At 40.6% G+C, this 72,089-nt stretch overlaps 5 protein-coding genes across 8 annotated transcripts in view; 4 read left to right on the top strand and 1 right to left on the bottom strand.

The window, feature by feature from the left end:
• The window catches only part of jph3a (junctophilin 3a), a 20,315-nt gene extending 9,038 nt beyond the window's left edge, over window positions 1–11,277 (top strand). For all 3 annotated transcript variants that reach the window (XM_041996761.1, XM_041996839.1, XM_041996678.1), the window contains 4 exons: window positions 1,864–2,644; window positions 3,822–3,946; window positions 5,408–6,654; window positions 9,564–11,277. In XM_041996761.1, coding sequence (XP_041852695.1) covers window positions 1,864–2,644; window positions 3,822–3,946; window positions 5,408–6,654; window positions 9,564–9,644 — 2,234 coding nt within the window. In that variant the 3' untranslated portion in view covers window positions 9,645–11,277. The remainder of the gene's footprint in view (window positions 1–1,863; window positions 2,645–3,821; window positions 3,947–5,407; window positions 6,655–9,563) is intronic.
• Window positions 11,278–19,492: 8,215 nt separating this feature from the next.
• LOC121647457 (zinc finger protein 319) lies at window positions 19,493–23,647 on the top strand. The gene is made up of 2 exons (XM_041996975.1): window positions 19,493–19,825; window positions 20,835–23,647. Exon 2 carries the CDS (start codon window positions 21,014–21,016, stop codon window positions 22,769–22,771), a length of 1,758 nt encoding a protein of 585 aa, XP_041852909.1. The 5' UTR covers window positions 19,493–19,825; window positions 20,835–21,013; the 3' UTR covers window positions 22,772–23,647.
• A 2,124-nt stretch (window positions 23,648–25,771) lies between these two features.
• Window positions 25,772–38,277, top strand: csnk2a2a (casein kinase 2, alpha prime polypeptide a). 2 transcript variants are annotated; one of them, XM_041997075.1, is made up of 13 exons: window positions 25,772–26,018; window positions 27,507–27,883; window positions 27,976–28,087; window positions 28,316–28,417; window positions 28,547–28,597; window positions 28,777–28,836; window positions 32,267–32,350; window positions 32,950–33,060; window positions 33,143–33,244; window positions 35,245–35,345; window positions 36,208–36,356; window positions 36,830–36,917; window positions 37,861–38,277. In XM_041997075.1, the coding sequence occupies exons 2-12, from the start codon at window positions 27,777–27,779 to the stop codon at window positions 36,901–36,903; spliced, it is 1,053 nt and encodes a 350-aa protein (XP_041853009.1). In that variant the 5' UTR covers window positions 25,772–26,018; window positions 27,507–27,776; the 3' UTR covers window positions 36,904–36,917; window positions 37,861–38,277. The 2 variants fall into 2 exon arrangements, with proteins under 2 accessions (XP_041853009.1, XP_041853091.1); XM_041997157.1 differs by having other exon boundaries at window positions 26,005–26,130.
• Window positions 38,278–41,259: 2,982 nt separating this feature from the next.
• Window positions 41,260–53,978, bottom strand: LOC121644695 (uncharacterized protein KIAA0895-like). The gene is made up of 7 exons (XM_041992841.1): window positions 53,783–53,978; window positions 49,689–50,466; window positions 49,463–49,606; window positions 48,729–48,861; window positions 46,123–46,428; window positions 43,991–44,088; window positions 41,260–43,906 (listed from the first exon to the last, which is right to left on the bottom strand). The coding sequence occupies exons 2-7, from the start codon at window positions 50,418–50,420 to the stop codon at window positions 43,745–43,747; spliced, it is 1,575 nt and encodes a 524-aa protein (XP_041848775.1). The 5' UTR covers window positions 50,421–50,466; window positions 53,783–53,978; the 3' UTR covers window positions 41,260–43,744.
• Window positions 53,979–71,834: 17,856 nt separating this feature from the next.
• LOC121646061 (beta-1,3-galactosyltransferase 1) overlaps window positions 71,835–72,089 on the top strand; it is a 4,334-nt gene continuing 4,079 nt past the window's right edge. Inside the window, exon 1 of the mRNA XM_041994948.1 lies at window positions 71,835–72,089. This exon is cut by the window's right edge and continues 784 nt beyond it. The gene's annotated coding sequence lies outside the window, so the exon portion shown is untranslated.

Here is a 72,089-nt window from a genome sequence, read left to right as displayed (position 1 = left end):
TCACCTCCCATTTGGACCACCTCAGGGATTTAAAGAAAAGAAAAGCTTGGCCTCTTCCTGGAGGTCTGGAGGTGATGCAGCATGAAGGAAGAGGATACAACACGTGGGAGCTCAAATCCACATAAACTACCAAATCACAGCTCAACCGTAAAAATTCTCAGCCTTTTTGTTACAAGATACTGTACATATGTGCCAAATTTCTGGTGTTATTCTGGGTTTATTTCAAGTGTTTCTTTCATTTACATTTCTAGCTGTGCCAACATGACTCAGTTGGCAGTGAACAGTATCCTGGTGTTGTGTAGAGATCACACAAAAACAGATTAACACTTTCCAGAGATCTTCCAACACAGTACTGAATATTTTCTAAATATCCATCTGTGTATCTTTTCCTAGTTCACAGGATAAGTATAAATGATAAAGTTTCAGATGTTTAGTGTATGCACGTTGAAGCCTGCATTCAGCTGTGAAATTTTCATTATCAAACCACATCAGCTACAACTGACTTACTCTTCAAATTTGTGAGATTATTTTTGGCTGCAATGAAAAATGACTTAAGCACAGCTTTCCATCATTTACAGTTTGCTATATGTCTGTGCAGTATTCAGAAACAAAAATAAATCTGTGGTAACACTGGGTTTGTTGGTAGCAAAGTCATGTGACTGACTAAAGACACAACTTTGCTAGCTTGACCACATGACCAAAAAGAAGGAAGAAAAAAAAAAAACTAAAGAAATGCAGATAGGCTGTATAGTTATTCCATTTTCATATTTATTTTTTCATGCTAGGTCAGTAACATAATAACCAGCCAATAATGTAAGAAACATATTAAATTACTGAGAAAAGTTTGTGTGGCTAAAACTATGATTTAATTATTGTTTAGGTTTGGCTATGTATGGATTAACTGAATATCCAGCGTGAAGTGACTTATAATCATTATGTTCTGTGGGGGTGGTATTGGCTGGGGATACGGAACCATAAAATTTGCAGGTGTTTTGTTTTTCTGTTTTGTTACTACTTTAGTTACTATACATAAAATATTTAATTAGTAGGAATGTAACAGAATGGGTGTGTTTTGTGTAGGATGTGTTGATGTACACCTGCTTTCTTCGTGATAATAAAAAAAGAAAGAAAAGTTTAACATGTTATTGCCCCTAACATTTTATGACATTATTGGCTATATTACATTATTGGTTGCTATAGCCATGCTTAAATAATTAATAAAGGGTAAAAATGCTAAATTGGTATGGTGGCGGCGGCTGTAGCTCAGGAGGAAGAGCAGTTGCCTGTTAATCTGAAAGTTGGTGGTTTGATTCCAGGCTTTCTGACATCCCTGACTTGGGCAAGACACTGAACCCCTTGTTGCCATATATATACATATATATATATACACACACACACACACACAAAATGATATCAATGTTAAAGAGCTTTCATTTATATGGCAAAATCCCAAGAAATGACTAACCTGGTGCAACTAGTTCTTTGTTTGGGTTACTATTTGGTTGCACTGTATTCCACTGAGGAAATTAACAAACCTCCACCAATCTATAAGCTCACGAGTCTACAAAAAAAAAAAAAAAAAACAAAAAAAAAAAAAAACAAAAGGAGATGAAGACATCCAGCCTAACAGAAGAGGGGTAGAAGAAATAAAAAACAAGAATTTTTGGACATTCAAAACAGTCCAGCTCTCATTGAAGATGTAATGTGTAGAATGGGGCATCAAAAATAGTATAAACTGACTCAGATTGCTGAGGCATAAAAGGGTCATTATCAAAGTTTATAAAACTAATTTGCCCAGGTGAATGTAAAATTCAAAATAAACATTCAAACAGTGAGTTGGACTCTGATTTGTTTGTCTTGCAGGAACCTACCAAGGCCAGTGGCTGGGAGGGATGCGTCATGGCTATGGTGTGCGGCAGAGTGTACCCTACGGCATGGCGGCTGTCATACTTTTCCCTCTTCGAACATCCATAAACTCTCTCCGTTCGGAGCACAGCCAGGGCCCTCCGACTGCGCTGGAGGACGGCGTCGCCACCACACCCACAGATGGGGTAGTGGCCGGGCTGGCCGGCAGCCCAGTGGGCCGCGGCGGGTTTGCACTGACAGCTCCGAGTGAGGCAGAGCGGCAGAGGAAGAGAAAGGGTCGCTTCCGGCAGTCCATCCTTAGCGGCCTGAAGCTTCGGCGATCTGAATCCAAAAGCTCTCTGGCCAGTCAGCTCAGCAAGCAGAGCTCCTTCTGCAGTGAGGCTGGCATGAGCACCGTCAGCTCTGCTGCGTCTGACATCCACTCCAACGCCAGTGAAAGCGAGCCAGGCGCCCCCGTGGATGCCACTGTTACTGAAATGTACGCGGGAGAGTGGCGGAGCGACCAGAGGGCTGGTTGGGGCGTGAGTCGGCGCTCAGACGGCCTGCATTATGCAGGTGAATGGTCGTTGAACAAGAGGCACGGATACGGATGCACCACCTTCCCCGATGGTACGAAGGAGGAAGGAAAGTACAAGCAGAATGTGCTGGTGAGCGGAAAGCGCAAGAACTTGATCCCATTGAGGGCCAGTAAAATCCGCGAGAAGGTGGACCGGGCTGTGGAATCTGCAGAGAAGGCAGCAGACATCGCCAAGCAGAAAGCAGAGATCGCGATGTCACGGTAAGATGTTGCGATATTTCTACCCTTTAACGCCGTGTTTTATATATGATACATACAGTTTCTGAGACATTTGCATTACTTTATGGTAAAAACTTTAGTCAAAACCTTGCTGTATACAATCTGAGAACTGCCTTCTGCCCCCTGGTGGATACAATTTGCATTACAATGATTTGGATGTTACATGATGATAAACTATAAATATGCTAATTATTCTCATGTCAGATATACTTATCTGACAGTTAGACGCCACATGTTAACTGGCATTGGACATGAGTCTTTTGGTATTTTAAAAACAAATTAATTTCAAATATGATACGATCTCAGTATATTTGAAAGATTTAATAAAAGCGAAGGGGGTCAGTGGGGGCTCGCTGTAAATGTTTGCCCCAGTTCAATAAACATGTTTTTTTTTTCTCTCTCTCTTTTCTTTCTAGACATAATGTATGTAGTGGATTTTGTTTAGTGGATATTGATTGATTGATTATAAAACATTTAATGTTGATTAAAGGTTTTTTAAACATGAAATGGACATATGTGTTTAACATTTGGTTATAAGAATTAGAAATGGATTGGGATTTAATTTTAGAGGCGGATCTTACAGTTTGAGAATAAAAACACCGTCCTGAAGTAAGAATTTAGAAAGTATCCGGCAGAATACATTTAGAATCTCTTCATTCACAAATGACCTCCAAGCAAGCAGGAATGCAGTATACATGTAGCTTCAGGACAAACCTGATGTGTCAACGTGTGTTGAGGTGGTTCATTGTTATATTAAGGCCATATGGGTACTTAGTGGGTATGGGTTTGAACTGGGCAAATTTTGCAGGTTCCATGTGATTTCATTTACATGGCCTGCATATGTGAAACCCACATGAGCAAACTCAGATGAGGCCATCATGAAAACTGTGGACAAACCCACTTTGGTCCTTTATCTGCAGCCCAAACATAACCCTTATGGCCCCCACATAGACATGCTGGTCTATTCACAAGAGAAGTTATAGCACTCTTGAACAAACAAATTCAACATAAGTCCACATCAGAAGCAATATGTGATATATAATATCAAACTTGTTATTTACACCCTTATACATCAGCAAGCTTTTATAATGTTATCAGTCTAAGTACCTTTACACTAAAGGTGTAGAGAAGAACAAATTTCTTGTCCTGTCCTGTTCAGGATGAGCCATGCTCGTGGGAAGGCGGAGGCTGCTGAAGGGGTGGCACAGAAAGCCATGGAGGAGTGTCGACTGGCCCGGATTACTGCCAAAGAGCTCTCGCCCTCCTTTCATATCTATGGCAACGGTGAGAGGACAGCAGCAGACAGCTGGTTTACATTATGAATTCAATTTCCTTTCATTATGTAATTAGTGGAGACAGAGCATGTGAAGATACATCCCACCGTGTTGCATGCTGGGAGAGGAACATCTCGGAGGGAATGCCCTCCATTATACTTTTTAAATAAACTTAGTAATATGTTTGTTTTATGGAGTCATATCTAGTAGATCTAGAACTGAATGTTGACCATGAAACAATTTTAATGTTGAAACTGATTATAAAATGTATTTTTTTAAACGTGCAGTAGACAAATATCTTTATATCTTCCTGCTTGCCTCCAAGAAGAGATGGGCAATATGAGTTTAAAAGAATAATATATAACAGCTGTTATAACATTAGTTAATAATATAAGCTGCTTTTAGTTTTAAGCTTTTTATAAAATTTATATTTTTATTATAAATACAATGAAATATTAAAAGATATCAATAAAAATAAGAAAAACTATACATTAGAAAAAATATATTTTAATATTAATAATACACACACACACACATATATATATATTAATAATAATATTTGTAAAAAGCTATTTAAACAGCTTATAAACTATATATATATATATATATATATATATATATATATATATATATATATATATATATAGTATGTTAAATGTTGTACAGCCATTTTGTTGTATGCTTGCTTGTTCTAAAGTAGTTTATGAAAACAGATTGACAGTGCTATTTATATTAAAAAAAAAAAAAAGTTAATATTCCACATAACTGCCCCCTGTTTTATAGAGATAAGGAGTCCTCTTGCCTTCGGTGGTCATCTAGTCATCCAAATGGCCTTCAACACCTCAGTTGAAGGCACCCTTAAACCACAACCTTATGCAGCTTTGTTCGTTTGTGAACACTTTAGATGAGTTTAAAATTTGCAATCGCCATGATTTTGGGGGTAAAATTAAAAACCTTTAAATAGAAAATGAATACCTACAAACTTGGTCTATTTTACAGTTTGCTGTCCAGCCTTTAAACCTTTTATCTCAGCTTCACTGCACCTATTGTGCTTTCTTTTTTTTTTTTTCCATTTTCCCAGAGAGACCTGCTTTGTTACATTTAGTCATGAGTCGTGATTAAATAAGGGAACTGCTCTCATTATCTTATTATAAGATCTGCACAAAGGACCTACACAAAGGCAAGAAGCAGTATCTTAACTTAATGAAATACGTATTACACATGTAGATTTGCTGTATAGTTTCTTTTTATTTTTTGGTCTCATAGTAAAAATTAACTACAAAGGGTTAGCTTGTGAGCATTCAAATAAAGAAGATTCACTTTGTCAAGACTAGAAGCACAAGATAAATTTTGGTTTCATCTCTTCCCTTCTATTGTTACCCTGCATGCACACAAACACTCACACTGTAGGTCTTTTTTTTGTGGATGTGTGCCAAATCACTTCATTGGTGCTACTCTCCTCACTCTGTAGGGCTCGAATGTCAGAGGCCGAAACACCAGGACGCCAAGGACAAAGACCACGAGGTCATCTCCACAGGAACAGACAGTCCAGAGCTGTGCACGCCGGACACCACACCGCCTGTAATAACACCTGATCTCAGCCCCGTGCTGAGCGTCCCAACCTCACCCCCTCATAGCCCGCCCAAACACTCCCATCGCCCCAGAAATGCTTGCTTCATGCGACAGAGCGCTGTGGATGACCAGGGCGGGGCTGAGATCCAGGTGCTAGTGGAGGGGCGGGGGATTGATATGCCTCGGGGTGGGGCAAACAATTGGACTGATGATATGTATCCAGATCGAGGAGGCAGCAGTCGCTCCACCACACCTTCCCTTCTGGAAGAGCAGGAGGGCCAAATCAACGGCCACGAACAAGCCCCTTTGACCAACCACAAACCACGGGAGAAATCCTTGTCCAATCACAAGTCACGGGAGCATGTCTCGTCCTACAGAGCGTGGGAGCACTCCTTGTCCAACCAAAAGCCGTCCAAGCATGCCTCTTCCAATCACAAGTCAAGGGAGTACTCATCGTCCAATCACAAAACATGGGATCATTCCTCCACCAATCACAAGGCCTGCGAGCATGCCTCTTCCAACTACAAGCCGCAGGTGCACATTTTATCCAATCACAAGGCCTTGGAACACAACATGTCCAATCATAAGACTTCTGAGCATGCTTCTTCCAATCACAAGTCCCAAGACTATATCTCTTCTAATCACAATGCAAAGGACCACATCTCTTCCAGCTTTCCCCCTCGAGAGCATGTCTATTCCAACCACCATCCAAAGCAGCATAACCCCTCCAACCACAAGCTTAACGAGCATGCTGTAATCGACCAAAGGCTAGATGGCCTCACCGGGGGGTGGACTGCAGAAAGCACCCTTAGGTGGAGCCCTGCCCACTCACGCCTCTCAGAGCAGGACGAGGAAAGGATGAATGACTATACAGTCGATATGAGGCTTCATTGTCCGGACTCGCAGTTGACTAGGGGGCTGGGCCAGGAGTCCCCGGCCCACAAAAGCAACAGGCTGCGATCCCGAGGCCTTCGGCCAGTCCAAGAAGGATCCATGGACTCTGTACAAATGCTGGACAACCTGAATGTGGGGGCAGAGCTGGAGGAGTGGCCACTGCACAGGGACCTCACCCTCTCCCCACCCCTAAAGTCTCAGCCCATCACTCTGGAGCAGGAAGGAGAGCATCTCACCCTCAAATCAAACTCAGTGAGTCCACACACCCATGCCTGAACACAAACCTCATGAATTACTCATTGATCAGTCAGACAACTAATGTATTAAAAGTTTATGACAATTTATAACAGAATCCCATGAGTAGAAATGGAGGAGTGCAGGCTTCACATTTACAGGAGTTTTCTCTGGAGACTTTCAGGTGAATCATCAGTACAAAGAGACAGGATCCATTTTTTCAACAATGGAACAGCCTCTATAAAGAAAATAGTCAAAGTTGCAAACCTGCAGACGTGAAACGGTCACACTTGAACATCTGTCCACCTGTACCATTTGCAATAGTTTTACAATCTAGAAACATAAAAGAATAATTTAACGCTTATACTGTTTATATTTTGTGCCTTCATACTATGGTCCAGGTTAATTTTGACCCTGGCTAAGATTTCCTTCATGATAAGTGTCTATACCAAATTTTAAACTACAGATCTATTTAGAATGTCTAAACAGATAAAACCATGAGTAAATCTTTATAAATATTTCAGAGAGCAGAAAGAGTGTATTTTTTAGATTCTACAACACTATTTTATAGAGAGACATAAAAGCTATTAAAACTTATATTTTACTTAATTTAATAATGGCATGAATAGAGCTGTGGCCTCCGTACATGAGGTGACGGTTCAACCAGCCGAGCTAATCACCACCCCATGATTATCAATATTAATTTAACACTTATCACTTAAACACTTAACATTGAATTATAAAAAGCTTATTATAAATAACTTTTCTGCCATTTTCTCCTTCTCCTCTGTCCCCTTGTGTTGACTTCTTGTGTGAGCACTTTTTTTTCCTTCTTTCATGTTGTCTCCCTACTCCGACACATCCTCCGAGTCACTACCAACCTCCTCCTCTTGGAGGATCAGACAAAGGGCATGTTGCACATTATGTCTTGCTGCCATGATGTCCATCCCTGAAATGACAGCTCCTGTACCTTTATATTGTTATCAGTCCCCGACCACCACCCTCTCAAACCAAACCTATTAATCTGTAGTTTATATTATTACATTGCAGGTGTTTGCAGGAGCAGATCTTTTGTCTGTGTCACAGCACTGTTTGACCTCTGCATAACTTCTGTTCCCTGTGAACACCATAATCCCTCCTCTGCTGTTTCACTACTTTACTGTTTCCTGGTCCCCCATACCCCTTGAAAGACCAGCAGGTGCCTGTTTCTGTGTAAACTAAAGCAAATGTAGATGCCAGCTCTTATGACAGTATCTACACGCAATTAAACTCTGTCACTGCTCTTAAAAAATAAATAAGAATTTTTTAAAAAGTTCACCGTTTCAAGGTTCCCTAAAACCACTGTTTTCCTTGATTTGACCCACCCTGGTAGATCTAAAATCCTTCTAGATTTCAGGTCAAATTTGACCCAAAACAGCCTCAGTGTGCAAAAAAAATTGTAGCACCTATATATAAGTATAGAATTTGAAAATATTTTCATTTGTTGTGTATTTTGTGTCACTTTAAATGGACTTGTACTTACATAGCACTTCTCCTGTCAACTTTAGAAAAACTCATCAAAGGTCAGATAAAAAGAATGATGTTTGGGGTCATTTCAGTGCTTTCAAATGTCAAAATTGGTCAAATTTGACCCAAACAGTATGTAAGGGTTTAGCAATTTATAAAAAATTTTTATTCTGCTGATTTTTACACAGTATATTTCTTTGCATTTAAAATATATATATGTATAATTATTTCCTGAAGTTATTTAAATTGCTTTATTTTTTAATAATAATATTTATTTATTTCCATCCCTTTATTAATTGGTACTTTTCTCTGATGCTCTCAGCCATTTGGGTTTGAGCTACAATTCACTTCCAAAACAATCAGGCTTGAACATGACTTGTATGAGAGGACTGCTTCATCCAGCACTTTCTTTACATTAACTGTACCCCAAAATCTGTTTCTGAACACATTTCTGACCAGAAATAAGCACCATAGTCTTCACTATATTCATAATCTTCACTCACATGACACACCAATGACACACCAATGATGCCACAGAACATGGTATGTTCTGTGGCATCATTGGTGTAAAACCAAAATCTGTAACCCAAACAGGAATTTCACTAAAAGGATAAACTTTTAAATCAGGCCTTGCAGGTGAAGATGTAATATGACTGGATTCTCATTTCCATTTTTTTGCAAAAATATTTAAGTGGACCATTAAGGTGGAATAACCAATAAATCAACTACTCGTTTACATTCAGGTGTAAAATCACAAGAAAAACAGACAAATCGTGTTTAAGCAAAACTAACTCAGAGCAGAAGATAGAGAGAAAAGCAAATGTAAAATGAAAATAAAAGGCAAAACAGAAGGAGAAAAAGGATAAGAATTTATTAATAATAAATTTAGAGATTGAAAGAAAACAAAGTAATTTCCATACAATAAGTTAATAAATAAATGTATTAAAAATTATAGTCATTAATTAATTAGTTAAAATAAAAATAAATAAAAAGGTTTCAATGATTTTTATAGTCTGTATTACCAAATCATTTAATTTATTTGTTTATATTTAATCATTTATTTATTTTTTTAACAATTGTGTATTAAAATAAAATAAAATAAGACAGAGTTGTTAAGCTCTTGTACGGTTGATTTCTGTATATTATAAGCCGGGAAATGAGCAGAGATCTTGCAGCTACATCTCTGAAAGCGCCCACACAGAGCACCATAACCGCTAAAAATGCCACAAACACCACCTACAAGACTTTTGCTGCTCAGAGGGTTGACAAATTAATACAAAGAGGAAGAAATTAACCCACTGTAAGCAGTTGCTGATGACTTTTTAATAACCAGCTGTCTAAATTTGGTTTAATCATCTTTGCTGTGATCGTTTGCGCAGTAATTGGACTAATTGCTTCTTCTCTCTTCTCTTGTCTCTTAGGGCTCCAGCTCTATTCTGGTGGTTATGGTCATTTTACTCAATATTGGAGTAGCCATTCTTTTCATTCACTTCTTTATTTAAACTTCTACAGGTATGATCAACTAAGACTTATTGATAACTACAGTATATTATATTATTACTTACTGAGACGTTCTGCCTATTCGACTGGAGCCCACAGCCTGAGTGACGGACACAGCAGAGCCTTTCTGTTGTTCATATTGGTCTTTTCACTTCTGATGAAGCCCATTTGAGTTTCTACAAAAGCGCCTGTTCTTTTAAAATTCCTGTTTTGAGTTTGCAACCATGAGCAGAAAGATGGTAGAGTGAGAGACAGAAGATGGTAAAGAAAGCAGCTTTAATCAGGACACACATGCATAGGTGTCCGTCACTGAAAGTCCGCAGACTGGAGATGGCACAGGCAGCATTGCCCATTTTTCCACCAGTCTAGACAAAGAATATAGCAAAGCCTTGTTTCCTGGTTTAGCATGAGAAACATGCTAACCAAGAGCATGGCACACACTCCATCCTAAACCCCTTTTTGCCTTTTAACCCTTTCTCCTTTCAGTCTCTATCCACACTATACGCTACATACAAAACTATGCTGCAAGAGTAGATCCATTTTAAAGGGCTCCGTCATTATTCTTTTCTTTTTCTTTTTTTCCTCTACAAACTACACAAACACACACAACCATTGCATGAGGCTGTGTGAGGTTTTAAAAAGTGCATTTTCTATCCCTTTAACATCACCGTCCTGTCCTCGTTTGTATGCGCTCCATCCGGATCGTCACCTCCAGAATCGGACCAGATTCACGTTTGATTCTCAAAAGTCGACATTAGTGCACACCTGAATTTGTAATGGGTGGAATTTTTAATGTTGAACCACACAAACACACACACACACACATTCGCACGCAGAAAATAAAACACGTAAAGTAACTTGCTGACAAACTGAGGAGGATTTAGCCTTGCCCCTTTGTACAGCCTTGAGACTGTTATGGTATAACCACAGATTCTAACTATATACGTGTATGTGTCATTATTATTCAAGTTTGTTACTTTTTGCAGTTTGCAAGACAGAGAGAATGCTGAGTGCCTCGTATTTATTCATTTTCCCTCGAAAACTTTATTTCAGCCCAGACTCGAGATTAAACTCCACATGGGCAGGCTAAGAGAACACTAATAACCTTCAAAATTAATAAACCCCGACCTTCAGTCTCTCCCCTTCCCTCCCTTTCCCCACTTCTACTCCTCCCTTTACCCTGAAATGGCATGCACTGCTTTGTCTTTCTCCCAGTACTCCCGTTTAGACCAGTCACGAAGGGGAAAATGGGGTTTCTACAGTGTCCTTCCCAAACACTTTTTTGGGCGGGATAAGATTTATTTTCAGCATGTTTGTTTAGCCTGCTCAATCTGGTGTCAGTTGTGAGTTTCTCCCTCTCGTGTCTCTTATCCAACAACACAAGGCTACATGAGACACGGAGAGCAGTGTAACATAAACGCTAGCTTTTAACTCTCAGTGGATACTGAAATGTCCCCGAGTTTATGAATGATATAAAAAAAACAAACTCTGCTACTGTATGTTTTATACTTCGCACCCAGTGGCATCATCATGTTGTGACATCATTGCATGCCCTAGCATGCTCTTTCTTACTCTTTGGTTTATGAGATTGTTTCAAAGTTAATGTGGAGAAAATAATGAAATGTTTGAAATTAATGAGTTTGGTGTGGTTATTGCTGTTGTTGTTTATTATTCCACTCCATGATAGTGGTGAAGAAAAGAACTACAAACCACATGTTCAGGTTTACTGGTGTTCAGTAGTAGTGGGCGGTTGGATCCAAATATCGATGCCAACGTTGGTCAGTTCCTCTCCACTATGCAGTTTTTTGCTGCTGCATTTCATCAAGGAAGTGACCTGGCTGTCTAAATAGCTCCATCACAGCATGGAAGCAGTCACACGTTGCTCGAGCAAGCAACCAGTCAGGCACTGGCCAGCAGCAAACACAACATCAACTGGTAAAAAGTCTGCACCAGAAAGTCTGACTGAATGGTTAGCTGTGTGATACGTGAAATGAGTCATTCTGCAGCTGTCCTATAAATTTAACATTTGAAAGCTATCACACAATTCATAAATAAAGCACTTTTTGGTAGATTTGGTTCACCGCTGTGACAGGGTAGAAGTCCAAAATCTGCTACTCTCACTGAGATAATGCCAAATTTGGATTTTTAACCCATAAGAACCTGACGTGACATAGATGTTACATACAGTTTCTGAGACATTTTGCTTCAATTTATGGTATAAACTTTGCTCAAAATCCTGTTGAACACAATGTGATACTTGTCTTCTGTCCCCTAAGAAATACCCAGAAGCAGAAAACCACATTATAATATCTTTAATATATCACATGGTAATAAATGGTAGATATATCATTTTTTGTTACATTTTGTTAAAGGGTCAAATAAAGACCTCATATTAAAAAAAATTAGACTTTTCTTACCATTTTTATTAATGGGTCGGGCGTTAATCGGTTAACATGGTATGAGTAATAGTTTGGTTGTTTATGCGTTAATGCATTAAAAAAATTTTAAATGAATCTCTTTAGATTAATGCATTTTTTAAAGCCCTGTTAAAAAGCATTGGCATGCTAGTCCTTTAATTACTTGGTACAGGATTGATACCAAATCTTGCAGTGTTCCACACTAGTCCAGTTGTTCCAAAAGTCATCCACTCCTTAAAAACCTTTATTATAATCCAGAGATCAAATTTAAAGCTATGGAAGTAGAGAGTGGCCATGAATGTAATTGTTTATCTTCAATGTCGTTATCTTGTATGGAGCCTGTCTGGTGACATCGATAGAAAATATAATGCAGATTACCTATACGTGGAAATGAGATAATTATAATTAAGTTGTGACCATGTATTATTTGTTGGAAAATCTAAAACTGCACCACAAGCTCAGTAGCAAGCTCCTTTATGATTAAAGCACACATCAAACACGGATTATTTTAACTTGCTTTTTTTCAATTTTAATCTTAGGTTGAATTACAATGATGTCATAATTAGAAAGAGACACTTCATTCAAGCGTATGATTTAAAACGTAGGGGCACAACTTAACTATGTCATTCCTACCACTTAAGATTTATACTTGATCGGTGTGCACCTCCTTGGCGTGCACCTCTTCCAGATCTGACCTGCAGCCCTGATACACAGCACAGTTACGGGAAGTACTCTTTAGTTAGTTTGTGATTACGTGTTTCCGAATTTCTGGATCTTTTTCCTGAATATGTGCGGTAATCAACATTTTTTTGTTTGCGCTGTAAATTTTTTAATGGAAGAATTATTTCTTCGTTTGCTTCCACAAGCTTGTGAACACACTGCACCATGTTGCCATCAGAAATGAAGTGAATAATCGAAAGAACTCTGCCCTGTAGAGTTTACCAGCCAATACCAGCTCAGATTCAGAAGAGAAACTGCAATATGACGCTGTAACTCTGTGCGTGAGGACGAGAGCACATTTCACCACCGTACGCAGACACCGTGCTATAAATATAAATAAATCCAGCTTTAGTCGCATCTCTTAGAGTGAATAAGACACATAAAATGATAAATAGTTTAAAGATGCACGTGGTGATATAATGATTTGGTGTTTCCCAGATTAACTGGTATTTCTGGGCTCCTAACCTGTCCATTAATTGATTTTAAATCAACCATTATTTTATTTTCCTGAGATAAAAAAAAATCAAAGCATTTGTAAGGTTTACAAGTTGATCCAACTCTGGAATGGCTCTCTATCCTGCACTAGCTGGTTGAAAGGGGATGTGAGTCATCTCGGGGCACTTTGCGTGGAGATGCACCAGATAATTCCATTTTTGAGCAGCACTTGGCAGCATTTGGGGGGAGAAACCTCCGGCAGAACCATGCTCAGGGAGGGCGGCCATCTGCCTCAACCGGTTTTGAAATGACAGCAACAGAGAAAATAACTACAGAGACTACGAAGAAACCACTAACAACTTTACAAGAAGGACAATTAACTAACGCTCCACAGAACACAGTAAGAACCCATGAGCTCCCACAGTCACGCCTCTACTGAAAATACCCCCCAGGTGAAGCCAGAACCTGGATTTTAGTAAGACTTAAAAGGGCAAGAAGATGAATTATTCTTGTGCTCTTAATGAAACACTAAATAATTTAACAAAGTACCGGATGCAGTCCATGGTTTGGTCCATGCAGACAGAGATGGTGATGGGCAATAAATTCAAATCCAGAGGGGTTGAAAAGAAGGGGGAGAGAGTTTTAATAATAATCTGGTTCTTTCAGAATTTACAAACGGGGTCACTATGAGACAAAAATCTCTGGACATTTAGTTTAAAATGATTTGAAGTCAGCAAAAGGAATAAAAGCATCTCTCAGTAGAGAAAATCTTTCTACACAGAGTTGCACTCTGTTTTTTTATTCTTAAAGTTGTATTATTATTTTGTATTTCTATCTATCTATCTATCTATCTATCTATCTATCTATCTATCTATCTATCTATCTATCTATCTATCTATCCATCCATCCATCCATCCATCCATCCACCCACCCATCCATCCATCCATCCATGGCCCTGAGATGGACTCGTGACCTGTCCAGGGTGAACCCTGCCTCTCACCTGTTAAAATGCTGGGGTAGGCTCCAGCTTATGTGACCTATACTGGATAAAGTGGTACAGATAATGATATATTATTATTATTATTATTATTATTATTATGTGTTTTCACTTGTACTTTTGACTGTCTTCTTTAGATAACCTTGAATGTGTTTGGTTAGTTTAAAACTTTCAGTCATTTAAAGGGTTAAACTGGTTGAGTGGGAGTATAGAGGCACTTTTAAAGGCAAAATAAGTAGCATTGACACCTACCGTTTCAAATGAGAACTGCAGTCGAAAGAGAAAAACAGGAAGAGCGTTCTTGTTGTTGTTAGGCAACAGTGGGGAGTTGCATATGATTTATTAAGGAACCAGGAAGTTGGAAAGAGCTTCACATTGCACTCAACTTATTCCGGCATGGAACTCTTATTTTGAAGGAGAAAAACTTGACAAAGACATTGTTGATGTAGGAGACAGATTGTTTATAGGGAAGCTTCCCTCGCAGCAAATGTGGACATTTTAAATTACTTTTAAGGAAAAAATCCTAATTATTCAGCCTTTAAAGATACAGTCCAATTCAAACTAATTCAGTCCAATTCACATCAAATTAATTATAATCCACATGAGTTTAATTCATCATTTTTGTGCCCATATAAAGCCAGATTATAAAAACTTTCCTTGCTAATGAAACCATCCTGAGCATACACACTGGCAGTAAACATTGCAGAAAAACTCTTATTTAAAAGAAACTTCCATCAAAGCTAGGAATAAGAACAATAATATAGTGTTTCTCAAAAGTGGGGTGATACTGCCCCCGAAGGGGCGTTCAGAGACCGCCTGAGGGCGGTGGGAATTATATTCTTAAAAGGGGGGTGTTGGTAATCTATTGTTTGACTTTCATGATTGACACTTAGGCTTTATCATCCACTCACAGTCAGAAGTGAGGGCTAGTTCCCAAATTCACCATAGTCACAGCAATGATGATCCAGAAAGAAGTGAAACCAAAGGTAGTATATTATAGAAAAACGACAGGCTTGAGCCTAAAAAAACTTTCTTTATATAAACAACCTGAACCTTTGTGAGTCATTTCCAGTTAACAGAGTCAAAGCAGTAGACTTTAGCAGCGTCTTTTTTCACCTGGAATCTAAGTTATTCTCACAAAACAGAAAAGGTAAGACACACTTCATGTTTTTTTTTTTTTAATAAAGATTTTGTGGTTTTAATTGTGCTTCATTTAGGTGGCAATACTCAGTAGAGGCTTTCAGCCAAGTTTCTTCCAGTCATTTTGATATGTTACAAGACCGGGGTTTCGTACGTGCACAAAGATTGTCTGAACTGCAGCATCTGGATTCAGCCAGGTCCTCTGGATGCAATCCAAGTGCAGCATATGAGGGACCATATTTAGCTCACCTGGCAGTGCAGGTTTCATGGCAACCATTCCCCAGTTCGGTTGGTACTGACCTTGGTCTATAAAGACCACGGGGGTCTATATAAAATCATCTTAAAAATGTACCGCAATTACTTGGATTTGACGGCATCAGGAGTACTACGGCTGAAATAACCTGCTCTGCAACCTGCAGTGGAAAAACTATCAGATAAGCATCAAACACAGAGCTCACACTAACTTAGTGTGATTCATGTGTAGCAGCATCACTGATTTCTAATGGATGCTTGTGATGCTGTTTGTAAATAAGACCTAATTTGATTTTCATTTTGCTAAGCATAGTTTGTTTCACTGCAGGATTTTTATAACATAACTCAATAATCAACATCAGACATTCTGGAAAGGCAAACTACATTTACACTGCAGATAAATATATAGAAATAAATAGATGTAGAGTCTGGACAGCACAGATCAGACCCAGTCCACTTTCTGTGTTGTCCAGATGATGTTTTCAGTAGCCTCAGTCTGTGTGATCATCTCACATTTCATCCCACCTTTACATCACTGAAGTGAGAGAGACATCGCAATCTGTACAAGAAGAGGTGGACGCAGTAAAATGTAAACAGTGGGTAAAACAATATTATATCATAACTTTGTCTGTGATTCCACAAAAACTTTAAATCTGGTACACATGCTGACATGTGGAGCATCCATATTGACTTCCTTTAAACAGCGCGATGCGTGAGACATCACATCTTCCTCTGTACATGCGGCTACTTCAGGGCTGTAGACTGTTCACACTGTAGTCTGACAGAGGTCAGATTTGAATTATAAGGCGAACAACCATGCAAAATAAATGAAGAGATCTTAGCTAAAGATGGAATCTTTAAAGAGAAACTTAGTGCATCATGGGACATCCCCCAGCACCCTTGGCCTATAGCAGCATAACTAAAGGGACCGCTAAGGGTTACCCTAACTATAAAATTTATCAAAAAGAAAAGATTTGAAGCCTGATTTAAGGGTAGATGTCTGCATCCAGAACCCACCCCAGTTCTTATTGGTCACGTTTATTTCCATGGGAACCAAGGTAAACACCTGGCTTCTTGCTTTTATTACTATATGTATTATTATTCTTTATTATTATTGAGTTGGGTTAAATATTGTCATGAAATGTGAATTTGTGTTTTTTAAATAATGACAGAAGGTGACACTTCAAACAGTGGACTTCAGCAGCAAGAACAGCTGCAGCTGTGTTGATTAGTCTTTCTGTGTGGTTTACTCTGCATGTTTAAAGTATTTTATTTCCTTCTGAGACAAAGGACTTTCTGAGTTTGTAATTAGCTCTTTGTCAAAGTTCAAATGTTGTTTAATATTCTAAAAACATCACACAACATTGTGTTAAACACGGGGGTCCCTCAGGGATGCGTTTTATCTCCCATCCTCTTCCCCATCTACACAAATAACATACCCTGCAGCACGGACAATATGACACTCCTGAAATATGCAGACAACATGACTTTGGTGGCTCACCTAACCAATTCCATCAGTCTAGCAGCATATCACCAGCAGGTGGACTCATCACCTCATCAGAGTTCACTGAAACTGAACATTTTCAAAAGGAAGGAGCTCTGCTGCTGCAGGAGAACATCTGGAGATGCTGCACACACACTGCTCCAACCACTGGAGATTAATGGGCACGTAGTGGAGCAGGTGGAGCATTTTAGATACCTGGGCATTAAGACTGACAGAGCACTGTCCTTTTCTGACCACAGCAGCAGCATCTTTAAAAAGGCTTAACAGCACCTCTTTCTGCTGAGAAAGCTGATGTCCACGCGATGCTGCAGAGCCGTGTCAGCCAAGACAGCCCTACAGCATCCAGAGCCTTAAGGAACTCTGGGCGGACCTCATTCACCCCCGGGGCCCTGCCACCGAGAAGCTTTTTAACCACCTCAGCCCCAGAGACGGGAAAACCAACACCAGGGTCCCCAGACTCTGCTTCCTCATCGGAAGACGTGTTGGTTGGATTGAGAATGTCGTTGAAGTATTCCATCCACCGCCTCACAACATCCCAAGTCGAGGTCAGCAGCCCCCCATCCCCACTGTACACAGTGTTAATGGAGCACTGCTTTCCCCTCCTGAGCCGCCGGATGGTGGACCAGAATCTCCTCGAAAGTCCGACAATACGACTACAAAGTCGATCATCAAACTGCGGCCTAGAGTGTCCTGGTGCCAAGTGCACATGTTGAAACTCTTATGCCTGAACAAGGTATTCGTTATAGACAATCCATGATGAGTGGAGAAGTCCAACAACAAAACACCACTCCAATTTAGATCAGGAGGGCCATTCCTCCCAATCACGCCCCTCCAGGTCTTGCTGTCATTGCCCACATGGGCATTAAAGTCCCCCAGCAGAATGAGGGAGTCCCCAGAAGGAGGGCTCTCTAACACCCCCTCCAAGAACTCCAAAAAGGGTGGGTACTGCTGTTTGGTGTATAAGCGCAAGCAACAGTCAGGACCATTCCCCCCACATGAAGGCGGAGGGAGGCTACTCTTTCTTCCACCGGGCTAAACCACAACGTACAGGCACCAAGTCGGGGGGCAATGAGCATGCCCACACCACCTCAGGCTCCTTCCCCGCCAGGTAGGTGACATTCCATGTCCCTAGAACTAGCTTCTGCACCTGAGGATCAGACCGCCAGGGTCCCCACCTTTGGCCGCCGCCCAGCTCACATTGCACCAGACCCCTATGGCCCCTCCTGCAGGTGGTGAGCCCACGGGAGGTGGGGCCCATGTCACCCTTTCGGGCTGAGCCCGACCGAGCCCCATTTGGCAAAGGCCCGGCCACCAAGCGCTCGCCTCCGTGCCCCGCCTCCAGGCCTGGCTCCAGAGAGGGGCCCGGGTGTCTCACGTCTGGGCAAGTGAAACCCGGGTTCATGGTTTGTTGTCATCACAGAGGTGTTTTGAGCGACACTTCGTCTGGTCCCTCCCCTAGACACCTGTTTGCCATGGGTGACTCTACCAGGGGCATAAAGCCCCCGACAACATAGCCACTAGGATCGTCAGGACACACAAACTCCTCCACCACGGTAAGGTGGTGGCTCAGGGAGGAATAAAGACATCATTTATTCCAAATGCAATCAACATATTAAATAAGTTAAAATTTTTAGCTATGTTGGTGTGTATTTTATCTTTTTCATTGATTTTTTAACTTGTGTGTTTATATTTTCTGAGCTGTTATTTCAAAGACAAATTTCCACTGCTCTGCAATGGACAATAAAGTTTTTCTAAGTCTAAAAGATTTTTGTCTTTGACACTGAAAAGAGTTCGAAGCTGTTATGTAAGGGTTTCCTGACACACACACACACACATATATATATCTATATATAGATATATATATAGATCTATATATCTATATAGATCTATATATATAAATTCTGCTGTAATATTCAGCAATGTCACATTTTTTATTTACAAATGACACTTTATGGAAGCTCTCACTGATTCCTGCTAACTCACTGCATGGTTTTGGTGTTGATATTCACAATTAAGGGAGTGGGAGGGACCACAGATTTGTGGTCTGTGTGATTGTATATGGGCTGATTTGGGCCAAAATTCCAGAGCCGTTTTGTTTGTTTTTTATTTTTTATCCCAGTCCACCGCTGCCTTTAGCCATGACTGGGGCCTTGGTTTTCAGACTTGTAGAATTAATCTGTACTTGCAGATTTGATTTGATCCTGTACTTCTTGTTACGCACAGATGTGAAGATAAAAGTTACAAAACATATGTAGGAGTAATAAAACTGGAGATACAAGACGTAAAATTAATGTTCCTATCTTAGCTCTGTAGTGAAAATGACAGTTTAGGGATGAGACTTTTTACACGGGGTGTCTGAGGGAAACACTACCCTCTGCTGACCCACCGGAGTACTGCACTTTCTGCTGTGTTAACAAGCCCCTGGCCGCCTTTGTGTTTGTTTGAAAGCGATTCAAGGAAACTCTGTGAGCAGTTTATCACTACCGGGGCTCGTTTTGGGTTCCTCGGCGCTCCTCCAACATGAAGCGACTTTAGCAGGTGCTGAACAGCGGCAGCAGCTCGCTGCGTGGCGGTTTCCGGTGTCCGTCCGTCTGCTGGAGGATGGCGTCCGGCTCCGACCGCATCCCCTTTACCGCCGGTCCTCCGAGTCCCGAAAACACCCACCGTTGTCGACCCCAGGTCAGAGACGACAGCGAAAAGCATCGATAAGTAGCTCGGGTAAGTTATTGTGGAATGTTCTGGCTGTAAACGAGGGTGTTTGCAGATGTGCAGGGCTCTGATGCAGGAGGCGGATTTTCCCCCCGCTGCTCCGGGTAGGCCTGGTTTGATCTGGGTCCGTTTGCAGCGCAGGCTCGCATCAAATGTTAGACCAGGTATTGTGGCCTTTTATAAAGCGGCATTTTGAGCCGAGCTATGTAGCTTACAAGCTTGCATCGACCACCTCTTATTTGTTTCAACTCGCTTGCTTTGTGCATTTCATTACACTGTGTTTCCGGGCATTATTGTATTTTTTATGAGAGGAGCTGGTGTAATTTGGGAAAGAGGTCCAGTTGTTTAGCATCGTTAGCTACAACTAGCTGTGGTTAGCCATTAGCTATCGCAGCTGACAAGCTAACGTCTGATAGCGAACTGCATCCTGTAACAGAAGCAATTTTATGGCTTTCCTTATAGAGATTTCATTAATCTAAACGAAGCAGACAAGACGCATTGTCAATTAGCCGTTTGCAAAAATTATATTGAACATTCAGTTGAGATTTTGAGCATTTCATGCCCGATTTACGTTTCAGGAAATAGACCGAGCCCATTAATTCAGTTTTTTTTATGAAGCTCGAAGCTAGTTCAGCTGACAGTTATTTTTTGTGGGCTAGCTTGCAGTATAAATACCTCGGGTTTGTATAAACTACCACAGTAGCTGCCTCACTGAAAACAATACTTCAACACTAGTTTGACATTTGTTTCGTGGATAATCAAGAAATAAAGCTTAAGGCCACAAAAGCTGTTTTTTCCAGATTTATCTTTACCACAAATTAGACTTAAAATGTAAACATTTTCACTTCCGTCTCACGCTGATTATTTTAGCTTTGCTTGTTTGTAAAGTAAACTAAATCATGAATGTTGCTGTCACTACAGTAGTGATTACTCACAACCTCCAATATATGTTCTAAGTATAATCTTGCATATTTGTTGTTTTACATAATTTTTCCCTTTTTATTCTGCTTCTCTCCAGGTTTTCTCCCTTATCTCACAGAACGTGTGCAAGCACAGATATAGCACTGAGCTTTCCTCAAAGGGCTGGCTACTATTTCTAAAACTACGTCCCGCCCTCCTCCTCCTCCTCCTCCTGTCAGATTGGGACAAAAATCCTCTTCTTCTAAGCACTAAGCTTTTTACATCCAAAGTGGAAGGATGACAGAGGCATGGCAGCAGCAACACGCAGTGGCTCCACCCTCTGTTGTGCACACACTCCCCCAAGGAACTGACAACCCTCTGGGCTGCACGGTGTACGGGGTTGTCCTGCAGCCAGATGCCTCCCTTCAGCAACCCCAGCACCCTCAGCAGCACACTGTACAAACTCAGCAGCCTTCCTTACAAGTAGGGGGCGACAGAGGGCACAAATGTGGAGCCTGTGGTCATGACATTTCTCATCTGGCCAACCCTCATGAGCATCAGTGCATGGTGACCCAAGACCGATCGTTTCAGTGCACACAGTGCATGAAGATTTTCAGCCAGGCGACAGACCTGCTGGAGCATCAGTGTGTGCAGGTGGAGCAGAAACCTTTTGTGTGTGGTGTTTGTAAAATGGGCTTTTCGCTGCTCACCTCTTTGGCTCAGCATCATAACTCTCACGGCAATGGAAATAATCCAATGAAATGCTCCATCTGTGAGAAGACCTACCGACCAGGCTCTGGAAACGTCACCCCAACCTCGTCGGCAGCCAACCCACAGCAGCCCTCCGCCGGGGAGACGTCCGGTGGTGGTGCAGTAATCAGTGCCTCGTCTCCCCCTACGTTTGAGGCTTCTGCACCAGATAGGCCATACAAGTGCTCAGTGTGCCATAAATCCTTCAGGCATTTGTCTGAGCTGACCCGCCATGAAAGAATACACACCGGTGAAAAGCCATACAAATGTGAGACATGTGATAAAAGCTTCAGCCAGTCCTCACATCTGGCGCACCACCAGCGCACCCATAGCTCAGAGCGGCCGTACAAATGTGCTGTGTGCGAGAAGAGCTTTAAACACCGCTCTCACCTTGTACGGCACATGTACGCTCATTCAGGCGAGCACCTTTTCAAGTGCAATTTGTGCGAGATGCACTTTAAAGAGTCGTCTGAGCTCCTGCACCACCAGTGCCAGCCGGAGGGCGAGAGACCTTTCCGCTGCGGTTCATGTGGGAAGAGCTTCAAGCGGCCGTCTGACCTGCGGCAACATGAGCGCACCCACTCAGAGGAGCGACCATTCCAGTGTGAGGAGTGCCAGATGAGCTTCAAACAGCAGTACGCCCTCGTACGCCACCGCCGCACTCATAAAAACCCAGCTGATCGCCCTTTCAAGTGTAACCTCTGTGATAAGGGGTTCCTTCAGCCGTCCCACCTGCTTTACCACCAGCAGGTTCACGGCATGGAGAGTCTGTTTAAGTGTGCGTCCTGCCAGAAGTCTTTCAGTCAGTCGGGAGAGCTGCTGCGGCATAAATGTGGTGGTGAAGTGGAGAAACCCTACAAGTGCGACGTGTGTGGCAAAGGTTACAAAAAGAATTCGACACTGCAGCGCCACCAAAACACTCACTGTACGGAGAAGCCGCTGAAATGCTCCCTGTGCGACAAGCGCTTTGTGTCGTCCTCTGAGTTCGTCCAGCACCGCTGCGACCCGACGAGGGAGAAGCCACTGAAATGCCCAGACTGCGAAAAGCGCTTCAGGTACTCATCGGAGCTTCAGCGCCACCGCCGGGTTCACACGGGGGAGAAGCCTTTCAAATGCGCCAACTGTGACAAGAGCTTTAAGCAGCGCGAGCACCTGGCCAAGCATCAGAGCGTGCACTCGCGCGAGACACAGTTTAAATGCGTCTGGTGTGGAGAGCGTTTTGTTGACCTCACCGCTCTGCAGGAGCACACAGTCCAGCACACCGCAGAAGGTGAGAGCTTCCCCGAAGCTCCTTGTATTCCATGAACTGAGCTGCTCCTCGGCTCCAGCCTGCAATCATGACATTTGCCCGAGAGGAAACGTGTGCCAGCCTCTGCTTATCCAGTTGTAATGAATAAGAAGCTCCAATTTATTATGATTTTAGTATCAGTAATATTATGATTTTAGTGTCAGTAATGTTGAGACTCAGTTCATCGTCACCCTTCGTTGAATCAAAAACAGAACAACAGAGGGGATTAGGATTCCTCTTATTATGTTGAAAGAAGGAAAAGAAATTTTAACCAGACTGATAAAGATGTGAAACATAAAAAATGTGGGAAGATCTTGAGTTTGTTTATAGAGTGTGGGACCTTAGTCTGTGGTTGCATGTGGTTCTCTGTTGTGTATCGATTCTGTTGTTGAGAAAGATGGCCCGAACATCCAGACAGTCGTCCGATTTGTGAGTGCTCTTGTGTCGGCTCCTCTGCAGTCCATGTGCCTTTTTTTTTATTTTTATTTTTTTTTTGTTTCTTTCCTACTAGTCAATCATTTTGTGTTTTTGTTGAATTTCATGTCCAGTAAAGCTGAAAGTTGCCCCTCCCACCCAGCGGCTGGCGCGAGCAGCAGTATCTTCTCACATACTAGACCTTAGGTAGTATCATCTGTTTGTGCATGAGTATTTATCCCACCTTAATATCACTGTTGTATTATAGGTTTGGTTTATTTAGGAAAATATTCTACGAGGAAGAAAAAAGAAGAGTAAGAAGAAAAAAACAAGTGGATTTGTGAAAATGTATAGACAGTGTCCTATAAAATCTGTGTTGTTGCATCTTTGTATTAAAACAAATGACATCTAGTTAACTAATCCATACCTATCATGTCATACAAACACTTGAGTTGTGCAATAAAACGTGCACAATGTAATATTTATGACTACTGATTCTTGGAATAGTCTGCTCTGTTATATTATAGATTGTGTGTATACGCTATGTAAACATTGAAGACTGTATAGTGCTTATGTTACCTGCTTTTCTATTCACTTATGAATGAGCTTGCTGTATTTTTGCAAGCAGCTTAGTTTCATTTCCAGAAGGATTATCATGAGGTTTAACCCAACAGACTTGAAGGCATTATTTTGCTCACTTGCCTCAAACTAGCTGCATTAGTTTCTGTGATAGATTTAACAAAAGTTGTTGTTTTTTTTGTGAATTGGCCTTGTATTATTTTTTCAACAGCCTCTTCTTGGTCCAAACCAGACTTAAATAATCCGAGTAGCCTCAAAGTTGCCACTTATGTGTCGCTTTATACAAACGATACAGTTAAAAGAGAAAAAAGAAAAAAAAAAGAGAGATGTGTGTACTTTAGTTTACTGTGTGGATTTCTATATTCTATACAATCTTTGCAGTATATTTAAAAAAGGGGTTTTGGAGTTAAAAAATCATTGATGAAACGAGTTACAGGGGCTGGGTATTCAGTGGGTGGGATTGGGGACTGTGCCAAGGTTTAATTCCTGGTGAGTCTGCTTCAAAAGCTCTTGTTTGGAGTCTAAGGGGAGTGAGTGTAATGAAGCAAACGGTTATCACAGATTCCTGTTCATACTGTATATTAAAATAAACCACCCTTATAATAAGAAAGGTGTATTGTTTCTGTCATAGCTTCTGAATTCTTTTTTATCTGTTTTGATCAGAGATGGCTTAATTTATGTATTTACAGGCACTTATGAGACTTTATGACCAGCTGAGAACTTCTGTGGTTCACCTTCATGAACCAAAAATAAAAGCTCCCAGTAAGTAACAACCACCAGCTTGTAATCTTAATGGGAATCATTGAAGCACGCCTGACTCGACTGGAAAGAGTCAAATAAAATAAAGATTGATTATATGGTTTCTAAAGGGGACTAGATCACAAATGAGAACCAAACTGACATTGGTGAAATTTAATGTTTAATTTCAGTGTATAATGTAGAGCACTTGTAGTTTTATTGTGATTTTTTTTACATGAATTCCCCAGAATAATTATTTTTCACTTTCCTTTGCAGCCCGTTCTCTAAGAAGTCACAGAAAAAGCCGAAAGAAGTTTGAGAACTCATGCTTACACATCATCAAATCCTGCAGGCATTTTACTTAAAAAATGCATTTAAAAAACTCAATATTTATTTATATAGTGTATCTGGCCTTTGATTCAATCCTGAGGGTCAGGTGACAGTGGATGTCAGTGCATTTTGATGCTAAGGCTGCCATGGTTGTCAGTTAAGCTAATAATTTATTCAATGCTTCTCCAGTTTGTGCCATTTACTTTTTCCAACCTTATGTTGCGCTTGTTCCAAAATTTTGAGATGTGTTGCTGCTTTTTAATTCAAAATGAGCTAATACTACCATTCTATCTTTATAGAGTGTCCAAACATTTTTGGAACTTGGGGTGGACTTATTTAAGAAATGTAATGTCAAAGCACACAAACTTGCATGATGCAGAACTTAAAGCCATGCTGTTGTGATACAACATGCGAATGACAGTTCTGTATCATGCAAATAAATTTGCTTTGGCATTACATTGATGAAATAAGCATAATTTATCTGAAAGAGACATCTGCATGACAGCAAATGTTCCTTTATAGAAAACAATATAGCATGTATAACAGCATTATGGTTTTAAGTGAGCCTAGGCATTGATTTTTTTTTTTTTTTTTTTGCCTTTATTTAGAGATATTTGGTTCTTCATCAATCACTGTTCCAAGTAACAAAATAGAATTGGAACAATTGAAATTTTTACCAAGTAAGATGGAAACCATTTAACTTTACAAGAACAGTTTAGTTGTCTCATTTCGACACACGCTGATTTGAAACTATTTTAATGTAAATTCAAGGCTTAAATTATTTGAAAATTCAATTGACGTTTTAAAGCATTTAAGAATAGACAAAAGCTATTTGGAAGCCTTATTGTAAAGTCATTTCAATAATATGGGACTTTATCAATTTATTTACCTTTTAGACACCTTTTTAGATGTTTATACTTCTGCGGCGATCAAGCTTCAGGTCGGTGTACTTCCGGGTGATGTTTACTGCAGAAGGGAAGACCATCCAGGTTCTGTTAACGAACCGCTGCTGGATGTACCACCACCACCCATCTGTCAGAATCATTAAATCACTCACACCGCCAACATTGCACAATTTATCGATTACTTTTGACCTGGTGGGACGACAATACTGGACGGACATCAAAATACCGCCGACGCTCGCGAGCTAACTGTCGTTGATGACGGGCGGACTTCCTCTGAGCTCGAGCTTTCTACGACGAGGTTAGCCAGCTAACTTTAGCCCTGCTACTAATTTTACTTTATATAAATAACGCCACCGTTAAATAATTGGGATTAATTGTGCTGCATCTACACAACCATGTGAATTCACCAGGTAAAACAATCTATAACGCAGCTACAGTGGGCCATATTTTAAGATTTTAGGCTAAGGAAGCTAGCCAGGGTGCCGTTATTAGTTAGCCTAGTTAGCGTTAGTTGAATTTTTCCTTGAATGATGCTAGCTAATACCGAGATAGTTTAGATGTGGGAAGCTGAACGTTAACACGACTAGTCTTTTATTTAAACTGTAGGTTGTAGTTTCGAGTGTTTTGGACTTCGAAATGATTCTTAAGGTTTATTAGAAAGCTAATTTTGAGCTTAAGAGAACCTGGTTCAGAACCAGAACAGGCAATGATGGAGAGTAAAACAGGCCTGCTGTTGAAAGCCGTAAATGAGCCACAAACTTCAGCTGATGAATATGTTTTAGAGAAAAACAACATACCAAATTTATATATATATATTAAAAAGATAGACATTTCAAAATTAATATAAAGAAATACATAATATATTTAAGTGATTTGGAGATATGAAACGATCACGAAGACCCCACTGGGTAAAATCTTTGTATAAAGAAAAAAACATGGATAAAATAAATACGCTTACGTTTTTTCAAAAGCCATTTAAAATTACATTAAAAAATCGTTTAAAACTGGCAATAAAAATGACCAAGACAGAAGAGATGTTAAAAGAAAAAATTCAGGGAAACCATTTTTTTAAGAACTCACAATATCCTGGTTTCTGTTTGAGTACTTTTTGACCACAAGTAGATGATGATAACACACACACACACACACCTATTTTTCCTTTCACTTGACAACATTAAATTATTATACTAGTGTTGTTTATATTGTATTATGTTATGTTGTTTGTTTTTCTTCTCTTCCCCCTTTCTTCCTTTCAGGGACAAGAGATGCAAATTAGTTTAATGCTATATTCAAACATCAATGGTTCTGTGTGTCCTTTATGTCGATATGCATTGTCCTTGATAAATAATAAATTTTACAAAGTAAATATTATGGTGTTTGACCAACAAGTTTTGTAATATATGTTGTGGGAAGCTATTTCTGTTATGGGCTGCTAGTTTGATCAAATATTATTTCTCTATTCAAATATTTAAATAGACAAATTTATTCAAAAGTTATTTGAACATAACTTTTTAAAAATGAAATTTGTCACAGTGGAGGACAAAAGCAGCAAATTCTTCTCTTTTTAAAAGGTGAAATCCTCACACTTCTGACTTGCTTGAAAACTGACCTAAATATTTGCATTTATTTTTACTATTTGTTTATTCTTCTCGTTGTTACGTCATATGTGATCTTGGGATTTATTTTAGTCCTTCCGATTATTTATCAGCTAATTGAAAAGTGACCTCTAGGTGAATTGTTATTTAAGTATTAACTCCCAGTTTTTTGTTCTTCCTTTTCCCTGTAGCTGGCGGTTCTTCATCCCATCCTGCCTAACATCCTCCTCAGGGGATTCACTCAATCAGTCATTGTAGCTCTGTCAGTCTGCACAGCAGCTGCATTGGACCAGTCTGCCAGCTTTTATCAGAGGACACAAGCAGTCAAAGCCAATGGTAAGCACGGTGCAGGGATCTTAGAGCCACAAACTCTGCACAGCGGGTGTGCTGCCTTCCAGTATCGAGCCAACAAGTATTCAGAGGAAGGAGAAGGTTCCCAACCCGGAGCCTCAAAGCTAGCAATGCCCGGATCCACACCGGCCAGCAGCAAGGCTCGGGTCTACACCGACGTCAACACACAGAAAAATAGAGAGTACTGGGATTATGATGCACATGTGCCAAACTGGAGGTAAAGTTCAGAGTTGCATGTTAAACCCATGCAGTGATGATCAGCATTTTAAAATCTTTTGATTACTTTAAAAAAGTTTCCACTCTCTCCAGCAATCAAGACAACTATCAGCTGGTACGTAAGCTGGGTAGAGGCAAGTACAGCGAAGTGTTTGAGGCCATAAATGTGACCAACAATGAGAAAGTGGTGGTAAAAATCCTCAAGGTGAGAATTGGCTGTTTTTTTTTCTCTTCCATCCTACCTGATTAATCCTCCCTGGTGGTGTTTATCTTTAGGCCTGTGAACATTAATAAGCATTTTATATGTTAAAATACTAGAAATTTACATTTTCTTTTGTCTGTGTATCTGGATTGATCTTCCTTACTGTATTTTAATTTTATTTGTCCTTTTAGTTATTCTGACTCAATCTCTACCTTCTGTTGTCTCCCTCAGCCTGTCAAGAAGAAGAAGATCAAACGGGAAATCAAAATTCTTGAAAACTTGCGAGGAGGAACTAACATCATCCGGCTGGTGGACACGGTCAAAGATCCGGTGGTGAGTCAGGGAACCTGTGGTCGCTGTGCTGCATGTCGGCATGCCAGCCGCGTTAATCCAGTCATGCTAATGATCTTCACCTACCTGCTGCTGTCCTAAGTTAAGCCGTGTGTTGTCCTCTCTTTGCAGTCCAGAACACCAGCGCTTGTCTTTGAGTACATCAATAACACAGATTTTAAGGTACTTGAGTTTGGCCAGCATCACATGCAGAACTACCATCCACGCAAAGGCACTGATATCCATTTTTAATAACATGCATAACCCTCCAGTTAATGTTCATGTGTAGAGACCTCTGACATCATTTAACTGATGAGTCCTCAAAGTGTTTTATACACGAGTGTGTTCTCTCTGGTCCACAGGAGCTTTACCAGAAGCTGACAGACTATGATATTCGTTACTACATGTTTGAGCTTCTTAAGGTAAGCTTTCTAAATTAACTGTGAGTGAGATGAGAATATTTTTGATTGAACAAGTAGGGGAGCCTTTGTAAGGGACAACATGAAAATTAGCCCTTTGGCTAAATCTGGCATATTTCAAAATGTTCTTTTTTGTTTGTTTTTATGTGCTCTGTCCTTGTCAAATAAGTAATCTGTACCAAACAAAACGTTTGGTGAAAAATCTACTTAGTGGCTGCTTCCAGCCACTAAGTAGACTTTTCTTTCTCATGTTTTTTCATGGTGTCTAAGCTAAATGAACAAGAAACGTAGGATGAGAGTCAAACGTATTTTGACTGCTGCAGCTTCTTGTCTGTGTGATGTCACCTGCGCTGGCAGGACTTAGTCCAAACGATAAACCTGTGTTTATGGAGTCCGGAACTTCTGTTCTGATAAAAATCTTCCCAAAGTGAATAGCTCTGCAAACGCCACCCTTTTCATTTCTGCATGAACACCAAGACACATCTTATCGTACGACCCAGTGACACAATCACTCGGAGTCCTTGCACTATATTGGCTGTCAGTGCTCACTGAAGTTCTCTACTGCACAGTGGTTCAATAAAGTTAAAACAAACAAACAAAAACTTCAACAGACCAAATAATCAAAAAGCTTCAGAAAATGAAGAAGGAATACCATAACAGAAATAAAACTAGGACAAAAGTAAAGATGGACATGGTGATACATGTCCGTCTTTCCAGCTACCCCCGATGATGCCGACCAAGTACCAACTCCCCTCCGACTTGATGTAAGCTCGTGTTGACATCCTAACATCTTATGGAATTCACCCAGTCATCTGAATACAGCATATCGTTTATTTTTAGGAAACCAAAGGTTGTCATAGAGCCTAACAACGTAACCATCAACTATAAGGTCCAAATCCACACACTGTTGATTTTTGCTTTCCAGGAGTAAAGTCCGCCCACTCTGGTTCTTGTTAAACTGGAAGGCGGGCCAGTTGGCCAGAAAGCACTAAGGTTCTGAGACTCAAGAACAAAGCTGGTGCTAGAATAGCGGTGTCTGTGTGGAAGCACTAGCGCAGACCTCCATCTTTTTCTTCCTCTGCTTCTTTATTGCCGGTGGCTTGCATCTGCACATGCTCCATGTCTTGTTAGTTTTTTGTGTATTTCTATGTTAGCGTTGCAGCACTACTTATGGGCCTGACATTGATACTACAGCGTTTTCACTGGAATTGTGTAGACACACATCTTTCTGGAAACGCTTTCATCTGTACAAATAAAAAAAAAAGAAACAATGGTTTTGTCTCTCTGTGGATGTCTCAAGTCTTACACAAAGTTAGTGACAGCTAAAGGCCCATTTATGCTTGATGTAGAATACGGATAGGGACGACTGAAATGTTTGGTAAAAACAGAAAAAGAAAGGACATTTTCACTGTGCACAGTGTGAAGATAATTCATGGTATTTGGACTAAACAGCTGTGTAGCCTAAAGATACTTCCTCATCAGTGAGGCTAATCAGGAGAAGAAAAAAAAAACTCAACTGATGCTCCCAGCACTCTAGAACAGGGTCACTCAGGACTCGTCAGATCACATGACCTATTTTCATTACTCCAGAGTCCAGTGTTGATCCTACATTGCTTACAGAGCCGCTGCAGCCATCATGGCTCATTCATACTGAACCATTCTGTGGCACGTGCTTCATGATGTGGGGTTGTTTCATGTGGTCAGGACAAGGTTGGGCACAAAAGAAAGAGGTGAGCCAAACTGGGAAAGCAGTTAGTTTGATTGTCACAGTAAAAGATGGTCTCAGATGTTTTCATCACAAAACCTGCAGGAAAATGGATTCTGGAGAAAAATGGATTTTTATTGAATTTGTGTTAAAATGTTAATTACTAATATTTACTTGACAGTTTAGTAATGTTAGGATAGTTACAGTTATTTTAAAGTCTTTGACAGAAAAAATCTCTTTGTTTTCAGTTTTTAAATGTGTACATCGATGCTGTCTGTTAGACACAAACGAGAGTTGTTCCTGTATGTGAATATTTATTTTTTAATTTAGTGAAAGACTATTATGCAGTTGCCATCTCTTCCTTCCTGTATTCAGCAGTGGCACATGTCAGAAAGTGAGGCCACATCATTTAGAAATGAGCATGAATTAAACTTGTAAATGTTAATTATTCTTGCTTTAAAGGACAGTTGTTGGAAAGGATGTCATGAAAACTGTAGAAAAGTCTTGTATTTATTTTTTTCAGGACAGCAGAGACTTAACAGAACAGCTGAAGACATCACTTTGGGCTCCTGTAATTTTTTCCTATTATCCTTTCAAACTGCAAGATCACCGATTCTTTTATTTTGAGCAGTTTCTCTGGAACGGTAGTGTGTAGCTCTGTGGGGTAAATTGTGATTTATAGCTACCCTTTAGGTGACCTACAGAAGTTTTCCAGGCATTTATATCCCTTCCAGGAGGTTTACAATCCATTCGCAAATATAGTGTTTATTCAGAGACATTATATGGTAAATCAACAATGAATTATATATGATTACACCATTATTTTACATTTTCACAAAAAAACACTATCATCACTATGTTGCTTAGAGACTTCTATTTAGACCTGGAAATGATGATGAAGCCCACTTAAATTGAGCTTAAATTGACGGTAATGTCCAATCAGGAGCAGGCAAAGATCAACAAGTGAGCAGAAAGTTCTATGTGTGTCTGAAAAGAGCAAAAATAATTGTTTATCTCTGGAAAAAAGACGTGAGAAAATGAAAAGCAGATGAGAAAAGGCTTGGTCACTGTTGATTTGTGTGTTGTTTCTGCAAAGTACTGTTGGTAATAAATTCTCTGTTTTGATTGGCCTTTATGCTGCTATATGTATTGATACACAGATTTGACTTAATTTTAGCCTCATAATCTGACAACTGAGGCTTTCTTGGGGGGCGGTGGACCTGTTTGTTGACTGATTAAAAGGGTTGAGCTTCTACATACATTTTTACATTAAATCAAAGCAAAAAACAGGTGAATTGAAAAATAACATGTTGGAGTTTTAAAGGTTAATGATAAAAAAGCTTCTGTATCAGCAAGTATGAACTGGGTTTGTTTTGGAAATAATTATTCTTCACCTCCCAATAGGTGAATAGTTAAATATTCTTCTTTCTTAAATGTTTACGTAAAGGCTGATCCTCAGGAAAGTGGTCCTTCATGCATTTACACTCTAGTAAGAATACGTACACATAAACCAGGGACCGAAGTTATCTTTGTTCATCCGCATCGGATCATCATTGGCCTGCTTTATTAAAAATATTCCAGTGACCCCATAACTGATATCCACAGGAAATTATGATTTGTTTGTACCATTATTATAAAAACACCAAGTTTTAAACACACTGGATCACATTTGGATGAAAAACCAGCTCTACAGAGTAGATAATATTTTGCTGAATTGTGTGCTTTCAGGCTCTGGACTACTGTCACAGTATGGGCATCATGCACAGAGACGTGAAGCCTCACAACGTGATGATTGACCACCAGCTGAGGAAGGTGCTGCTCATGCTTTTATTTATTTTGTATACCTGAACTGACTCAAACTGAATCCTTATAGCTCCTCTTCACCAGTTCCTTGATCTGTGAAGTAATATGTGAATGATGCAGCATTCATTTATCTTATTAATAATGCACCAAATGCTGCTCTGCACTTCCATCCACATTATACACCATTATGTCCATGTGTCCATACAGTTTTGTTTTAGACATGGCTGTCAGGACGATGACGAGTCTAGAGAGGAAATTTCAGACTGATGTCTCACAGCTCCAGTCACACAAAGGCTTCTGTTTAGAAAGAAATGTTTTTCCTCTTCAACGTCATCAGACATCATCTGCTTCTCAGTCCCTGTTACATTTAAAAGTAAATCTGACTACTTTCTATGTTTCAAGAACAACCCTTAATTTACTTAGGGTAAGCCACGGATCATGCATGAAATTATTTAAATGACTTCTTAATCACTGCTGGTTTGCCCGCTGAAAATTCAGCTAAAGCTGCTGCTTCCTTTAGAAATAACAGAACAAAAAAAGACAGAAGAATGTGACTGCTGTTTCGCTCGACAGAGACCCTGATTAAAGATTGTTTCCTCATGTCACAGCTTCGTCTCATAGATTGGGGTTTGGCTGAATTTTACCATCCCGCTCAGGAATACAATGTCAGGGTGGCCTCGCGCTATTTCAAAGGCCCCGAGCTGCTAGTGGACTATCAGGTACTTGCATTTATTTTGGTATTCAGTCTGTCTGTCTCTTCTTTGAAATTGTTTTTAATTTTTTTTGTTGTTGTTGTTGCAGATGTATGACTATAGTTTGGACATGTGGAGTTTAGGCTGCATGTTGGCCAGCATGATCTTCCTGAAGGAGCCGTTTTTTCACGGTCAAGACAACTACGACCAGGTATGAGCTCAAAGGAAGGAGCTGAAAACTGTTACTAAATTATAGGAAGAGTTAAAAAATTAACCTTCAAAGTTCTGGTTTGATAGGATGTAACGTCAGGTCTTTTATGTAAATATAGACATGTGTGGTATCCACTAAAATTCCAGAATCTCAGCTAAAAGGTCATTAAAACCATTTCTGTAACCAATACACACAGTTAAGACAACAATTAAAGAACAGGGTAACAATGTCTGCAAAAATAATGTAAACAAAATATGGATCAACCTGTTCAGCCCGCAGCAAAGACAGACAAACGACACCTTTACTGAAAGTACAGAACTGTACGTTTTGTTATGCTCGAACCAGGATTCACTGAACCAGAAGCAAAAGAAGCCAAAATTCTGCTTCATGTTTATGAAACATCGTCATGACTTCTGTCTTCCCTTTGCTGTCTGGTCTCCAAAGCTTGTGCCCAGCAGGATAAAACTACATTTGAGGAAAAACTTCATTTCCCAGTGTTATTGAGAGCAGTTTCCCATCCAAAAACACAGTTTTCTGCTCGGATACATGCATTTGATAGGGTGAACACAGGCGTTAGTCACCTGTGTCAAATATTTCCCTCCTCACTGTTGATGGATGACATCAGCGTAATTCTGTTGGATCACATGATTAAAATGAGGGCCAGTTATGCAAATCGGCCGTTCAAAGCTGGAGTTACGAGGAGGTTACCCCTCATAATTCAGACTTATAGAAAGCATGTACTGTATCCATGTTTATGCATGTAATCACCTATTTGCAGTACTTTATCCACTTTGTAGCAACTTCTGGAATAAATAGCCTCCTAAAACAAAGGCTGCACTACAGAACTGTTCTCCAGCAACGTTGGAGATGATCTTAAAGACGTTGGGACAGTTTTGTGTCTCAGATTCCTCATCGTATGACAAAGACCTAACTCAATGTCAAATTGTGGTGAACTGATTAACACCTAGCCATCTCTTTACTAAAACCTTTGTAACTTTGCTGTTTGACTTCAGCACAATGTCCTCATGTTGATTCATGGAGTTTGTCTACTGCAGCAAATTTTCAATGAGGTTATATACTATAAAATCCTTTCCTATGTTCCATCATCATTTACTTTTACACAGTGGCTTCTGCAGTGATACCTCCCTCTCTAATAGAATCTCGAGTGTCGCCTTTATGTTGATCCCAAAATGGTTTGCACAGAATTTGTAATTGCAGAGAAATACTGTTTTTTTTGTTGATGTCATTTTAAGCTTAAACCCCTAAAAGACCCTTGGGCTTAAGGGGTTTGAAAGATTAGAGACATTAGTGTCAGCCCATTATTCTTTGAATTATTGTGTATGGTGGCATAAAAACACCTCATGATGCCTCAGACGATCCTGCAGTGTAACGTATCTCAGCAGCGCCCCCTGCTGGGCAGAGTCTTAAACACATTGACAAGTGAAACAACTTGATTATTAACAGACACTGATGTTTGTCTCACAGCTAAAAAAAAGCTGCATGTTTGAGTAATTAGAAATGTAACAATGCTGCAGCTTGTGATTAAAAGACAAATGACAGGATGACCTGTAAAGTAGAGGACAGAAGACTTTCACCAGCAGATAATAGCTTATGCTCAAAACAAAAAAAACTATTTAGAAACAGTGTATATGTATATATCAATAAATTTTAGCTATTTATTTTATCACCATTCTGTGATGTTTACATGACTTATTAAGAATTAACCAGAGAAATGTAAAATTAGGTCCAGACCAGTTGCTGCGGAACAAGGTTAATCTGGGCTTAACAAACACCTTTAGTGCCAACTGACTCTGAAACACTTGCTTTAACTGGATTGAAAATGCCCTCAAGCTCAGCAACTTCAAGTCCACAGACCACAAACCATCTGCTGCTTTTCCTGTTCATAAATAATATGTGATAGTTTGGAAATATAGTGTACAGATAAATGGATGAAAATCTATCCCAGTCAGAACCGTTCTGAGGATGCTTCTTCTCTGCAGCTGGTTCGCATAGCAAAGGTTCTGGGCACAGACGAGCTCTTCGGCTATCTGCACAAGTACCACATAGAACTGGACACACGCTTCAAAGACCTGCTGGGACAGTGAGTATAAGCAGTTTCTGCCTGAAACAAAACAGCCAGAAAGTCAGAGATGTTTAAACAGCTCAGACTCCGGAATCACCTGGAGCCATAACTTCAGGTTTTCTGTTTGTATGTATATATTCCATCTTAAGCTTTTCCAAAAGAAGCAAATGAACCAAAACTTTGATCAGAAAGGTGGTAAAATGTTGGGTAGAGCTAGTTTGAAGTGCAGAGTTTGACTAAATCAATGGATTAAAACTGTATCAAACCATCACAGGAACATTTTTAACTTGAAGGAAAGATTTTTAAAAATTCTGCTTAAAATGTTAGGCCATTTTTATTTAAGCTTTATTTAACCAGGAAGAGCCTCATTGAGATTAGAATATCTTTTTCTAGAGTATCCTGGCCAAGACAAAAAATTAAAAAAAAAAATGTTTTTACAAACGCACAACAAAACGCATTAATTGAGATGTGACTGCCTCCAATCATCCAACAAGCATCCAGTAAGACCATGTCATGAAGTTTCAAGTGTTTGTCGTTTGTTCCAGGCAAAGGAAGCAGCATAAAAAATCCCTTTTTCCCATCTCAGTTCGCACCCTTAGGACTGAAAATAAGGAGAAATAAAAGAAAGAAAAAAAACTCCTGTGAATGAAGACTGTAGGGTCCTGAACTTTTCAGCTAGAGAAGAGTTAAAAGGTAGGAAGGAAGCAGACCAAGAGCAGCTTTGTGAATAAGAACTTGTCAGTGTATGTGAGGACCATCCAACACATTTGTATAATAAAGAATGAGTAAGTGATCTAGAATTTGTGGTGAACCTCAAAGCTTCATGTTGATACAGATTTTGAACAAATCTGCACACCTGATGTTTTCCGTATGTTTCCAGGCAAACACGGAAGCGTTGGGAACAGTTCATCCAGTCGGAGAACCAGCACCTGGTGAGTCCAGAGGCTCTGGACCTTCTGGACAAGCTGCTGCGCTACGACCACCAGCAGAGGCTGACAGCGGCTGAGGCCATGCGACACCCATACTTCTGTCAGTACCACCTGAACGCGCAGCACACATGTGGTTGTTGAAGTGGTTTCTCAGCGGAGTGATTTATGTAGAAAAGCCCGGCCTGAACGCTGGGCAACCAGCAGGTGTAACTCTTGCAGCTACAGATGACTTCATAGAACAAGTGTTGCCTCAGTGAGCCTGAATTATTAATCATTCTTAGTATGGAAAGAGCTGCAGCTCTGTTAGCTGATATTCTGCTACACTGTTCTGGGATCAGGTGAAGCATCAACTTTCAGTACAAACAAGACGACACTGGCACTGAAATGAGAGACGATACATTCGTAGTATTTATTTAAACAGCTCATTTCAGAGAGCTGTAGAAAGTCAGATCAATTTTTCACACTTCTTTTTTAGTGATCAAAGAAATAAACATCCTGGATGGATTTGAGTATTCAAGACCTTTTGTTTCCTGCTGTTTTGTTACAAATAATCTGACTGTGTCTGTCCCTCAGATCCTGTAGTGAAGGAACAAGCGAACGCCAACACAGACAGCACAAAGGCAATAAGCAGCTCCAATGCAACATGATGTCCTGAGAGCAGGTAATAAACACACAGCACACACCGTTTACTGTCATACACACATGGATAAAGGTGTTGGTACCCTCTCTGTTATAGAAGGAAAAACCCACGCTGGTCACTGGAAAAAACTTCAGACTGATAAATGATGATACATAAAAAGTTACTGAAAATGAACTCATGAAAATCAACAATTCACAAGTTGCAGCAGGTTGGGGTGGCCAACGTCGGTCCTCAAGAACCACAATCCTGCAGGTTTTCCATGCATCCCTGCACCAACACACCTGACTCAAATTAAGTGGATCCAACAGCCCATAAGGATCTGCACAATGACTCATTAGTTTAAGTCAGGTGTGTCAGTGCAGGGATGCATGGACAACCTGCAGGATTGTGGCTCTCGAGGACCGACGTTGGCCACCCCTGGTTTAGATCATGTCTCCGACTGCAGCTCCAGCACGGCTTTGCAGAATGTGCTGCAGGTGTCGGAGGGTGTTTCTTCTCCAACACACCTGAATCAACTGGATGGCTCGTTACCAGGCTTCTGCAGAGCAGAATGACTTGTGGATGAGGGAATTCAGCTTTTTGTTTTAGGTGTGTTGGAGAAGAGATGCATCTAAAAGTGGCAGGATGGTAGATCTCGAGGACCGGACATGGGTGCCCCTGCTTTAAACAACCACTTGGGTCGTTCTAGTGTAAACAGAAGGCACCAACAGATTAGTTCGTGTATGTACAGTAACACTAGGCCAGTGTTGATCCACTCATTTAGTTTTTTTTTAGCTTCAGAGCTTCTTCTGATATTTTACTTTGAGCTGTAGTTCTCCAGACTTGCTGTTCATTTTGTTCACTTTATCACAAGGATTTTTGTCCTGAGAATAAGTTAAATAACATTAAAAACGACATTTTTTGTAACCTGTCAGATGTTTAACCTCTGATAACCGACTGATTTAGTTTTCCTCCATCCATTCAGGAAATATCTTTACCTCAACTTGTGACCTTTTCGTGGCAGAAACCCCTGCCTCCACATCAACAGCCATACTGGAGCAAGATGTCAGTTTTTTTGCATACACACACAAACAAACACGCACGGACTAAACTTCTCTCCATCCAAGGCCGGGAATCTGCTGCTTGGTCTGAGTCACAAACAGATCAGAAATCAGATCTGAACCCCTCCTCCGGTCTCCCAACTCCCCGCATCTGTTTTTAAACACAACAGACAAAAAGTGACTGTTTTTGGATCAGTATCAAGCCGTGTTGATGCTGTAAAGACGGTTGCCGTGACCGCAGATCCAGTTCCAGGTTTTAGCACTGAGTGACGTGGAGGCTCTTTTCTGCTATGGATAGAACAAAAGCTATATTGAAAGAGAATAAACCATTTTTATTTAAAGGCCAGTGAGTCGACCTTTATTTGTTGCTCCTCTTCTCAAAATGTGAATGAAATGACACACAGGAACTTCTCTACATAACTGCTCTTACCAAACTACATAAAAAACATCACACAACACAGAACAGTCCTACACAGAAACACAACCTGCTCCAAGGATGGTAGAGGACCCTTATCACACTTTTAGATCTGATGGGATCTAAGAAAATTTGGTTGTGGGCATTCCACAGCTGTTCAATCTTTAGAGTTTTACCATTATGAAGATAGAAAACTGCTAAAAGACGACAGTAAAACCAAACAGTCCAATTATCATAAATTTCTGCTCCTCCGGCTGTGATTCAAGATAAAAACTCAAATTAGCTGCCTACCAGGCCTGCTGCTGTCTTCATACCATTCTTGTGTACAAACTGCTTCATTTACAGGCTGATTTCATAGAAGCGAGGAGTACTCAAGGTAGAAATATGAAATTGGTACCTAAAAGACACATCTATGGAATCTATGGGACTATGCTCCGGTGATTGCAACTTGAGAAAGAAAATATTTTGTATGTCAGTAACCACCATGCTGGTTCTAGGATTTTGCATAATATTGACCCAAATTTAAATTTTCCATCCAATTTTTAAATTTTTAAGGGCAAGAGCACCAGCTCCAGATCTCTTGGGCGAGGGTCCTGCAGGTTTTAGATGTTTCCCTGCTGCAACACACCTGCCTCAAACAAACAACTAAAACCTGCAGGACATGGGTTTAAGAGGTCCAGAGGTGGTGATTCCAGGTCTAAGGCTAAAAAACACTAAGATTTTTTAAAATGGGATTCATACACGTTTTCCATCTCAAGATTGAATACTTTTCTATGCTTGCGGGAGTTCCGTGTAGAAAATAAGGTTTATAACATCCAAACTTGTAAGAAGAAATTCCTGTTATTAAAACTGCTTTATGCAGCTGAGTTCTTCACTTTGGATCCTTCAAGGACGGAGCTCATTTTGCTGAAATACAACTTTGTTCCATTAGATTGGACCCGAGTGGTCCTGGAACTGAGAAGAAGGATGCAGAAGCCGGCTCTAGCAGCAGCGTACATTTAAGCTAGCAGCAAATGCTGCAGAGATGATTGGATGTTAGGAAAAAGTACAGTTAAGTTAGAAGCTTATTTGGATGGTACAGGACTAAAACCTGATGCAGAACTAGAAACTTTTTTTCTGGACTGGAAACTGAAAAACCAGTGAAAACGTTGCTGTTGTAGCTTCATCTTTTCTCAGCCCATTCCTCGAGGCTCTCTGGTGTGTAAAGGTGATCAAGTGTGTGAGAGCTGCAGTCTTACGTCTTTATGTAAACCTAAAATGTGATGGTATCATTACTGTGGCCAGATCAATACGCTATGATTGCATTATTGTTGGTCAATTATTTTCTGAAAATGTTTTATATATATATATATATATATTTGTTTAACCCATAAGAGCCTGAAATGGCATTCTGAGACATTTTGCTTTAGTTTATGGTATAAACTTTGCTTAAAATCCTGTTGAATACAATCTGATACTCGTCTTCTGTCCCCTAGTAGGTACCCAGAAGCAGAAAAACATATTTTTAATATATCACATGGTAATAAAGGGTAGATACCCTCTCCCAAAACAAATGTTAATTTTTTTGTTACATTTTGTTAAAGGGCCAAATAAAGACCTCATATTTATAAAATTTGACTTTTCTTACCATTTTGTCATGGGTCAGGCCTTAACGGGTTAAATTAAAAATGCCAGCAGTAAACTGACAGGCAGCAGAACCTCTTATCATCTGGAAGGATGAAGAATAAAAATAGATATTGTATGGATAAAAAACATTTGAATGTAGAAACACAACAAAACTGAAAAATTATAGATGGTGTTTGCAACCGTGCTGGAAAAAAACAGCTTAAGCAAACTTGATTTACATCCCAAAGGAAAAAAAAACTAAATAAAATAAATGTGCTAAAATGCTGTCGTAGGCTCCAGCTTACCCGCAACCCAAAAATGGACTAAGCGGTTAAGGGAATGGATGGATGAATGTGATTGGCATAAGAAAACAAGGTTGCAGTGATGGAGTGTGTGTGATCTGGTGAATCACCAATCTGCACTGGACAAGATTATATTGGAACCTCAAATTTGTTGCAGGTCCAATAAAAATATATGAAAACCACATTTCTACAATCATTGATGATTTGCCTCTTCATCAGACCCCTGTACAGGCTGCTGTATGAGATGCGTGCAAATTAAACACAATTCAAGCCCCAATCAATTATATGGGACTGTAAGAAAACCACGAGAACACTGTCCACTGTAGAGCTTCTGCTCGTCTCCACTTCAAGCAAACCACACAATGTGTCGTATGACAGCAGAGACGCTGCTGGTTACAAAGACGTCTGTCTCATCACCGTCTCTGGGAACTAGCAGCCAGAATAAAAGATCATGTCTTTCTTTTGCTGTTTTGTGGTTCTGCTTGATTTTGCAGATTTTAAATATTTAATTTGTCTTACTTTGTTTTAGAACCTTAGTTTATTTAGTTTGAATAAAAAAAAAACTGTTCCAGGTGAATTTACTTTGACACAGTAACATGTTTTGATTCTGACTTCAGTAGTAATCTCTCACATGTCTCAGCTTTCTTTTGAGACCAAGATTATACATGCAGTCCTGGTAGTTGTGTAGATGTACTTTATTTATTTTGGACAGGAGGCAGAAAAAAATGGGCCTTGTGATGAAGAGGTTAGGAGCTAGGGAAATGTCCAGCAGATATGGCCAGTCATTATCTCTACAGTAAATGCACTTTTTATCCTTTAAAAGGAGGTTTGGTGATTCTGAGGTCATTTTTCTGGGTGACAACACATCTTACCACAGACCAAAAACATTCAAACTATTCATCAGGGAAGACATCATCTCAATGATGTGGCCAGCAAACAGTCCAGAGGTCAATCTGAGTCACAAAGATTTGGTGGAAAATGAGAAAATCATGAAACGGATGTGTGTGTATGTTTATTTTAATAAATAAACTGGAAATTCAACATGTTTTCCAGAACATAAAACACTTGTGCAACATTGGTGCGTTACAAATAGGTGCATTCGTTTAGGAGAATCTGGGCTGAGGTTCATGAGGCAGAAGACGAAACGTTCGAATTTTACGAATTATCCGCTGAAGTAGCTGAAATTGTAAACACAGCAGAATCAGTTTCAAATATGTGATTTTTTAAAATCTAACTATTTAAAACACATCACAGAAGTAGCGTTCACATTTTGATCAAGTGTTTAAGTTAAAAACTAGGACTGGTGGGTCTTCTGTGATGCAGATCAGCCCACATCCTGTTATTTTCTTCATTTTTGTCAGTTCTGCTCTGACAACTTGGCCCAAAATGAATGCCCTGATCGACATTTGCAGTTTTAGTGTCAAACACAGTAAAAAGCAGGCTACAAACACACAGCTAGCTAGCTACAGCACGGGAGCTCCACACCCATCCAACGCATGCCCACAACAACCTCCTTCCTCCAGTAGCTGACATGTGATGAGGAGCTACTAAAGACCAGCTGAGTTTGGCTGCTTCACAAAAAGCCCTAAAAAAGTGTTAAAGACGCCACTTTGGCACTTTTTCTGACGGAGGGCCAGAGTTCAGCATTTGGGAAGAGATTTTTCTCTCTAATACAAGACTGCTGCCTACAGCTAGCTTAGCTTAGCACAAAGACTGCAAACAGAGGGAACACATAGCCTCCCTAACTGAACTGTAAAAACAGTTAGCCAGTTTACATGATATTACTGTTAATATTCTTTTGTAACATATATTAAAGTAGCACTATTTAACTTTCTGACCTTAAGATGTGTGTTTCTGACTCGTTTTAATAGCACAATGACATTTATCATGTAGATTCCTGGAGCACATCTCTTTCTTCTGGGATGCTGCATCACTTTACAGCAGAGTTTTGCTTTACGCATCGTGTCAAACTGCTGAAAGGACATGCTTCTTCATTTTTCTTCTTTTTTTAAAATCACAGTGACTAACAGGTAGAACCATCAAATGTATAAATAAATACTCCCACCTACAGAGTATTTCAACTGGCTCTGCTGGGATCTTTTATTTATTTACTTACTGAGCAGGGTAACTAAGACGTCACAATCTTGATGAGCCACAGTCACATTTTAAATCAATTCATGATGCTCAAGAAACATGAAATAATTAAATAGTGAAATAATCATATACCTCTTTTTCTTATATGAACTTAATTTAAATTAAACACATAATTATGAACATTTATGGATTTTTTTACGTACTGACGATATTTAACCTAGTGTAATTATCTTTTTGATTAATTATAAAAGATTGTAAAAAAATATGATTAATGACACATTTAGGTAGTTATTGATAAATGTGTTTATTCTTATTCTGTGTTTATTTTCTAATTTTAATAAAATTAATTGCATTTGGTAAACTATTCAGTGGTGTATTAACATTGTGGCACTTTTCATCCTCCATAGCGAAGGCTCAAGAATCTAAAACGGGTTTTTTTGTTGTCCATTTTTTTTAAACAGCTGTTTTGAGTCAGGAGGCAAGTGCAGCCAGATTCTCGTTGCAGAGAAACAAATTCTTCCTCATGAAATCAGATGTAACTGTTTTACATAACATGTCAACACAAAGATGTTAGGACTTAATTTAAGTTTGCAAGGCAGCAGAGAAAATAAATAAAAATCCTAAATGCTGAACTGTTCCCTTCACGTTACAAAAGAAAGTTTGGTTGTTGTGCAGCGGTAGAGCTCGAGGACAGGTTATATCACAGTAGCGTATTCATACCGAAAGTCCATCAAGGACACCGTTAAGACAACATTCCTGAATAACTTCTTAATAACACTGATATCTAAAATACTCCCTGGGAAAATTCAAACACTTGGCTGAGTCCACTGGCACTTGACGTTTTAAAGATTCATGGCCTCACTAAGTGCCGTCCCTGGGTGTCTTTTTTAAAAATGCAAACAATCTAAGGCATAAAACAACATAGTCTAAAAAAAAATATATAAAGCTAATACCGGAGACATTCAGTTTGTTTTGTCTGAATAAAAAAACAAAACAAAAACAAAACAAGTGCATAAATAAAGCTTGTGATTATGAACGTTAAAATTTGATAATGTGTGAGTCTACATACATGATGTTAGTTACATAGTAGAGCGACAATACTGAGGTAACTTTATAAAGGGAGTAAAGGCGAAGGGGTGCAGCTGAACTGTACTTGGCTCTGTGAAAAGCGTCACAAACATGCATCGGACAGAAGTAAAAATGTAGATAGAGGCGCTAGTGTGCATGTCCCTTTTTTCATATTCAAGTTTTCTTACAAAACAAAACAAAAAAAGAACAATTTGCTCAAATAAAGCATGGATAATACTGATATCGTAAGCGATAATTGGGGCACCACATGAGTCTGTATCAGCTTCCTCCTCCTGGTCTGGTGGTCCGGGCAGGTCCGGATGCTCAGGAAAGCAGCTGCTCCAGTGTTGAATCGTCCAGCTCATTCACGGCCACGATGTGATCTAGATGCTGCAGGTACCGCTCCTGGTCTCGCATGAAGTGTGGGATTCTGGTTCGGGGGAGCGCTGCAAGATGTCGCAACCTCTCCACGTCTTCATAAGACACCTGCAGAGATGTAGGTAACAGTTTTTAGTAGCGTATGCAACTTTCTAGTAATTAAAGCTCTTATTTACAGGGATCACTGCTCACCTTTCCTAAAGAAGTCAGCATCTTGAAATCAATAGTCCTTCGATGCCGAAGAATCCGCAGAATCCCGTCCAGATACACCTGATCTTTGCTGAAGCAACCTGAGACAGAAACACACACCGTACAGGCTGGATAACAGCTGAATTGCTCACTTCTGCAAACACTAAATTCTCTAAAAAGGCGCGTTTGACTGAAAACGCCAGCGGAGAAAAGCCAGGATCTGATGACAGAAGCAGTGAGGTGTGACAAAAGCACATTTTGCCCTCGGTTTTGACTTTCAGGCTACACAAAGGCTGTTCCACCTGTTCTCATCATGTATCCTAGTGATCCGATCACAGTTCTAAGTATGTGTTAGCACCTGGCAGTGAACTGTGTCTCAACTACCCAACTGTGATCTGATCTCAGTTACTCACAGTCAGCTGAGCAAGCAACAAGACGGCAGGTTGACAGACATAATACAAGGAGTAAAGGAACATAAAATAAGTTATTAGTGATCCTGCAGAGCTCAGTATCAGCTTGCAGCTGTCGACTAAAGAAATAAATTGAAGCGTTTAAACTTTATGAAACTTTTGTTCTGAAATTATGTTACAAAATCACAAAAACCTGGAAAAAAAAACATTTGCTCATAATAAACAGCAGTTTATGCCTGTAAAACACTAACATACAGTCACCAGCCATTTGTTCAACTGCTTGTCAACAAAAATATCTAATCAGCCAATCACATGGAAGCAACTCAGTGCTCATAGTCATGTAGACATGGTGAAGACGACTTGCTGAAGTTCAAACTGAGCATCAGAATGAGGAAGAAAGGGGATTTAAGAGACTTTCAACGTGGCATGGTTGATGGTCTGAGTATTTACTGGGATTTTCACACACACCCATCTCTAGGGTTTACAGAGATGGTCTGAAGAAGAGAAAATATCCAGTGAGCAGCAGTTGTCTGGACTAGAATGTCTTGTTGATGTCAGAGGTCAGAGGAGAATGGGCAGACTGGTTGGAGATGATAGAAAGACAACAGGAAGTCCAATCAGCACTGGTTCCAATCAAAGCTACAATTCACACACAGACTCACCAACACTGGACAATAGAAGATGGAGAAACGTTGCTGGTCTGATAAGTCTCTATTTCAGCTCCACATTCAGGTGGCAGGATCAGAATTTGGTGGAAATGGTCTGTATGCTCTATACAGGCTTTGTGCTTTATACAGAGGGCATTGTACTCCCAGAGGGCAGAATGTAAGATGTTAAGGAGAGCTACAAGTACCTTGAAAACCACAGACAAGTGGCAACCATGAAGAAGCCACAAGGAAAGTTGCCACAGCCAAATATCTGCAACAAGTAAGGTAAGCCCTCAGAAGTCAGCTCAATGGCAAGAACAAGATCCGGGAAATTAACAGGTATGCCCTGCCAGTGATCGGATACCCTGCTGGGATAATTAGCTGTTCAGACCACAGATGTTAAAACACGGAAGCTGTTCAGCATGCATGGAGGGTTCCGCCCCAAATCCAGTGTCCAGAGGAAGTACAAAGAGGGAGGCTGAGGACTAGTGAGCATGAGGGCCACTATCCAAGATGAAACATTCAAGCTCCAAGAATACATCAGGAAGATGGCCACAAGTTTGGTTTGTAGATTAATAAAAGCACCACCATGATCATTAATGATAACTGCATAAAGGATGGCAATTTAAATACAACTTAAGTTTAAACTCTCACTTGTAAGAAAACAATGAAATTGGTCTGAAAAAAAGTTTAATGAAAACATTTTCTGTTTGTCACTGCAGCAGCAGTCAGAAAGGGGATGTGAAGACCACAGACCGTGTTAAACTGTCATGGCTGGGTGGTCACTATGAAGCAAATAACATCTGTTTTTCATTTTTACAACTGAATTCTTTTTTTCCCACAGTTAAATTTCACCATGTGTAACAAAGTGATAAGTCATGGTATAAAATGTTTTGAAATATTTCAGATGTACTATTATTTATAGTATAGATGTACTATATTCTGTCAACTGTTTCTTCTCTGATTGTATCTATCCACCGATCATTTCTTGAAAGTGAACAAAAACCAGTTTCAGTGTATTTATGTTTGCTGTGTTTTCTATGTTTGTGTGTGTGTGTGTGTGTGTGTGTGTGTGTACCAGGCTGCGAGGTGTCCGTCTGTCCCCTCTTGGCACGTAGGCAGTACTCCCAGCGGACATCCGGGTCCTGGACGAAGCGTGCGATGTGACTGAAGAGCTGGCTGAAGCTCATGCTGGTGGCGTGGTACACTGTGTAGTACAGCAAAGCCGCACGCCACAGGTAGGGCTGTTTCCGTAGCAACACACTGTGAAGGCTGGCCAGGCCTTCCTCGGTGGGATTGGCCGGTTTTAGACCAAACTGCTTCCTGCCTTCTGTGGTAGCCCACGGCTGCAGGTTGTTATTTACACCTCGTAGATAATGTGTTCCTGAGGAAAGGCGGTACAACTGGATGTCATTCACAATGACTGATCGCTCCACAGTGCAGAGACGCTGATCAGTCCTGCTCAGCTGCTACATGCAAAATTATTCATAATAAAAAAAGAAAATTTTTCTATTAAAAGTAGTCCCTTAGTGCATTTTTTTCTATTCAATTTTCAGATTCTGTTTGCATCCTAAATACTATCAAACCTCTGCTGCGCTGCAGATGCAGCACCACACATGAATAAAACCAAACAGTTTCAGCAGGAAACATGGTACCAGAGCGAATGAGAAAATGTGTTTTTCTGAAATTCAGCCGGAGCAACACAAGGAGCCAGAGTCTACATGTGACCGGCAGCATGACTGCTGACCTTGTGGGGCTTTGGTGAATGTTTGGCTTCATCCAAGTAACCTGGTGCCGTCAGATGACTCGTTTCTATTAATCTATTATTGAAATGTTTTCATATTCATTCTTTATTTGCTGGGCACTGCCATGGCTGGAAGTCATGCAGAATGAAATCTGGCATCATAACTACCGACTTCAGGAGAAGACGTCACCTTGATGGTAGCATATATCCACAATTCCAACATTCACACAGTCCTCCATGGACACTGATTTCCTCCATACCCTCACAGCTTTCTCTGAAATAGCCTGGATGCTCCCTCATATCTTTGACACTTATGTCAAATGCCAGTTTTTCTGTCCATTCTGTCCATCTGAAATGAGCTTTGTGCACAGAGTTGATATATGGCTTTTTACTTGTGTGATTTAGTTTCATGTCCCTGGGTGTAGTGGTGGACTATGTTGTGTGAAAATGTGTTTAAAAGGTCCTCTTGGGCCAATATGGCTCAGTGGGCACAAACATCTAACAGTGGCTTCTGTGCTTGAGTTTTCCACTGAGATTTCTCCAGACTGCCTGAAATTTTTCACAATATGCTCTGTAGATGCTAAAAGACCAAAGTTATTTACTATTTGTCTTTGAGAACTAAAAGTGGTGGATGCTGCTTTAATAAGATAAGATAAGACAAGAAAAGACAAGACAAGACAAGACAAGACTTGGGGAAATTTTGGTGCTACGGCAGCAAAGGTGCAAAAACAGCATTATAGAAGTAAGAACAAAAAAAGCTGTACAGAACAAAAACTGTTTAAAAAGTCTATATAAGAACTATATAGAGGTCTATATAAAAAACATATATACAAAAAGAATTTACATTATTGCACGTCTGTGTGTGTTATTAGTTTTCTGCTGTGGCTGTGTGGCTACTGGCAGCAGTGCAGATTGTAGAGTCTGACAGCAGCAGGAAGGAAGGACCTACAGTATCTCTCCTTCACACACTGCAGGTGAAGCAGTCTGTCCCTGAAGGAGCTGCTCAGTGTTGTTAAAAAGTCCTACATGGTGAGGGACGTTTTCTCCATCAGAGACGAAAGCTTAGCCATCATTCTCCTCTCCGTCACTACATCCACCAGATCGAGGGGGCATCCCGGGACAGAGCTGGCCTTCTTAACCAGTTTGTTTAGTGTCTTCCTGTCAGCAGCCGAGATGCTGCTGTCCCAGAAGACCACATAATAGATGGCTGAGGCCACCACAGAGTCAAAAAAGGATCTCAGCAGTGTCCCCTGCACTCCAAAAGACCTGAGTCTCCTTAGGAGATACAGCCCACTCTGTCCTTTCTTGTACAGGGCGTTAGTGTTGTCTGTCCAGTCCAATTTGTTGTCCATTCCCTGGATGTTCACCGGTAATGGAGGAGAGTATTTACACCTGCAAAAATCTGCCACCAGCTCTTTGGTTTTCCCTGCATTGATCTGAAGGCAGTTCTGCTGACACCAGCCCACAAAGCCATGGATCACAAAGCCCAATTATACCCAATAATGGCACCCTCACCAGTTAATCTGTTACTGCATATTCTGTAAACTTGACCTTTTAAACCTCTCGCCTGCCCTCTTCAGTGTTACTGAATCAAATTTTACACTTTTTTTTTTTACATTGAAGTACACTGAAGTTTGTTAGTGAAGAGATAAAAATAATTTGCACAACAATGCATGTCTGCAGTGTTTATGCATGTCTGTTCTGCTAGGAAAACATGCATCCAGACATTCAAATGGATGCCACTTTGGCATAGGCCACCTACTTAAACATATCTGAAGACCAGAATGGGAGGCATATCGCAAACATGGCACCCCGGTATTTCAATTAGGAGATTAACATGAATGTAAATAAAAATAAAATAATTCTGGGAGAAGACAATCTGTGTATTTCGTATTTTTTATTATAGCTACAGGTATTTTAAAGAAGTCAAAGATTCCTACCAATCTCATGCCTTAGCATCCCCTCCAGCCAGTGTTGCCGAGCCCCGGCCAGGTTGATGGTCAGAGTGGGCCGACAGTTCTCCACCACCATCACCGCCTGAGACAGCAGCTCATCAGACAGACGCACCACGACCTGAAGACACAAACACATCGTCATCTGAAGCTCTTAGCCAGCGTCTACATCCGTCCTCTGGTCAGAAAACAAATATTCACAGGAGATAATAAAACACACATCAGGAAACAACAGTCATGCCAAACAGAAGACACCATCATTCAGCTCCAGGAAAGTCAACAATCTTTCAGATGGATGGTTTTGATCTTTGAGGTGGCACACATCACTGATTCCTTCCTGTTATTTACTAACCTGCATGCTGAGACGTCAGTGTGTGGTGCTGTGGGTTTGATCACAAGAACTACAGTTATGTTCATGTTTTCTTTATGTTGCTGATGTTGGTGTGATTAATGGCTTTGTTTTTTCCACAGCTTTTTTTATATGTGTTTCTGATGATTGTCAGGTTTTTCTTTTTCCTAAAGATGTTAAGGTATTTTTTTTGTATGGTTGTATGTTGTTCTGCTAAAACTGAACAGCTGATGTTGTTATCTTACATCTGGTATATCCTTGTCCAAATAAACAAATTGCAAAATACAAAAATAATGCTTAAATTATCAGGAGAGGCCTTAGATACATAAAGTTCCTCTTGGAAAAGCAAATTTGTTCCCTTCACATCTCTCACCTCCCCCACGCAGCCCTCCTTCTGCAGGTATTTGCGTACAGCAGCCCAGACTTGACTCTTCGGCAGCACACTTCCACCCGTCGCCTCCTCAAAGTTTTCATAGGAGCCGAACCTCTTCAAGACACACTCCATAATCCCAACCGCCTACAGTTCAACACATACATCATCATCATCATCAGAATGTGAGCTCAGAGGCTGATGTGTGAGGTGTTTGATGCCGACCCACCTGCTCCAGGAAGAGGCCTGAGCCCTCCCTGTACTTCTCCAGCACGCTCCTCGGTTCAGGCTGCACATACTCGAATTGAGGCTCGTACTTGTAGTCGGACTGGAAGAAGGCCTGCTTCTCCTGCTCCAGGTTCAGAGGTCTGAGGGCGACGAGCAGACAGGGCCTGGAGGGGGTAGGGAGCGTCGAGCCCCCGACTCCTTTAGCTATGTGGGGCAGGGAGGTGGCGGGCCGCATTTGACCTCTGCCAGCTCGCAGCCCCACAGGGTAGTTGACGGAGCAGGTGCTCTCACTGCGCCGCATCCAGCTGCTTGCTCCGAGGCTGGGGCTGGTCAGGCTGCGAGTGGGGGGCGAGGGGGCTGCCGAGCCGCTGCGCCAAGGTGGCTGCAGGATCCTCCTGTCCACAGCTTGCTCCTGAGACCCTCGCAGGCGCTGAGGCGTCATCTCCAGACTGAGGGGGCGGCGGAGCGGTGGCCTGGGCGTAGAGCCACACGTGGCCAACGATGACGATGATTTCCTCTGCATCACCTGGCTGCCGCTCGCCGGGTTCGGGAGGCCGTTCTGGGAAGCCTTCTCCTTCTTAGTGATGCTGCTTCTTCTGGCCGAAGGTTTAGCCTTTGTGGAGGAGCTGCTGGCAGTTTTGGGTGGATCTGCTTGGATATCTGGCTCCACCATGTCCCCGACCCTTTCACCCTCAACCTGATCCATGAAGACTTCACTGGAGTCCAACACCATCACCACAACTGGTGCCCCTCAGGCTGCAGCTGGCCCTGACCTTGCCCTACAAACAGAACAAAGATGACTTTTGTCCTTACACAACATGTCTCGTCAGGAATAAATGTGTATTATTATGGCTGTCAGTAATAATTAATAAACACATCCACATTTATAAGTGAGGTTTGTCCCAGATGTAAGAATAATTTTACATATGGACACCAAACAGTCGACAAGACAATTAAAAACACTGATCCAGCTTGTGTGAATTATATGAAACTTGTTTATAAAGTGTGTACGAGTGTTTTTGCTTTTTCCATTTACATGAGTGAATGTGATTTGAATCCCAGTCTGAACCCTCTTAGGCAAGTTTTCTGTCATTTCTTTAAGCCAGGTGCATTAAATGTAGGCATGGGAGCCAAAACTGGCCCACAGGATTCAATTAGTAAATTAGTAAATGTCAAGATGACATTCAATGTACATATTACAACTTTAGTCAAAAAGCTTAAAGCAAAACTTGGCTTTTATTTTAGAAACAAATCTTGATTTACTTTTAGCGCTAAAAGGAAGCTTGTGGAAGCTACTTTTCTGTCTGTGATTGATTATGATGATATATTGTACTGGTATATTTTCATTTACAAAGCAATACTTGGCAAACTTCCGCTATACCTCTGTAACCTCCTCTGTTTGCTCTAATACCTATCAGTTATGCTCCTCAAAGTGGTTACTATTTAATGTTCCCAGAGTTGCAACAGAATTGGGAAAAACTGCATTCTCCTATTCAGCACCTTGGGGATGGAATAATCTACATAAAGAGCTTAAACTAGAAAAACGTATGTCCATAAATTAATTTAAAGCTTCCATTAAGAATGTGATGATGGAGACATGTGCTTGTTCTTTTTGACATGTTTTTATGGATATGTTGTCTTATTATGAAGATGTAAATTGTTATAATATGTATCCTGCATTTACTTTGTGGCTTGGCTGCTAACTTGGCCAGGTCTCTCTTGAAAAAGAGATTTTGAATCTCAATGGGACCTCCTGGTTAAATAAAGGTTGAAGATGAAGAAGAAGACATTAACTGCAGTTTTATAACAAAAGAAACTGTATAAACTGTATTTATCCGTGTGAGCATGCTTTTTTATCTGAAACATTGCAAGGCAGTGAGACAACTCGTTAGAAATGTTATATCCTTCTTAATAGATGTGACTTTAGTCAGTTCAGGTGATTAATACAAAGATGTGTAAATGTGCACGTATGTATATTTAGTAATTACTTCTTGCTCCTAAAAAGTTCCTTTGATCATAATGTGAAATACTGGATTTTTCCATTCCAGATACCTGTGAATAAATGCTTTGTGATTTCTAAGTTGTAATGCATGTGTAAATAATAAACTGAAGCAAAATACTAGTGAAAAGGTAATTAATTTTCTATATAACTTTTGGGTTTTTCATATGTTTTCTAAAAGGATTGTAAACATCTTGATAATATACTTGTAGTTTTTTTGCACTAAAACAAAAGAATAAATTAGTCATTTTCATTAAATATAGGTTATTATGTTGTTATTTTATTGTTCTGGCCCACTTGGCATCAAGTTGCACTGTATGTGGCCCTGAACTAAAGTGAGTTGGCCACTCTTGCTTTAAAGTAGCACAACAGAACTTTTGCAGTTTTCTCAGGAACGCCCCCCCCATCCACGACTCATCCAGCTTCCATCTCACATCCTGCCTGTACTGTGAGCTCTCTCCAGCCAGTAACAGATAGTTTTATCTTGACTCTTGTTTTATCTCTTGTTCAATTTCTCTCTTTCTTTTCCTCTCTTCCTCTGATAATGTCTTCTTGATATGCACATCATAGGTGTAATTGTGCCATCCTACTAGTCCGGAGCATGGCGTTTTATGGATGGAAAGTTACATAATCTGTCTTTAAATAGTCTTCAGGAACAGTTATCCAGACTTCTTGAAGGACTTCAGATGTTGGCTGTCTTTTGTTCTGTTTTCTGTCCAGATGATCCCACACTGCTTCAATAACGTTTGGGCTCTGGAGAGGATCCATCCCTCCATCAGACCTGTTGCAGCTGATCTTCAGTCCAGTTCTTGTGTCATGTGGAATACCTCAGCCTTCTCCCTGTTTCCCTTCCTTAAAAATGGCTTATTGAAAGCCACGTATACATGGAGACCATTTCTGAACTGAAGGTCCAGGTGCATCTCTAAGGTCCGGTGTCAGGTCTTTTCTGGATTTGTTCCTATTTCTGTCATGGTTTGTGGGTTTTGCTTCAATGTTATTTCTGTTCCTTAGTTTCTGTTATCCGTAAGTCTTCTGCTTTTTTGGTTTCTTGTCACACCCCTTGTGTGTTCTGTGCCCATGGCTTCCTGATTCAGCACACCTGGTTAAATTATCCCATTCACCTCACCTGTTCCTTGTTAGTTATCCTCAGTATATGTACCCCTTAGTTTCTGTTTCTCTTTGCCAGATCATTGTTTACCCCCTCTTCTTGTCTGCGTTGGTTACCAGTTCTCAGCATTAAAACCTGGATTACTGCACCCATGGCCACCTGCCTCTTCAGTCTGCTTTTGGGTCCACTTCTTTCGAACCCTACCACCATAATAATTTCTTTAGGATGTCACTTTCAGATTTTTTTTTTATACAGTTTCTTTAAATATTTTAATGCCACACAAGTTTTAGCTAAAAGCTTGTTGCTGCACAAATCCTATTTTTTGTCTGTCAAATTGTGTTTTTTGTATTTTTATAGATGCAACTATGTAAATGGAAATAAATGGTGTCTTAGTGATAAGCTGCTAGTTGGTACCTAAAGACTCCGTCTTAATTGGTTCTGGCCAAGATCACTTTAGTTAGGAGTGTTAAGTAACTTACTAAATGTTATCCTGTGAAAATCAGGTACAAGGACTGGACTGAAAAAGCAGCCAATGCTCAAAGGAAAACTTTGAAAGACCTTGAAAAGACCTGGATAACTAATGTTAAATGCCACTTTTAAATGTGATAAATCAAGACTTTTACACAGTACTGTATTCTTAAATTAGATTATACTTAAGAAAACGATGACCGCACGTGAGACTCGTCTCAGTGTGTATTTTTAGACAAAACATGAGCTGCTCCATCCATGATGTCTGGACAGCAAACAAAGCTCCACCAGGAGAAATCTCAACATTTACTTTGCATTAAAAAAACAACAGTTTATGTATATATTTAATTTGTTAAATTTATTTTCTGGGGATACAGCAAAACAAACAAACAAAAAAAAAGCACAAGAAAATTAGTTTCACAACGACATTAAAAAAAAGACTAAACAAATCACTTCAACACAAACGTTTCCTGTGAGCAGTCTTAAACTCCGCAAACCATGAAGTCAGATAAACACTCACCGAACGGACAGTCCCGGTATTTCTGCGGACGATTTGGAGCCGCTTCATTCGTTCATCTTCGCGGTAGCTCCACACGCCAACGCGGGGCTGTGTCCTCTGTTATCGGGGAACGGAGCTGATAATTAACGGATAACAGTTCAGGGAGGAGCGGGGCCTCAGGCGGCTGCTAGAGCCGGCCAGGAAGCGGCGGTTGTGTTGGCAGATATGACGCCAGGACGACGTGCGCCCCTGCGTGTCTACGTATAACAAATGGGCGGACGTACGGTGGCCCTCATGTGTCAGAAAACCTCATGAAAATCCGAAAAAGGATTTATATATATATATATATATATATATATATATATATATATATATATATATATATATATATATATATATATATATATATATATATATCAGCATACCTCCCAGCCACAAGATTCCCAGCAGAGAAACAGGAAATATAAGGAAGTCAGTGAGTGAGTACGCCTCCCCCTTGTGTTAGTTTGAAAAAAGGATGGCAGTTTGGGAATCTGTACTGACTTCAGGTGGCTCAATGCGAGAACATTTAAAGATACACATCCTCTGCCACTCCAGTCTGACTGCCTGGCTGCATTAGGGGGAAACACCTTTTCCAGCACAATGGATCTGACCTCAAGGTTTTACAGTATCCCGATGACAGAGGAAGACAAGAAATAAACTGCGTTTGCAACTCCGATGGGCTTGTATGAGTACAACAGAATGCCCCAAGGTTTATGCAACAGCCCCGCCTCATTCAGACAATAGATGCTATGCATATTTGGTGATCTGAACTTCAGCAGTCTGTTGTGTTACCTCGATGATTTACTTGTGTTTGCTTCAACTGAGCAAGAGGCCCTGGAGCAGCTGGAGGTGGTGTTCCAGCGACTGTCTATGCACAACCTCAAACTGAGCCCTAAAAAGTGTCACTTCACCAGATCTTCTGTCAGGTTTTTGGGTCACATCATAGATGGAAGTAGAGTAGCTTTGGACTCAGAAAAGATTGAGGTCATAAAAAGATGACAAAAACTGACTTGATGGAAAATGATCGCTGCACACCATCAGTGAAGAGAATCAAATCCTTCCTTGGCATGATATTTTACTACTAACATTTCATTCCAAGCTGTTCTTTCATAGCCAAGCCATTGTTTTCTCTCTCTGCTGGGCTAAAAAGGAGGGGAAGAGGCCAAAAAAACACTAGTTCTGGGTCATACAGGAATCTCAGACCTTCTGATTGGATGAATGTGATGCAGCCTTTTCTGCCCTGAAAGGAAAACTCTTAAATTGAGCTGTTCTCGCACATCCAGATTTCTCACTCTCAAATTCCCACATTCTGCCGTTCAACTACAGACACTCCATTCATAAAGGTGATTAGACAGAAAACTTGGGAAAAGCGAAAGGGGGAGGTGTGTGCGTTTATCAACAACGCGTGGTGTGAAGATATACGGACTGTTTATTAGCACTGTTTGCCTGATGTGGAGTTTTTACTGTCCCTTTTAACAAGGAAGTTTACATCTGTGTTTCTGTGCGGTTTACACCTCTCCACGAGCCAACTCTGAAGCAGCACTATCAATTCAGTTTAGTCACACACACCCATATTTATAAAAATTCACCTTTACATAGGAGTTAAGCTGTGAGTTATGTGTGAATCAGATGTCCCTAAGAAGCTATCATACGTTTTTAAAAAGGGAGACTTGTCTAGGCAGCTCCATGACATCATCAGCACTCTAGAGATCGTTCATCCCGACGCTGTTTTCATTGCTGCAGGCGACTTTAATCAGTGTAACCTACGGACTGTACTTCCCAAACACCATCAACACGTAGACATTCCCACCCGTGATAAGAACACTTTGGGTTATGTGTACACCAACATAAAGGGTGCATACAGGGCTGGACCCCGCCCCCACTTCAGACATGCGGACCACATCTCTTTGTTCCTGTACCCGACGTACAGACAAAGACTCAAATAATCAAATCCAGTCACCACACAGGTTAACCTCTGGACACCCGAGACTGAGGACACGCTGCAGGACTGTTATGGTACTACAGCTTGGGGGGTGTTTAAAGCTGCAGCCACTCTGAAGTACTCTTCTGTCAATGTACAGGACTATGCTGACTATGTGACTGGGTACATTAGCAATTGTGTGAATAACATCCTGCCCACCATACAAGTCTGAAAGTTCCCCAATCAGAAGCCCTGGATAAACAGTCAGGTATGTCATATGCTGTGATGTTGCTCCACTGCATTTAAACTTGGCTATGAGACTGAGTACAAAGCTACAAAGTACAGACTGAGGAAGGCCATCAGAACAACCAAGGGGCAGTACAAAGAGAAGACGGACGGCCTCTACTCAACGGCTGAGCCCGGGCACATGTGGCAGGTCTGCAGCACATCACAGACTACAGGAGCAGCTCCTGTACCATAAGTGCCACAGTCTGCCTGATGAACTCAACACATTTTACACCCGCTTTGAGCCTTCCACCCCCCACACAGAGAGGAGGCTCTGAGACACCTGGACAACAACATCCCCCTTCCCCTCACCATTCGTCGCACCAGCCCAGGTAAAACAAAGCTCTACTGTCACAGACCGCAAACGCCTGCAGAGAGTGGCGAAGACTGCGTCCCAGATCACCAGGACTCCGCTGCCATCTCTGCAGAGCATCTACCAGCACAGAGTCCATCATCAAAGACCCCACCCACTCCTAACATGGGAGAGGGGGTTGTTGCAAAAATAGGGGTCTGGTCCGGACCACTGTAATGAGTGGTCCCTGCCACCAGGGGGTACTAAATCAGTGGTCCAGACCACTGTAATGAGTGGTTCCCGCCACTAGGAGACATTTAAATCAGTGATAGCTGCATAATATTCATTTCAGATACCAATATAAGAAAGGCTCATTTTTTTGTTATTTTTTTAATTTTATTATTTTTTTACATTTTTAATGGAAGAACAAAATTAATCATGCATAAAAAAGAAATTTGGTAAATTAATATGAAAAATGAAGTATTAAAGCGTTTGATTTATAGTCATTGGTAGACACCATTAAAATTAATTTGTTAAAAGCTTTTTTATTTTTATTTATTTATTTTTTTAACAAATTTTCACACAAGTTTTCTCCCCACGCTTCCACTCTATGGAATAATAGAGTGTTAACCATTAATAGGAAGCCAATATTTATGAAAAAGGCATTGTCTTTGTAATGGACTTTCTTGACAATAATGGAAATATTTTATCAACATTTTTCCGTAAAATTTATTTATTTATTTATTTTTACAAATTTTCACACAATTTTATAAAATGGCCTGTAAGATCCAAAGTCAAGGAAACACATTTTGAAATTATTGTACTCTATTCTACAGTTATTTAGCAGACGCTTTTATCCAAAACGACTTACATTTGAGAGTAAGAACAACACAAGCCAGAATTCAAACAAGATGGGACGTCATGATTAAGTAGTAGTCAGACTGCTATGAATCCAGTTGGTCTCAGGTGCTGCCATGTAGTGCTACAGGCAGTGCATATAATTTTTTTTTCTTTTTAGTTTTAAATAGTTTTTTGTGGGTCATTTTGTTTAAATACAAGATCACAGTTTCATCAAACAATATCAACTTGGACATAAGTGCACACAGCTTAATCAGTACTTGGTTGAGCCAAAGAGCAGGACAAATCTTTCTAACTCATTCTGAGTAGAAGAGTTAAGCTAAGTGTGGAAATGCTCCTTAAACAACTGAGCCTTTAGCTTGCTCTTAAAAGTGGATAAGGACTCTGCGGATCGGATGGAGTTTGGTAGATCGTTCCACCACCGGGGGACAATACAGGAGAAGAGTCTAGCTACTGATTTTGTGCCACGTTGTGGTGGGAGCACTAGGTGTTTTTCGCTGGCAGAGCGTAACTGTGGAGAGGGAGTGCAGCTCTGGATTAAGGAGTGAAGGTAGACCGGAGCCGTTTGGGTTATTGATTTGTAAGCCAGAAGCAGAGCTTTGAATTTGATGCGTGCTGCAACTGGAAGCCAGTTTTTATAAATAATTATAAATAAAATTATAAATAAAATCCATCCAGTATCAGACATTTTAAAATGTAAATTTAAATTTAAGGTGAACCATGCTCTTTCTGTAAGGCTGTAATAGAATCCTTACAGCATTTTTCCTGCACTCTGTCAAACCGTTTCTGGGTTGATGTCAGAAGTGGCTGTCACTAAAGATATACAATATTCCATCCTTTAGGCTTTTGACATCATGCCTACTTTATGGTTAACCTAAATCCGAATTTCTCTGATGTTATCAACATTTTTATTTTAATGGGAATATAGAGAAATAACAAAGAACTGGATTAGTTTATCCGGTGCATTCTATACATTTATATAGTGTACTTCCTTCACAAAAGATTATACATATTAGTAGTATTAATAAAGAGAAAATAAAATCTGCTGCACAATCGTTTAAATTGATTTACTGTTTTTAATGTTTGATTATGGCGATTTATATTTTAAATGTATTGCACTTTCATTCTTGTATTTTATTGTAATGCATCTGAGTGTCATGGCAAGCGCTTTATTTTATAAATACAATGTCCCTGCCCAGGACCACTGTAATGAGTGGTCCCAGCCACTAGTCAATGGTCCGTACCACTGTAATGAGTGGTCCCTGCCACTAGTCAATGGTCCGTACCACTGTAATGAGTGGTCCCTGCCACTAGTCAATGGTCCGTACCACTGTCATGAGTGGTCCCTGCCACTAGTCAATGGTCTGGACCACTGTAATGAGTGGTCCCTGCCACTAGTCAATGGTCCGTACCACTGTCATGAGTGGTCCCAGCCACTAGTCAATGGTCCGTACCACTGTCATGAGTGGTCCCTGCCACTAGTCAATGGTCCGTACCACTGTCATGAGTGGTCCCTGCCACTAGTCAATGGTCCGTACCACTGTCATGAGTGGTCCCAGCCACTAGTCAATGGTCCGTACCACTGTCATGAGTGGTCCCAGCCACTAGTCAATGGTCCGTACCACTGTCATGAGTGGTCCCAGCCACTAGTCAATGGTCCGGACCACTGTAATGAGTGGTCCCTGCCACTAGTCAATGGTCCGTACCACTGTCATGAGTGGTCCCAGCCACTAGTCAATGGTCCGTACCACTGTCATGAGTGGTCCCAGCCACTAGTCAATGGTCCGTACCACTGTCATGAGTGGTCCCTGCCACTAGTCAATGGTCCGGACCACTGTAATGAGTGGTCCCTGCCACTAGTCAATGGTCCGTACCACTGTCATGAGTGGTCCCAGCCACTAGTCAATGGTCCGTACCACTGTAATGAGTGGACCCTGCCACTGGGTGGAAACTAAATCAGTGGTCCTTCTGTGGTCCTTACACTCATCACCACAGAGCTACTCAATTCTGATTCAGTCGATAATTTTAATGCCCCAACCACCACCCATGGATTGCTCAGCTTTTTAAAAAAGAATTACCATGTTTAATATTTCATTTTAGATGGGCGGGTCAAACCCATTTGTATTCCTTATCTGCTAGGCTGCACTTATGTTTTCTGGAACCAATTGACTGCAATTTAGGCCTATTATTTATTATGATTTTATTTTGTTTTAGTCATAGCAGTTTAGTCACCTGTTGTTAAATGGATATACTGGCTGTGTTTTTATTCTGCCATTTGTGGGTGATTAAATGTGTTTCCTTGACTTGGGGTCTTACAGGCAATTCTGGTATAGTACACAAAATACATAAAAATACACAAAAAGCACAATAAAATGAAGTAGATAAGTAGAAAAATAGAATAGATACACTTAAGGGCACTTGTGAGATGATAATATAATAATAGTAAAAGTGACAGTGTAATAATAACAGCATATGATTGTAGCAGCAATAGTATATAATAATAATAATAATAATAATAAGCAGCCAAGATGGCGCTCCGCAGAGTGCGACGTTGCGGAGCTCTCCAAGTCCAGTTACTCTTTTTTCTTCTCCTTTCTATCACCTTTTTATGCCGAGTTAAGGCACACACCGCAAAGTACCTCTATGATCGGGCGACCCTACTACAACTGAGAGAGCGCAGTCATTTCGGACTTTTCGACCCGAACGTTCTGGAGTCCTTCCCTGGAATAACATGCTATGCGGACTCGACGCTAGGCCGCCCCCAGACAGGGAGCTCTTCTGAGAACAACAGGCCGAAGCGGAGGCGTGGCAGACGGGGAGGAGCAGACCGCAGGCTTCGGCGCTTGGTTAGCAAGGGTAGGCTAACCCTGCCGATCATACTGTTTGCGAATGTCCAGTCGCTGGAAAATAAGATGGATGAACTTCACGTCCGGATTTCTATGCAGAAGGACATACAGGATTGCTCCATACTGTGTTTCTGTGAAACATGGCTGGGAGAAAGGACACCTGACGAGGTAGTAACATTAGACGGCTACACAGCCTTTAGAATGGACCGATGCGCAGCAAACAGCGGCAAGACCACGGGGAGGAGGAACGGCCGCCCTCGTCAAACAATCATGGTGTACCGACTGTAAGATCATCTCCAAATCATGTTCTGAAAGGGTGGAATACCTGACCCTGAGGTTAAGACCATTTTATTTGCCCAGAGAACTGCAGTGCATTATTGTGAGTATTGTGTACATTCCCCCCTCTGCCAAGGAGGAGGCTGCGCTGAAGGAGCTACATGACATGATCAATGAGCATGAAAATACATATCCTGGCGCTGCTCTCATTATTTTAGGAGATTTCAACCACTGTAATCTCCGGAAAACAATGCCAAAACTGCACCAATTTGTGAACTTCCCCACCAGGGGAAACAAAACACTGGATCAATGCTACAGCAACATTAAGGACGCCTATTCAGCCGAGCCACGACCCCATTTTGGAAGATCTGACCACCTGGCGATCCGGCTCAAACCAGTCTATAACAAAAGGCTCAAGTCAACACCAGTCACAGTCAGGACCATTAACACCTGGACTGATAGTGCACAAGCTAGCCTGCAGGGCTGCTTAGAGGCTACAGACTGGAGCACCTTTAAAGAGGCCGCAAACGACCTCCATGAATACACAGAGGCTGTTAGCGACTACATTAGGTGGTGCACGTCCATCTGTGCACCCCCCAGGACTGTGCGTATGTTCCCCAACCAAAAACCCTGGTTCAATTGGGACATAAAACAGAAAATAAGGACGAGGCGGGAGGCCTTCAAGTCAGGAGATCACGGGGAGTACAAGATAGCCCGGTACGAGCTGCAGAGGTCCATCAGGGCAGCAAAAAGGGCCTACTCCCAAAAACTTGGAGGCTACCACCTCAACCACAACACAAGAAGGATGTGGCAGGGAATCCAGGCTGTCACAAACTACAGAAGGACCACACCCAAAACAGACCCCAGAGACACTACTCTCCCAGACAGCCTAAACACCTTTTACGCCAGGTTCGACAGGCTGAACACAGATTCACCCTCAAAAGCCGTCTGTAACCCCACGGACACTGTCTTCCAGGTCACACACACCCAGGTACTGAAGGCCCTGAAGAATGTAAATCCCCACAAGGTGGTGGGACCAGATGGAGTGCCTCCAAGAGTACTGAAGGCCTGTGGTGAACAGCTAGCCGGTGTGTATGCTGACATCTTCAACATGTCCTTATCCCAGGCTGTTGTCCCCCGTATCTTCAAAACGTCCACTATCATACCAGTCCCCAAAAGACCTGACACACCAAACTTAAACGACTTCAGGCCAGTGGCACTAACACCAGTTGCCATGAAGTGCTTAGAAAAGCTTGTCCTTACCCACATCAACAACATAGTCCCGGACACTATCGACCCCTTCCAGTTTGCTTATCGCCCCAACCGATCAGTGGACGACGCGGTGGCAATAGCCCTTCACCACATCCTGCAGCACCTGGAGAGCAGCAGGACGTATGCCAGGATGCTCTTCCTGGACTACAGTTCTGCATTTAACACCATCCGCCCAGGCAGGCTGACTGAGAAGCTGGCAGACCTTGGAGTCCCTACTCCCACCTGCAATTGGATTCTGGACTTTCTGACTGAAAGACCACAGGTGGTGAAGATGGGAGCGCGGGTGTCTGCTAAACTCACAGTCAGCACGGGATCTCCGCAGGGCTGCTGCCTTAGCCCCAAACTCTTCACCCTGTATACACATGACTGTGTCTCCACCCAGGACAGTACCATCATCATCAAATATGCTGATGACATCACTGTCCTGGGCCTCATCAAGGCGGGAGACGAGTCAGGATACAGGGCCCTGGTCAACAACATCGCTGTCTATAGAGGAGAATGACCTCATCCTCAACACAGACAAGACGAAAGAAATATGTCTGGACTTCAGGAAGAACCCTCCCCCTCTACAGCCTCTTTTCATCAGAGGGACTAAGGTGGAGAGGGCAGACAGCTACAGATTCCTAGGACTGCAGGTAACATCTGACCTGAGCTGGACTCGTAACACCACAGCCACAGTGAAAAAAGCCCAGAAAAGACTTTATTTCATTAGACTGCTCAGGAAAGCTGGTCTGAACCATCGCCCTCTCACGCTGGCCTACAGAGGACTGATAGAGAGTATCCTCATCGCAGGCATCACTGTCTGGTATGGAAATACCACACAGGCAGAGAGGAAGGCTCTGCAAAGAGTCATAAAGACTGCGGAGAGGATAATAGGCACAAAACTTCCTTCCATGGACTGTATGTACGAGCAGCGCTGTCAGAAAAGAGCAGAGGAAATCATCAGAGACTCACTCCATCCCGCTCACCCTCTGCTCAAACACAAACACTGCTCGTACAACCTCAGACACAGCAGAGCGGACAGTATCAAAACTCACAGGACTCGCTTTTTCAACAGCTTCTTCCCAGCCACAGTCAGACTGATGTCAAAACAAAACTACTGAACTTATGCAAAATGCAAAATGTGGAAGACACCATCTCACTTTTATTACATGTGCAATATCTGACCTGCAGTATCATCACCTGTGAAACAGGATGATGTCTTTTATATCCCCTCATGTATAATGTGCAGTTCTTCTGTTCAGTGTTCAGTTGCTTGAGAATTTCATGTGCAATATTCTACCTCTCATGTGCAATATTCTACCTCTCCCCCTACCCACTCCTCTATCTCACAATACCTTTTGCTCTTGTACAGTGCTGTATAGTGTATAATAGTACGGCTACACACTATATTTTTTATTTTTATATATATATTTTTTTTATATTTTTTTATATTTATACATTTTTTGCTATAGTTTATTTTCTAATATGTACAGTGTTCATTTATTCTTATTCCTGATTCATCTTTTCCCTCCTACTACTTAAAACTGTGACGCTGATAGAGCCCTGCACAAGAATTCCAATGTACCTTGACTTCTGGTTTTATGTACAAATGGCAAATAAAGAACTTTGAACTTTGAACTTTGAATAATAATAATAATAATAATAATAATAATAATATATATACATATATTTTTTTTCCTATATATTTACCATGTTCAGCGTATGCAAAGATACATAACTGCAATGTGATGGAAAAGGTGACAGAATTAGACCAGGTGTGTAATAGTAGCTCTGACACAGGTAGAGGAGTTGCAACGTCTGATTGCAGAAGGTAGGAAGGAAGACTGGGCTTTATCACGAGAAAAGGTTTGAATCTGTTGATAAAATATTTCCATTTATGTCCAGAAAGTCCATTACAAAGACAATGCCCTTTTCATAAATATTGGCTTCCTATTAATGGTTATCACTCTATTATTCCATAAAGTGGAAGCATGGGGAGAAAAGCTATTTTAGTGGTACCTACAAATGACTCAAAATCTAATGCTCTAATACTTCATTTTTCTTATTATTTTACCAAATGTAAGAAAAGGAAAAAGAATAATAAAATGAGCCTTTCTTATATTGATATCTGAAATGTATATTATGTAGCTACCACTGATTTAAATGTCTCCTAGTGGCAGGGACCACTCATTACAGTGGTCCGGACCATTGACTAGTGGCAGGGACCACTCATGACAGTGGTACGGACCATGGTCTGTACCAGACCACTATTTTCGCAACAACCCCTACTGCAACATGGACTATTAACTCTCCTCCCCTCAGACAGGAGATACGGGAGTCTGAAATGAGGGACAACCAGACTCAGAAACTCTTTCTTTCCCTCGGCCATCAGACTCCTTAACAGCTGATAGGAGTCTGTAACAACAGCCTGTACCCTGCACACTGACTTTATATTGTCAGTCACAGTAACTGCAATATTGTTTACTGTTTTTTGTGTCCTGTTACTTATAATAGATATTGCACATGCATCTTATTGTCTACCTCATGACAGTTTTTTGCACAGCTAATCATTCATTGTTGAATGTGGCCCAACAGTTTATGAAGCACACTGCACATTTGTGTACATATACTACTGTTTTTTTTTTTTTTTTAAACTGTTTTATCTTATCTTTATCTTTTATCTTCCATCTAATCTTTTAAAGTTTTTTTTTATTCTTTATTTTATAATCTTGAATGCCATTCAGTGTGGACAGCAAAATAAGAGCTTCATTGTTCAGGGAAACTTGTGTCCTTACTGTGCAAATGATAATAAACACTTTGAACGTTGAATCATTAACAACATCATCCCCACTAAGGAGGTTCGCTGTTACCCAAACAACAAACCATGGGTAACAGCAACCTGAAGGCCATTCTCAGTGAGAAGAAGAGGGCTTTTAAATCTGGGGACTGAGCAGAACTAAAGCGGGTACAAAGAAAGCTTAAATGCGGCATCAGGGGGAGCAGAGACAAGTACAGAAGAAAACTGGAGCACAAACTAGTTAATTATCACACAGCATGGATTATGTTTAAACCTAGCCAGAACTTATTACCAAACCATATACAAAACCTTTCCAGCCAGAGAGATGGGGGAAATAATTTACGAGGGAACACTGTTTTTAAAATGCACTTGGTGAGAAGCACCAGGAAAAGTTTATGTGTGTCTGTCTGTGGGTTCAAACTGTGGAGCAGGATGGGGGAAGATCATATGGTAATTTCTTCGTTGTAGAAGAAATGGAATGAGTAAAAGTATAATACAATTTATTGAAGGGAAAATGAACACAGACAAGTTACTTGCAAGTAATGAGAGTGGTCGTTCCGACTCACATGGTGTCAGAAGAGACTGGGAAGTGTAGTAGAATTTCATTTTAATATTTTTTTTATTATCACACAATAAGTAAGTATTACAACAAATATTTATTTAGAGCTGAACAGCAGTGAGAGTCACACAGTCAACACACAGTCGGCTGGATGAGTTTGAGGAAGTACTTACAGGCTTGGTTAGTATACCGTTCCATAACATCTAACATGTTTGCAGGTGTGACCACAGTCTACAGAACCTACTCAACTGGTTTTAACACACTTCTTCTTTCCTTGTCCTTGAATGAATTACAGAGTTTGTGAGAGCACAGATAAGAAGCACTGTCAGTGGTATGATGAACAGCAGAAGATCATCACAAAAAACAACTTGCAGCTGCATATTTTTTTAATATAAAGTGGAAGATTATACATCTTGTCTTAAGTGTCCCACATGTACAAGTGTTATATGCATAAAATTCCCTTACAGTCTCCAAATATCCAAATATTTAAATCAGTATATAAAGAGATGGTATTTGATCGGTACAGAAATGGTCTGGAATGAAGTTGAAGGAATATTTCTCTTATAATTATTGTTATAATTGTTGCTATTTCATTGCTATTATTATTGTTATTATTATTACTTTTTTATTATTTTTATTATTACTGAATAACCCCATAATTATTATTGATTATTGAAGATTATAGATTATGTAACATAATAAGGATAATATTACTATATGGTTATCACTATTATTATCCTTATTACTGTATTGTTGTTAGTGAGATGATTATTCTTATTACATATGATACATATGATAAAAACATATTCCATAGGGATACATTGATTGTATGGACTGAATATTGTTACTTAGCACTACTGTTTCCATGGGATTGTCTAGTGGCTGCTAGTGGTTGTGTTAATGTTATAAAATCTGAAGACTGTTGTAATTTACTTGGGTGGGATTATATAAGCTTATGCTTCCATCCACTCCTTTTTTGTCATGTGTTTTATTTTAGTTTTTATATTTTTCATTATGTTCAAATACACTTTCAATCAATCAATCAAAACAACACCGGGGACGTCTGGAATGGGATGAGAGAGATCACCAGAGGTGGTGGTGCAGCTGAGGGGACGTGCCGAAGAGTTAAACATGTTTTTTAAATAGGTTCAACTCCAACCCTGCTGCACTGGAGGATTACAGGCCAGTGGCACTGACCTCTCACATCATGAAGGTCATGGAGAGACTGGTCCTGGCACACCTCAGACCGCTGGTACATCCATTGCAAGACCCCCTGCAGTTCGCATATCAGCCTCATGTTGGGGTTGATGATGCAATCATCCACCTGCTGCAGAAGGCTTACTCCTCCCTGGACAGACCCAACACCTCAGTCCACATCATGTTCCTCAACTTCTCCAGTGCCTTCAACACCATCCAGCCCAGACTGCTGAAGGCCAAACTGGAGAACATGCAGGTGAGTGCTCCCCTCATTGCTTGGGTCGATAGCTATCTGTCGGCAGACCACAGTTTGTGAGATTGAAGGACTGCTTCTGGTCGTCTGACTGCTTCTGCATGGGGCCCCCCAGGGTGCTGTGCTGTCTCCCTCTTCACCAGATACACGTTAGACTTTATGTACTGTACTGAGTCGTGTCATCTACAAAAATTCTCCAATGACACGGCCATTGTGAGGAGTGTGGAGGGAGGGAGGGAGGCTGAGTTCAGGGACCTGGTCGACCGCTTTGTGAAGTGGTGCGGGGAGAACCACATGTAGCTGAATATGGCAAAGACAAAGGAGATGGTGGTGGACTTCAGGAAGAACAAGCCCCTGCCCACTCCTGTCTGCATCAGGGGGACGGATGTGGATTTTGTGGACCAATACAAATACCTGGGTGTAACACTGGACAATAAACTGGACTGGTCCACCAACACAGAGGCCATTTACAAGAAGGGCATGAGCCGACTTTACTTCCTGAGGAGGCTCAGGTCGTTTCATGTCTGCAACAAAATGCTGCAGATGTTTTATCAGTCTGTTGTGGCGAGCACCATCTTCTTTGCTGCGGTGTCCTGGGGTGCAGGCCTCAAGGCAAAGGATGCCAACAGACTGAACAAACTGATCAGGAAGGCACAATCTTTTGTTGGCTGTAAACTGATAACCCTGGAAGAGGCGGTGGAGGAGAGGATGCTGGCAAAGCTGCTGGTAGTCTTGGACAATCCCTCTCACCCCCTCCACAACACACTGGACAAGCTAAAGAGCAGCTTCAGCAACAGAATCATTCATCCCTCTGCTCTAAGGAACGATACAGGAAATCCTTCCTACCTTCTGCAATCAGACTTTACAACTCCTCTACCTCTGTCAGAGCCACCATTACACATCTGGTCTAACTCTGTCACCCTCTGCACACACCCATCACACTGCAGTTATGTATCTTCGCATATATTACACATGCTAAATATATGTATACAAAGGAAAATGTATATGTGTACATATATTATTATTATTATTATTATTATTATTATTATTATTATTATTATTATTATTATTATTATTATTATTAGCATATACCGTTGCCGCTACAATTATATACTGGTATTATTACACTGTTACTTTTACTATTATTATATTATCATCTCACAGATGCCCTTAAGTGTATTTATTCTATTTTTCTACTTTCAATAGTTCATCTTATTGTGTTTTTTGTGTATTTTCTGTAATATACCGATAGCTACGACAACTTAATTTCCCCTTGGGGATGAATAAACTTATCTATCTATCTATCTATCTATCTATCTATCTATCTATCTATCTATCTATCTATCTATCTATCTATCTATCTATCTATCTATCTATCTATCTATCTATCTATCTATCTATCTATCTATCTATCTATCTATCTAAAGTTTAGGAAGTTTTCCATGTTTCCCTGCTCCAACACACCTGATTCAAATCAAATGGATCCAGTAGATTATCAGGTTTTGCACAGTGATTCATTCATTTGAAACTGGTGTGTTGGGGAAACATTGACAAATTGTAGGACAAGGGCCATGGTTCCGCAACACTACTCTAGACTCTTTGTGTTGATGCAATAAAAGGCTGGATGGCGCATGACTTCCTTCAGTTAAATTCTAACAAGTTCTGGACAGCATGGTTACTGTTATAAAGCTGAGAGAGCTCAGATCTTCCTGCTGGGCTCCAATAACCTTAGAGCAGACCTGAACTCCATGAGTCTGTGTTCAGAACATATTCTTGATCTTGTAGTTGTTCCAAGTGTTGAAATCATGAAATGGATTCATGTTACCTCAGGGTTCCTTGTGAAGCCACAAAAGTAATGGAGCAAGCCAAGGATTGTACAAAAAAAGACATCAAGAAAAGTGATTTGCTAACATGTTATTGGGATCAAAAGGTCAGTACCATGCCAGTTTGCTGTGATCACTTGGTTAAAGGTTTGTAAATCATTTTACTTCAGTTAGTTAGGGTCCTTCTCTGTTAGCTTCTGGTATTTTGTGTAACTGCTTTCTTGGTTTACTCGTCAAAACTGAAAAAAGCTGACGACAGCACATTTTGAGCTAATGTTTTAGCTTCATTCACCAGCATATTCCAGCAATCTTTCGAGCTCCTATGAATAATCTAGACCATAATAGAGGGAAACAGCTGGCTGTAGCTTATTTACACCAAACACACATAGCAATGATGCTATAAAAACACCTAAAGTCATGTTTCCAGGAGCAGTAACTGCAGGATTTGTCATGAAGGGTCTTAATCCCAGCTGCTTTCACCATCCATGCACAAAGAATTTCTAGACATGTTTTCATCTGGTTTATATGTATACGCTCTTCCAGATATTGAGGAACTGAACTGACAAATACTTCTCCATATCAAAGATAAACATTTCATATGAGGATCTTTGCCATTGTTTGGCTCTGCTTTTTAAGGTGTATAGTGCGAGAACTCACATCTAGACTTTAAAAATACTCGGACCACATCTTGTGCCTTTTTTTTGTTTGTTTCACCACCACTTTGTTCACAAGTAGCAGTGAGTCTGCATAGTTCATCTGGCTGAATACAAGCAATGCTGTGAGAGTATGAAGACGAAACCAACTCAAGTCCAAGGCTTTCCTTTAACCTGTTTCAAGGTGAGACTGAATTCTCTAATCTAGAATCCACTTTTCATCTGGTCTGTGGCAACTGTGTGAGGGAAAGATGGGTTACAATGAGCCTCATCTTTTTAGTCATTTTCAAACATCAGTCATCTTACAGGAGCACAAAATAGGAAGCTCATTATCACTGTGTGCTCACAATGTTGCTAAATGATACAACGATCGAACCAAATGTTCACTTCCAAGCTCATTAGTATTTCATAAACTAATTTTTTGCCTTAAATACTAGATATCTATTAATATTTATGTGTTTCAGTTAAATACTGAACTTGTTATCTGTTTTTTGCTGATGGTATATGAAGAACTTATGCGTGGCTTGAGGCTAACATTGCTGTATACAACTGTATCTGTAAATGGACTTTACAAATTATTATCTAAACATACTTCATCTTAAAAAGCATTAGCATGAGCTTGTATTTACATCTACTTAATCTGCTGGTACCAGACATCCTGCGGGTGAAACGTGACAAATGTATTTAACTCAGTCAGCCTTCCAGTACCTACACATTTATACACCATCATAACATTATGATTGGAATGATGGATATCATTCCAGGCTACAATCACAACTGCAGATTAAGTAAACACTTATTTCAGAACAGTCACACATGCAATTTATTTACTTTGAAGCCATACTGCACTCCAGCAGCAGACGATACGGCAACAAATACACTATGATTACATCAGCAAGGGTCTGGTAACAGTTATCTAGTAAAATGGTTGGTCCACAACAAGTCTTTTATCAATAAAAAACCGTTTTAGGCAAAAACGGAAGTATTTTAAGGGATTAAACAATGTGAGTGTTAAAGGTCTTCATCACGGTGCAGCATAGGACACAAACGAATAGATTATATGTAAAGTAATGTGCTAGCAACTTACATTATGTGTTCCATTTTATTGGTTAAATCACTGAGAAAGTATATTGGTGGTTTCATGATACTGCAGAGATCACTAATGATTCACTAGTGATTCTTTCAGTCTGGAATTATGAACACAACCTTTTCCTTGTGTGAGTCCAGCTCAGGGCCATTGATGTTAATCAGTCACCTTTGTTTGAAAAGGGAAACATGTAAAACTGAAGTTCACGACAATCCCATCAGGATGTGTTTCTACTTTTAGGGGGGGGGATGCAGAGATGCAAAAACTGTGGGGCAAGCTATAATATCAGTTGGCATCATGTTCTTGCTTCAAAACATGTAACAGGAAAAACATGAAATATAGCCACATGGCATTCTTGCTAATAGCATGAGGATACTAAGCACAATCTAGTGGTTCACCAAAAATATCTATTTTTAAAATTAACAACTGATAACTAATGTATAATTTAAGTAACAGTACTTCCTGTTGTGCATGTGACTTGTGAAATGTTCCAAATTAATCATATAGGGTATTGTGTTAGGGTAACAGGACTTAGTGAAAACCCAGGGACACTACTGAAATGTACATTTTTACCCAAAAACTGATTAGTTTAGAATTTTTTTTTTATAAAATAAATGTATTTTATTTTTAGAAATTTATTTATTTATATATAAAATAGAAATACTCAAATGCAAAAAAGCTAACATTGTGCATTAGGATTTTATTAAATTTTACTCAAGTGTAATGTTATAGAGTGAGGACAAGTGGAAAATGCAACTTTTAAAGTGTTCAAGGTAGGTTTTATTAATCTTCCCAACACATATCTTAAATCTGTTAGTATATCATTGTGCAGGACAGTTAGCTGAATAAGAAAATGTATTTTACTATTAATTTTAATGCACATTTACACATGTCGTTTCCTAGGGAACGGAAATGGCACCCATTCGGTGGAATGGCCCACATGTTGATGTTATGTTAAGACTTGTGTGTGTTTCTTTGAATGTTGTCCAGGTGTGGCTGGCGATTTGATTGGGTTCTGATGGTGTACCCTTTGAAATGGCTCCTGTCTCAGCTGGCTCCATCTCCTTCCACCCTTCCCAACAGACAGCCATGGCTGTCCTGGAGGGCTGCCGTCCTGCAGGTTTTGGATGTTTCCTGGTGCAGCACAAATTAATCAGATTAACCCTTTAGGCACCAGAGTTTTCAAAGTTTTTAAGGCATATTGTAAATATGAAAAATGTTGAATATCAACCATAGTTTATAATAGCAAAAAATTACTCATCTAATTTTGTATTGTGGCACCACAGGTTGGCAGTTATATTATAATCCATAACTTTTGCTATGAACTATGACTGTCTGATCCACCTGTGGTGCTCGTCCTCATTTTTCTAATACACCCAGCAATCATCATGGATATTTGGTCCTATGCTGCTCCCACAGATTTTTTAGTGCTCATTTTCCACCCCTGTGGCCTTAACCAGGTCTAGAAATTATCTTAAATATTCTAAACTTTCCCAACCTCAGTTAGATAAAGCCTCAGAGTAGTCATCTCCCACATGCTGCTCCAGGTACGTTATTATGGAAAGATGCATCCTGAATAGAGGTTAAGGAGAGCGGCAGATGAAGTGATGCAGCCATCATGCCTAGTGTCTTCTCTACAAGCCTGTGGGGACAATCTATGATCTGAGGTTGCTGCAGTTAGTCAGGTCTAGGTTCAGGTCTAAGCTGACTACCTTAATATACTGAATGAGCAGGTTATTCCATCTTCTCTGATGGCACGGCCATATTCCACGATGACAGTACCAGGATTCGTGGGGTGCAGATTGTGAAAGAGTGTTTCAGGGAACAGGAGACATCATTTTCACACATGGATTGACCACCACAAAGTCCAGACCTGAACCCCATTGAGAATCGTTGGGATGTGCTAGAGAAGGCTTTGTGCAGTGGTTGGACTCTCCCCTCAACAATACAAGATCTTGGAGAAAAAATAATGCAACACTGGATGGAAATTAATCTTGTGACATTACAGAAGCTTATCGGAACGATGCAACAAAGAATGCTGCTGTAATCAAAGCTAAGGAAGGTCCAATGAAATATTAGATTGGGTGACCTGTTTTTTTTTTTTTTATTTTTTTAATGGCGACTTTCTTTCATTTATTTATTTTTTGGCACACCCCCCCTTTTTTTTGGCCAGGCAGTGTATGTT

This window comes from Melanotaenia boesemani, chromosome 1 (assembly GCF_017639745.1).
Source record: "Melanotaenia boesemani isolate fMelBoe1 chromosome 1, fMelBoe1.pri, whole genome shotgun sequence".
Classification (NCBI taxonomy): Eukaryota; Metazoa; Chordata; class Actinopteri; order Atheriniformes; family Melanotaeniidae; genus Melanotaenia; species Melanotaenia boesemani.
The sequence above is the reverse complement of the archived record's forward strand: the minus strand, read 5'-3'. Positions and strand labels throughout refer to the sequence as shown.

Coding starts and splice junctions, on each gene's coding strand:
- LOC121647457 (XM_041996975.1), top strand. CDS start 21,014: ATGACAGAGGCATGGCAGCAGCAACACGCAGTGGCTCCACCCTCTGTT.
- csnk2a2a (XM_041997075.1), top strand. CDS start 27,777: ATGCCCGGATCCACACCGGCCAGCAGCAAGGCTCGGGTCTACACCGAC. Junction 32,351..32,949: donor TTGACCACCAGCTGAGGAAG/GTGCTGCTCATG, acceptor CTCATGTCACAG/CTTCGTCTCATAGATTGGGG. Junction 33,061..33,142: donor AGCTGCTAGTGGACTATCAG/GTACTTGCATTT, acceptor TTGTTGTTGCAG/ATGTATGACTATAGTTTGGA.
- LOC121644695 (XM_041992841.1), bottom strand. CDS start 50,420: ATGGTGTTGGACTCCAGTGAAGTCTTCATGGATCAGGTTGAGGGTGAA. Junction 49,607..49,688: donor CAGGCCTCTTCCTGGAGCAG/GTGGGTCGGCAT, acceptor GTTGAACTGTAG/GCGGTTGGGATTATGGAGTG. Junction 48,862..49,462: donor AGGAGGGCTGCGTGGGGGAG/GTGAGAGATGTG, acceptor TTGTGTCTTCAG/GTCGTGGTGCGTCTGTCTGA.